Raw genomic sequence first — 63,166 nt, 5'->3', positions numbered from 1 at the left:
GTTATTATACTACCTAACAATGTATTTAATGAAATGAATGCAAAACAAACTCAACGGCTAAAAGGTTTCATTGAAAAAACTGCAAACCGACACAGATTAAACGCAACTTACAAACACAATCATAATCTGGTTAGTCTGTATCACTCAACGAGGCCGCTTACTCTGCCCACAGTATGACAGTATTGGGCAGTTCAGTAATTAGGAGCCAAAACCAGGCAGGTACGCTGGTCACACTTGACTGGTCTGACCGATGATTAGGTCGTCTGACAATTGGGAGTGAACCATAGCAAGAAGTATCTGCGAAACTATTTGCTCCTTTTATGGGACCGATTAGTTTTATGACCATTGGCCTCGGCACAAGCGTGGTGTTGGAAGAGAAGTTATACATGTACATCCGATATGGTGACTGTTTTTCGCTATTCATATTCTAAATACATTCATAATACCACAACATTTTAGTACTCCTTGAAACTTTACAATCACTTCAATATGTACAATAGATTGAACGAGAACACTTGATATATTGCAGATTATTAAATCATTGTCTCTATTATCAGCCGCTACGTTTGTATCGTTTGCTTGTACAAAGAAATATTTTATCTGTCCTTTTGCAGATTTAGCCTCAGAATGTGCTCATTCGAATTAGGAACGAAAATAATTGCTTATCATGAGTATATATGATACAGTTAAAAGTTACTTGTACACTGTAGACGTATTCACTTTAAAGTCGCGTACGACCTTCGCGAGCGAGTTGAATGATCCAGGTTAATTGGAACGAAGTCTAGAAAGGGTTATAAAGTTTTGTATTTGGTAATGTGTAGGTTTGTTAAATATAATTTTTTAAATTCCTTTTATTTCAATATGTAAAAACATAACTATGCGCTTAAAAACAGAGCTGACTTGATGGGAGATAGCCACCTCAGATTGTCTGTTGGACACGGTTTAACCTTACTGTGTCCTCACCCTGGTTGTTGTTACCGTTGTTATAAGGGATTAAGAGCTACGGCTCATTGCATTTTTGGTTACAGTCTGTATCACTAAAGTGGACATGTGCAGGTGAACTCTGTTCAATTAGTATATGAAATGCCCCAAAACTCCAGACAATAATAACCTGAGGGTAAATCCACGTGCGTTTGCCTTTCCCCTCGTTCACCTTCGAAATCCTTGATTATTATATCATGCCAGAGTTCTGAAATTCAGTGACAATGTTGCTGAACAGTAGAATCTGATGGACGTTTTGTGCAGAACCTGTTTGACACTATGGGTTCCAGGACCACTAACACTCTGAGCTGAAAAAGTTTGGTCCTAACCGCACCCAACATCTACAAGTTTGTAAGCTTGTAGACATCATTAAGAAGTAATTAACAGTCCATGCTGAGACCTTTCTCAAAATTCAGACCGGTGGCAGGCTGCCAACAAAGAGAAGAAAATATCGCAACCCCGACACGAGTGTGCTCAGTCAAACAATGAACTTACGACCGGCAGAAAACAACTCCAGTTGAGTATGCCGATGCTGTATCTCAGCCGTGTTGGCCTGAAAATTTAAACATGCTAATTAAATCCAAAATCGTATAATTATTTTTAATAGAAACCGTATCTTAATTTGTTCTTGCACTGCATCATATCGTGTATTTCATCTGTATATGTGTAATGTGTATATGTATCAATGACTACACTTATACCGCATATTCTGCAACAGACTATAATTAATCACCTTATTATTGTCTCTCCATTTACCATGGCTGACTGCACTAATACCCTTTTAACAGTGGACACCGATATCAGTATACATGTAGGCTTTTTGTTCAAAAAGGAATATGCAGGAAATTATATGTAACAATTAACTGTGTACTAATTACATGTTTGAATGTTATCAGTTTTTCGTTCTGAGATACAGTGATGTAAGCATCTTCTAAAATCTTCTAAAAATATAATAAAATACAAAACTCTCTGCCGTAATTTTTTGTGGAAATCATTCGATCAAGTAAAATTGACTGCGTGACAAGACGAATCAACTATTTATACCCGATAAAAGAAACTGCCGTATTTTAGGAACAGTGCTATAACAAGACATTTGAAATTTCTAACAAGCAGATACATTAGAGACAGTGACTAGACTACAGGTACGTAATCCGTATCAATCAAAGGTGTAAAAAAACTGAAAATCATATCTGTCGGAGACCTACCAAATTACCAAGTTTTATCATTACTATATTTATTACAATGCAAATACTTTAGTGATACATTTTTTAGAGGAGAGGGCATACACACAAGTATATTGCTTCCGTGTGTGAATGCAGGTTGTACTTGGTATCTCAGTTCTCAGTTTCATACCGGTTGTATAACTGAATTTGTATATGGAACCATGCGTACAGCATGACAATTACTTGCTATTCGTCAGTTTACAACACACATAACACGGTCAAACAATTTTAGGCACCGCTTTTGCGAGTTATTTAGTACAAAAATGTTTTATTAAAATCTATTTCAATTTGTTTTCACCATTTTCCCTATTGACAGTCGTTGTTACGTGCGTCACTAGGTAATTAGTACGGATTGACCTTGTTTATTGTTTCTATACTTTGAGGATTTATGTGGCAAGTGGCGGACGTAATTCAAACTCCTTCCGCACTGACACCGCATCAAGCATATTTGTGTACCGATTACGTAACTCTAATGGACAGGGTGGGGTGGTAGTTCACCGGACGACACTGTGTATATTGGGCGGCTCCTTTGATATCTCCTCCAAACATACGTTTATTTAATGACCCCATTAAACGATGATACACATCTCGATGAATATATCAAGGCACTAATTCATCTTTCATAAACATGTTTTTGTCTTTGTGCTTAATATATCCACATATCAACGAACATTTGTAAAACATGTATCCTAAAAAAAATTAAACATTTTCAGGCTAGGTATTTGCCCACAGCAACACCTGCATAACTGTTTATTCACGCGTGGTGTGGTAGATCGTAATTGACCGAGAGCAGGTATTGTAGAATCACCTGTAAATCAGGCCGACACTGTTATTAGATACAACGTACTAATGAGAATTATCATAAGAAGGCTGTTGTTTTTTCTGAACTATTACCATTTTCATACCAAAAGTGACAATGCAGTTAAAAGTTGCTTTAGTGTCACAATATTCACTCACGTTTTCCTCAATCGCATTGAAACATAATTCCCACTGGTCAGTTCGAAACCGCATCTAATTTAATAATTATTTCGAGATTTCGTTAGAATGTAAGATATTCAGCCAAACGTTATGCAATAAAAGACAATAGCTTTTTTCATTAAAATACGCGCACGCGTACCTGTATATTGCATACCTAGTGTCATGTAATTGCCCAGTGTGATGTATCAACGGGACATAAAATGGGAAATGAAATAGAAACTAACTTAAATTTAATGTTGTGGAAAATAACTCCAATGAATTGGAGTACACGCACATGAATTCGTATGATAAACTGTCAAAACGTTTTGAGAGGTAAGGCCGGGTTCATTAAAGATCGCTACAATATGTAAAACAGGTGAAATTTGTAGAACTAAAGGAAACATCCAACCAAATGCCCTTTTTAAATAGTAATGTAATGATATAATATAAAGTATATTTCACATGATACAATATACTTTGCAAACAGTTAGTTGATGCTTGAAAGGGACTGACGAAAACATGGGCGAAATATTTTAATAACGCCGTAAAATAGTTGAATTAAGTAAATATTAGTTAAATTTTGTGTCATGATACTTGAATAAATACATTTAGTGTATTTGCGAAACAAAAACATGAGTTTTGAGTAAAGGAACATGTTCTCGCCCATGGGCCAAACCTTTTCTCGCCCATGGGCGAAATATTTCAATATCGCTATAAAATCGTTGAATTAAGTTAAAATGAGTTTAATTTTGTGTCATGATACTTCAATGAATACATTTAATGTATTTGCGAAACAAAATCATGATTTTTAAGTAAAGGAATATATTCTCGCCCATGGGCCTGCCCATGGGCCTACCCATGGGCCAAACCTTTTTCTCGCCCATTGGCGAAATATTTCAATATCGCTATAAAATCGTTGAATTAAGTTAAAATGAGTTAAATTTTGTGTCATGATACTTCAATAAATACATTTAATGTATTTGCGAAACAAAATCATGAGTTTTAAGTAAAGGAACATATTCTCACCCATGGGCCTACCCATGGGCCAAACCTTTTTCTCGCCCATGGGCGAAATATTTCAATATTGCTATAAAATCGTTGAATTAAGTTAAAATGAGTTAAATTTTGTGTCATGGTTCTGGAATGAATACATTAAATGTATTTGCGAAACAAAAACATGAGTTTTAAGTAAAGGAACATATTCTCGCCAATGGGCCTGCCCATGGGCCTACCCATGGGCCAAACCTTTTTCTCGCCCATTGGCGAAATATTTCAATATCGCTATAAAATAGTTGAATTAAGTTAAAATGAGTTAAATTTTGTGTCATGATACTTCAATAAATACATTTATTGTATTTGCGAAACAAAATCATGAGTTTTAAGTAAAGGAACATATTCTCGCCCATGGGCCAAACCTTTTTCTCGCCCATGGGCGAAATATTTCAAAATCGCTATAAAATCGTTGAATTAAGTTAAAATGAGTTAAATTTTGTGTCATGATACTTGAATGGATACATTAAATGTATTTGCGAAACAAAAACATGAGTTTTAAGTAAAGGAACATATTCTCGCCCATGGGCCTGCCCATGGGCCTACCAATGGGCCAGACTTTGCCCATGGGCAGGCTCATGGGCGACATAGTCTAAATATTGAGTTTTTAAACAATTTTTTTTTCAATTTTTCTTCCTTGGTATGTTCCCATGAAAACGGCATCTTTAATTTTGTAAATACCTTTAACCGAGACTAGGCAAAGAGCGTAGAGTTTCTGGACTTTTGGGTTTCCAGAATTAAAATGGGACGTGTTATATGAATTATTACATAGTAAAGTGTGAGTGCTCATACTTGGACTTTAGGGACGGTAAAAAGTGGATCACCCAGTTAGTTTCCTCGCAAAGGTTGACCTCAAGGGTGGTTCAGATCAATACGACTTCACCCAAGTAACCATGATCAGAGTTGTGCTGTACTACTTATACTTGTAGCATAAAAAGCTACCTTTGGCTGCAGCAAAGAGCCCTAAGATATTTCAAACCTTCAGCTCGGCAGTGTGTTGCCTAACGAAAGTGCGGTATAACGTGAGTGTTTATAGCCCACATAGAGACTGATTGTGTACAGTTCAGTCGAAGAATGTGCAGGAACTCTGGATAAGTTGATTTCTGTGTTGCAGATGATGTCTTGCCGACTTGAGGGACACTAAAAGTTGATCACCCAAGGCAGTTTCCTCGCAAAGGTTGACCTCATGAGTGTGTACTGATCTTTATTACTTGCCAGATCACCCGTTGAAGAGATCTTCGGTTTAATAAACACACAGCTGTATCACACATTGTGTAAGACCAAAGCCCGTGGTAATGTACTGGGGAAGAAGTTTCACAAACAAATATTGAAATCTCTGAACATCCCAGGGCTTATTCAACGACAACGAACCAAGTCAGCGAGCCTGACCACCCGATCCCCTTAGTCGCCTCTTTCATACCCATTGGAATATGATAACATACCCATTGGAATATGATAACATACCCATAGTAATATGATAACATACCATAGGAAAGAAGCCCATCTATAAAAGGTACCATACACCGAATATTAACAGGAATCTAATCCTTCGGCAGAGAAGCTCCAAATGCTTCCATTGCCAATAGCTTGCGTGTGCTACACCTTTGAATATAACGACGATATACATTACTCCTCCTGAATCTAACATCTTGGATCTGCCGCCCGGTAAACCCTATTTCAAACACCCAACTAGCTCCTCCCTTTCTGAAAGTATGACCTGTCAATACGTCACTCACTCCCCTTTCCTGTAAAGTATGATTTACAACAGCAATAAAAATGTCATAAGAAAAGGCGTTATGTTGCTTATCACACACTAGTTGTATTATTAGCTGCACGTGTTCATGTTACAGTCACAAGGTCCGCAGGACATCTTATCCCAGTTGAGTAGAGAGATGTTCATGATGTCAATCACTGGACTGTCTGGTCCAGACTCGATTATTTACAAACCACCCTCATATAGCTGGAATATTCTGAGTCGGCGTTAAACAGACCAGAAAGTCCAAACACACTTTATTTGTTGGATGTTTTGTTATATCATCAAATCTTCATCCTCAGCCAAATTGTAGTTGTACAATTGATAATGCCATCAAGTCATTTTTCATATGAGCATGTCCGTGTTGTGTTTTTCCGTATTACAGCTAAAGAAAGGGCAACACCCTATTTGTGCCACAATATACCAACACCCAAGTCAGACTAAAACATTCCATGTACCCCACTTAGTCCACAGAGTGAAAATATAACTGTTATTAATTCGGACCAAGTACGATGAACGGGTATACATACGAACACAGGAGACTTTTTATGGATAACATTATTCTTTGTGACGACGTTTCAGAGTTACTTCTTGTCCCTTCATCAGGTGAATGCTGAGTAACTACATGGAGTTAATATATATACATGACGATACGTTTACACAAGGTGGGATAAATGTACACAAATAACTATATAATGACGACGCCAATGATGTTTACAGGAGTGAAGCCAATTACAGTGAAGGTCTAGTGATTGGCCTGGACGTAACAAGAAGGAGCCGACAATGGTAACACTAACACTCACTCACTAATGACTACAGTAATGTAGCCCCCCTCACTCACTCACTCACTAATGACTACAGTAATGTAGCTCCCCTCACTCACTCACTCACTCACTAAGAACTACAGTAATGTAGGCCCCCTTACTCACTCACTCACTTATGACTACAGTAATGTAGCTCCCCTCACTCACTCACTCACTAAGAACTACAGTAATGTAGGCCCCCTTACTCACTCACTCACTTATGACTACAGTAATGTAGCTCCCCTCACTCACTCACTCACTCACTCACTAATGACTACAGTAATGTAGGCCCCCTTACTCACTCACTCACTTATGACTACAGTAATGTAGCTCCCCTCACTCACTCACTCACTCACTCACTAAGAACTACAGTAATGTAGGCCCCCTTACTCACTCACTCACTTATGACTACAGTAATGTAGCTCCCCTCACTCACTCACTCACTCACTCACTCACTAATGACTACAGTAATGTAGGCCCCCTCACTCACTCACTCACTTATGACTACAGTAATGTAGCTCCCCTCACTCACTCACTCACTCACTAATGACTACAGTAATGTAGCCCCCTCACTCACTCACTCACTCACTAATGACTACAGTAATGTAGGCCCCCTTACTCACTCACTCACTAATGACTACAGTAATGTAGCGCCCCTCACTCACTCACTCCCTCACTAATGACTACAGTGATGTAGGCCCCTCACTCACTCACTCACTCACTCACTAATGACTACAGTAATGTAGCCCCCGTCACTCACTCACTCACTCACTAACATAACATTCATCCATTCGTCATCACTCGCCCCTTTCCGTAACCTGCAAGAAGACTCGTCCCTCTATCGATGAATGTTATGTGCGAAAATGCGACAAACCAATTAGAATGCGCGTATGATTTCAAGTTCTTCGTCAAAGAATCCCTCAGAAATAATTTTTGATTTTACATATGTCTTGCATCTAAAATTATACCCAAGACACAGTTAAAGGTGTTCAATCATACTGTATAACTTCGCATGTCCCAATGTGCTTTAAATTGCATTTGAAATATATATAATCTATGGAGAAATATATGTGAACCATTACACAACGAGTTGACAATTGTTTAGGTATTCCCGTTTGCGCTAAGACGGAACCCGGTCGCAAAAATGGCCATGAGGGGGACACGAGTCGCTATTCGGCTTGTCCCGGAATAACACGAGTTGGTCACGAATGAACATTCATCGAGATATGGATGAGTCTTCTTCCAGGTTTCGGAAAGGGGCGAGTGGTGACGAATGACATATTTATGCACAGAGTTGTGTCCCTTTGATCACCTGTCAAACCACACCCTGTCCCTTGTAAACCATGAATACAAATTCATCTGCATGGGTGTATAGCATTGTTTTCCTTGAACATCGCTACGGCAAAGATTTCCTTATCTCCTATGTGTCTGGGATATGACTGATAGAGAGCGTATTGTCCGAAATGAGGTGAATCGTGTTACTATAATACTCTACTCAATACTACAGATTGTTGAAATAACAGATACAAATAGTACATTTACAGAACTAAGCCAGTTCTCATAGCATCCACACATTATTATATCCGCTGTAGATCACCGAACGCTAGTGGTGTTATATAAGAGTTAAGCGCCCCTTCAAAACATCAGGAGATGGGTTGTCGAACTGATAATCTAGAGACCGATAGCATGCGCAATAATGTGAACAGGTTACTCCATGACAACACACGTCAGATATATAGTACACTACACAACACAATATTACTGTTGTATAAACAACATATACCAACAATACTGTCTAGGTCACGTGATCTCTCGTGTAGCGTTGTCCTCATTCAGTACTGTCATTGTGCGTTCCTTTCACAAATGTACTTGAGAAGTACTTCTATCAGGTCAGACTACTACTGGTGCTAGGTCTACTTGAGTAGTACTTCTATCAGGTCAGACTACTACTGGTGCTAGGTCTACTTGAGAAGTACTTCTATCAGGTCAGACTACTACTGGTGCTAGGTCTACTTGAGTAGTACTTCTATCAGGTCAGACTACTACTGGTGCTAGATCTACTTGAGAAGTACTTCTATCAGGTCAGACTACTACTGGTGCTAGATCTACTTGAGAAGTACTTCTATCAGGTCAGACTACTACTGGTGCTAGGTCTACTTGAGAAGTACTTCTTTCAGGTCAGACTACTACTGGTGCTAGATCTACTTGAGAAGTACTTCTATCAGGTAAGACTACTACTGGTGCTAGATCTACTTGAGAAGTACTTCTATCAGGTCAGACTACTACTGGTGCTAGGTCTACTTGAGAAGTACTTCTATCAGGTCAGACTACTACTGGTGCTAGATCTACTTGAGAAGTACTTCTATCAGGTCAGACTACTACTGGTGCTAGATCTACTTGAGAAGTACTTTTATCAGGTCAGACTACTACTGGTGCTAGGTCTACTTGAGAAGTACTTGTATCATGTCAGACCTCTACTGGTGCTAGGTCTACTTGAGAAGTACTTCTATCAGGTCAGACTTCTACTGGTGCTAGGTCTACTTGAGAAGTACTTCTATCATGTCAGACTTCTACTGGTGCTAGGTCTACTTGAGAAGTACTTCAATCAGGTCAGACTACTACTGGTGCTAGATCTACTTGAGAAGTACTTGTATCATGTCAGACCTCTACTGGTGCTAGGTCTACTTGAGAAGTACTTCTATCAGGTCAGACTTCTACTGGTGCTAGGTCTACTTGAGAAGTACTTCTATCAGGTCAGACTTCTACTGGTGTTAGGTCGTCCTATATTTAATCAATGACATGATGGACTACGTGTGTAAGGGAAGAACTGGATCCGATCTGGACCTAAAGCAGGAGTCAACTTTTGAAAGATTCAACTGTGTATGGAGATCAAAGTTATCTCTATTACCATATTCAGCGTCTGCAGAATTTGAACACTTCTACATATCTTCTGGAAGTAACATACAGCAGGCCGTCAGCATCAAGACAGACACCACCAGGATATTCCAGACCATCCTGTTGTGTGAGTACAACTCTGACAAACTGTCCCGACTCTGTCAGCTGAATCACCTTGTGGAAGCGTGAGTCTGCAAGCAGGATATCCCCTGTGCTGGTTGTTGTGATACCCCGAGGATTTGTCAGAGCTCTGACTCCTCGGGGCTTGTAGGTGAAAACAGCGTCTCCTTCACTGGTCACACATACAAGGGATTTTACTGCTTCTTCACTGACTATCAAGTTGTTGTTCCTGGTGACATGGATGAAGTCTGGATTCCCTATCACCCCCGTGTTGATAGACCTCAGTATCCTCCCTGTCATGTCCAGTATGTCCACAGAGTGAGACTGTCCCCATGTACCTGCCGCCAGCTGTGAAGGACTCAGAGAGGCCAGAGCGTAGTACTGCTTGCTTGTTTTGATAGTTGACAGTAATACAGGATCTGGGGTAACATTCACTATGACTATTTCCTTACTGTCTGGAACACTGACAGCTATCTGACTCTCACTTAACTTGGCTACTTGCCAAGGCTCACTAGAAAGCAGAAGCTGATTATGAAAGGATTTGAAGTTTGATGTGTAATATGTTTTGAGTCTCTTGTTTTTGTAATCTGCAACTACCATCACTTTGATGCCATCAACAGTCAACACTGTGACGTCACGCACCAAAGGATCCTTCCCGTCACCATCTTCCTTGCAGTCAATGGTGTGATGTAGAACAGGAGAAGACTTAGGGTCACTCACATCATGGACGACTTCAACCTCCCCCAGCTGTAGCTCATCAACTGCTTTACTCAGCTTGTCCAGGTCGTGTGTCAATACAACCCTTCCTGCTGCTGGCCTGTTGTCCGTGTCGCTGTTGTCTGGAGACGTCTCACCCACCGACTCATAGACGGCATACATGTCCCTCTCACAGTTGGACGTCACAGCATTGGCTGTGAACTCAAACTGCTGCTGGTACATCTGTAGCTCGATCTCCTGGGATTTTACATGTGCTTGTAACTCATATAATTGTTCATCAGTAGCTTTGTCGATGTCATGAAGGAGTTGCTTCTCTTTTCTTATAATAGCACGCATCACTGTTTCCCGTGTCTTCATGACTTGATCTTTAAGGGTTTGTGAATTACTCTTCACATCTTGAATTTTAGATTTTCTCTGGGTTATGATATTATTAGTAGCTGCAATGTTGATTCTGAGTTTCTCTATTTTGTTTGTCAGATGTTCCTTCACAAGACGGGTGGTGCTCTCTATTGTATCAACATCCTTACATGTCCTGTGTTTTATACTGCAGCATATCGTGCATATTGCCTGCTTGCAGTCTTTACAGAACAACTCTATCGGTTTGTCTCTGTGGACTTGACACATAAAGGGACGCTTGACCTTTGTCTTGGTGTGATCAGACAAGTGAGCTACTTCATGGTCACACAACCCTGGCATCACGTTGTGCAACTGGAGACATCCTTCACAGTACACAACATCGCAGACAGAGCACCAAGAAGTGGCTGGAGTTGTCTTTCCTTGTTTTGAACAAACACTGCACAAGTGTTCCTCCACAGCTAAAACAAACAAGTGCGTTTTATTTCATTTGAACGAAACATGATAAGAATCGCACATTATCTAAAGAAATAATAACATATAACACATTAGTTTTGTCACAAACGGTGAACATCATGTCAATCATGACCTACAGGTAATCATAACCACAAGATTATAATCTGCTAACTAGATATGCAATAACAGATGCATATAAGAAACTGCGGTGGTTAAAGCGTCATTAAAGCGGCTTTATAGATGGGAGCCTTAACTGACAGAAAACTTAACATACACGTTTTCATTTAACATGCTTTGTTACAATGTAGGGCCATGGCACAGCCAGTAGGATGTACCTGCAACTAAAGATCAACCCCACAGTTCTGTCAACACATCCCTGTGCTGGCTGTGGCATGTCACAGTGGAGGGCGACTACGATCAACCCAACAGTTCTGTCAACACAACCCGTCCTACCTGTGGCATGTCACAGTGAAGGGCGACTAAGATCAACCCCACACTTCTGTCAACACATCCCTGTGCTAGCTGTGGCATGTCACAGTGGAGGGCAACTAAGATCAACCCCACAGTTCTGTCAACACATCCCGTCCTAGCTGTCGAAGGTCACAGTGGAGGGAGACAAAGATCAACCCCACAGTTCTGTCAACACATCCCGTCCTAGCTGTGGCATGTCACAGTGGAGGGCAACTAAGATCAACCCCACAGTTCTGTCAACACATCCCGTCCTAGCTGTGGCATGTCACAGTGGAGGTCGACAAAGATCAACCCCACAGTTCTGTCAACACATCCCTGTGCTAGCTGTGGCATGTCACAGTGGAGGGCGACTAAGATCAACCCCACAGTTCTGTCAACACACCCCTGTCCTAGCTGTGGCATATCACAGTGGAGGGCGACTAAGATCAACCCCACAGTTCTGTCAATACACCCCTGTCCTAGCTGTGGCATATCACAGTGGAGGGCGACTAAGATCAACCCCACAGTTCTGTCAACACATCCCTGTGCTAGCTGTGGCATGTCACAGTGGAGGGCGACTAAGATCAACCCCACAGTTCTGTCAACACACCCCTGTCCTAGCTGTGGCATATCACAGTGGAGGGCGACTAAGATCAACCCCACAGTTCTGTCAATACATCCCTGTGCTAGCTGTGGCATGTCACAGTGGAGGGCGACTAAGATCAACCCCACAGTTCTGTCAACACATCCCTGTGCTAGCTGTGGCATGTCACAGTGGAGGGCGACTAAGATCAACCCCACAGTTCTGTCAACACATCCCTGTGCTAGCTGTGGCATGTCACAGTGGATGGCGACTAAGATCAACCCCACAGTTCTGTCAACACAACCCGTCCTAGCTGTGGCATGTCACAGTGGGGGGCAACTAAGATCAACCCCACAGTTCTGTCAACACAACCCGTCCTAGCTGTGGCATGTCACAGTGGAGGGCGGTTAAGATCAACCACACACTTCTGTCAACACATCCCTGTGCTAGCTGTGGCATGTCACAGTGGAGGGCGACTAAGATCAACCCCACAGTTCTGTCAACACAACCCGTCCTAGCTGTGGCATGTCACAGTGGAGGGGGACAAAGATCAACCCCACAGTTCTGTCAACACATCCCTGTCGTAGTTGTGGCATGTCACAGTGGAGGGCGACTAAGATCAACCCCACAGTTCTGTCAACTCATCCCTGTGCTAGCTGTGGCATGTATTATAGTCCGTATTCAGCATAAGCAGACACAAATTGTGACATTTATATGCTAGATTGTCATACAAATTATATTAATAACTGATAACAATATAACAAAAAGGAATGACGACATAAAATTTATGTTGATTTCATAAAATTATCGTGATAGGTATTTTGGTTCATCCAAAACTCTTTATCGCAAACGGAATGTAATTTATTTGCCTTTGCAAGAAAGAAATGTGTATCCTGCATCAAAATCTATTTACATGAAGTCAAAATAAGCAATTCTATGAGTGAATGCTCGTCTATGCACACGTGTGTGGTTGTTTACATATCTTTTAAAAGGGTATATTAGTCAGGCAGTACAATACTAAGCTGATTACCCTTTGTGCCGGGTCCAAAGTCGTCCATCAGCCCCTGCATGACGTGGCTTGGTTTCAGCTGACTGACCCACTCCTCTACTGGACTGTCAGGGTTGGTCACATTCGTCTGTTGTCTACAGGAGGGACATGGTATGGACCTGGCTTGTACTGCTTCCGGCTGTGTCTTGGTGTATTTCAGCAGACAGGACTTACAGAATGTATGATGACACTGAAGTGTGGCAGGGTCTGTGAACACCTCTGTACAGATGACACAGGTGAGGTGGTTCTCTGTCAGCTTCTTCGCGGTAGCCATCTGAAGCCAAACCGATAGTTTAGTGAAGTATATATGCAAATGTTAAAGACAGCATCATACAACATGTACATGAATGCATCATCCCCAACGTCCCAAGACGTGACATCATAAAAAGACAGTGAGACAGGAGTTTACGTGACAACACGGCGCCCCATTCCATGTATATTATATTTGTGGAACATCACGACTCTTGTTAATTATGTTTTACGTGAGTCGCCCTAAACCTCAAATACCACACAGTATCATGATACCATTTCACGTTTTCCCCTAAGTAATGAATATGTACATTCCATGAAGTGGAGAGACTGTGTGGAATGTATGCCATGTTTTTCAAACACATGACACAGAATTAATGCACATGTTTATTAAAATTAGTTCCATAAAACGATCTCAATTCAACAATCTAACAGTAGACTAATTTCAAACCGAAACAAGAACAACAGTCGTTTACGCCATGGACCCATTTCCATAAACACAGGTTGATGTTTCAGCTTCTTGTAGTGAAAGGTAAATCAGGTTTGAAACACACACCACACCTCCCCCGAGTACTGCACGTACTTCAATACTTTACTTCCTGGTTGCCTGTCACCCCACAACTTTCTCACGTGACCTTACCAGGTCTAGACGGCGAGTAGACACGTGGTTTAAACCGTCGTCAAAATTAATATTGGCGTGTTTTTGGATACGCACTCTCCACTGTGAAGTACTACGGCAACAATGCAGTTTACCGGGCGCATCCCGAGCTCTACCATCCGCTCAATTACCGCGCTATAGTGCCACCGCTGTCTCGTTATACCGTTACCGTGCCTCACGCTCTGGTGACTCGCGCTTCACGATCCAACACCCGTTTTCGGTCTCAGGGAAACTTACACAACTTTACGATCAAACACCCGTTCTAGGTCTTAGGGAAACTTACACAACTTTACGATCCAACACCCATTTTTCGGTCGTAGGGAAACTTACACGTCTTTACGATCATAAACCTCTTTTCGGTCATTAGGGTCAGCTGGCTTTGGGCAAGGGTTAGCCATAAATTCTTACCTTTTCAAGCGTTAATCTAGTTAATCCCATTGGTCGGTCATGTTGACATAAACAATTGCGGGTGTGGTTTCAAGAAAAGATGAATGGGAGAGCGGGCAGTGACGTCACCCGCATGCGCAATTCATTGTTTACTGAATTACGCATGCATGTCAATGGGGATTCTAATGACCTGTTAAACGAGCACTGATTACATGTCATAGCGTCTGTGGTCCAGTTGTAGAGCGTCGGCTAATTAACGCATTAATTAGCAGAGCCGATGATCCGGCGCAGCACGTTCGAGCCCCTACAGCGCTAATTGGATCTGAAAAAGTGCGCCCGGTAAAGTGCACTACTCCCGGATGTAACCATGGTTGACTCCTGCTGGATATGTCAATGTAAAGTCTACTCTCTGTGTTAAAGTCAAACCTCTGCCCCCTGATGGACGTTTTAGCTCTTTTCCGACTATAATCTGTCTGCACAGCTCCGTGTTCCACAGTTGAACCAATCACGCACGGTGTTAGCGTTGGGTTTCTCAACATGCGTGATTCCCGTGCTCCCTTTCGAGTTGATTGGTTCTACTGTGTCATATGGCCCTGTGACGCAGGGGTAGCATTATGCAGATGGCTGTTACAATGAATGCTCGTTCCACCCGTGACGAGCAGGTCTGGTTGTTGATGAAATATAGTGATAGCTAAACAGATTTTTTATTCATGCACCGATTGTCTTTAAATGTAATATCCAGTTATGTATGACTGTTTAATAATCTCTTACTAACTTTGACTGCAGTAGGTCCGATAGTTTTTCAGACATTTTAGTAAACGTCCGTACCTGAAATTACCTTCCAGACCATATATGGATGTAATCATGGTGGACTCCTGATGGCTATGTCAATGTCAAGTCTACTTCTGTGTTAAAGTCGAACCTCTGCCCTCAGGCAACACAGTATTGTCACATTATGTAGAATCTATACGTGTGTATGTGTAATGTCGTCTAAATATGTGACTTACCTCTATTACAACGTGGAGCTCTCTTCTCTGAAGTCGTCTCTCTTCCTGGTTCCTAGAATAACTACAACCAGCTCGTCGCCTGTCGTGTTAGGTAGATCACGTGATCTGGTTTGTGCAGGTATGTGATTGTATCACATTAGAAGCAACTTTGTACGACTCTCCTCAGATCTGTACCATCAAGCCAACACTCCAGGATGCAAGAGATTCTTTTTACAGTTTGACCATTAGGCATTTATCTGAAATAATGTGTGCAATCTCTTTTGTTATTTCAGTCAAACGTGAACTGATACAAGGTGTAGTTTTCGAGAGAATGTATTGTAACACAGGGAAGAGTTGTCCCCCTTAGACCATTATATTGCATATTGAGCTAGGTTTGACTTTTCAAAGTTCTCGCTCATGACCCGTAGGGGGTCTTTCCGTTTTAGGGCGGTGGGGTAGTCCAGTGATTCCCAACATGGGTGGGTAAAATGTGTGACGACCATTTCTGGTGTTCCCCGCCAGATATTGATGGAATATTACATTATGAGCAGCCTAAAACCATACTCACTCAATCAACATCAGTTCTTTTTTGTAGAATAGGTCTTCCACATCCCATGCCTGCCGTAAATGGCAACTATGCTTGTCGTAAGAGGCGACTCACGGGCTCACTGACTTGGTTGATGCATGTCATCGATCCCAATTGCATGGATCGATGCTCATGAGGTCAATCACTGGATTGTCTGGTCCAGACTCGATTGTTTACAGACCGCTGTCATATAGCTGGAATATTGCTGAGGGCGGCGTTAAACAACAAACAAACAAACAATATCCATTTTACAAGTAATATGGCCGCGGAATATGAAAAAGACTCTAAGATGTCAGGGGAGCTGAAACAAAATCAGAGAGAAGGCGGCAGGGACAAAGATGCCTGAAATCATGGATGCGTTGAGGAAGAGTGCGATTGCTGATGAGTTGTAGCCAGAAGGCTCCCGGGGAAAACTGCTGCCCAAATTGCCTATCAAAGAAAAGACTTGTGCTATCCAAGGTGAGGCAAACGTTAGAAAGCTGAAAATTATGAGTGGATAGAATCGTTAGCACAAGACCTGGAGGCGAAGTTTCTTGATTCCGGGGATGGTATAAACTTGACCTTGATAGTTCAAAAGGGGACGGTGATAACTTCACATTAGAGATGTGGACATACGCCAGTAAAGGCGTCTTGAAAGATGATAACTGACAGAGGAGTGGATATATCTGGAATACTGTACTCTCTGAATGACATCCTAGATGTAAGTCGCCCTGTATAGAAGAAATACGTATGGGGAAGTAAACTGGTCTATGACAGGACTACAGAGAAACTAAGAATCATAGGTCGGCATGTTTAAACCGGAAGCAAACAGAACTGCAGATAAAGGAAGAATTAATGTTAGGGAATTATGGGATTGCCACATCTAAACCTAGAGTTGCTAGTGTGTTTGGTGCTATCCCGAAGACTGACAGCAAGATAAGACTTATCCACGATGAGAGTTTCCGCGGGAAAGATATGAATTATTACATGGTAAAGTTTGAGTGCTCATACTTGGATTTAAAGGACGGTTAAAAGTGGATCTGCCAAAGTTTCCTCGCAAAGGTTGACCTCAAAGCTGGTTCAGATCAATACGACTTCACCCAAGTAACCATGATCAGTGTTGTGCTGTACTACCTATACTTGTAGCATAAAAAGCTACCTTTTGCTGCAGCAAAGAGCCATGAGATATTTCAAACCTTCAGTTCGGCATTTTGTTGCCTAACGAAAGTGCGGTATAACATGAGGCTTTATAGCACACATAGAGACTGATTGTGTACAGTTCAGTCGAAGAATGTGCAGGAACTCTGGCTAAGTTGATTTCTGTGTTGCAGATGATGTCTTGCGGACTTGAGGGACACTAAAAGTTGATCACCCCAGGCAGTTTCCTCGCAAAGGTTGACCTCATGAGTGCGTACTGATCTTTATTACTTGCCCGATCACCTGTTGAAGAGATCATCGGTTTAATAAACATACAGCTGAATCACACAGTGCCTAAGACCAAAGCGCGTGTTAATGTACTGCAAGTTTCACGAACAAATATTGAAATCTCTCAACATCCCAGGGCTTATTCAACGACAACGAACTAAGTCAGCGAGCCTGACCACCCGATCCCATAAGTCGCCTCTTTCATACCCATTGGAATAGGATAATATACCCATAGTAATATGATAACATACCATAGGAAAGAAGCCCATCTATAAAAGGTACCATACACCGAATATTAACAGGAATCTAATCCTTCGGCAGAGAAGCTCCACATGCTTCCATTGCCAATAGCTTGCGTTTGCTACACATTTGAATATAACAACGATATATTCATTACTCCTCCTGAATCTAACATCTTTGATCCCGGTAAACCCTATTTCAAACACCCAACTAGCTCCTCCCTTCCTGAAAGTATGACCTGTCAATACGTCACTCACTCCCCTTTCCTGTAAAATATGATTTACTACAGCAATAAAAATGTAATAAAACAAGGCGTTATGTTGCTTATCACACACTAGTTGTATTATTAGGTGCACGTGTTCATGTTACAGTCACAAGGTCCGCATGACGTCTTATCCCAGTTGAGTAGATAGATGTTCATGATGTCAATCACTGGACTGTCTGGTCCAGACTCGATTATTTACAAACCACCCTCATATAGCTGGAATATTCTGAGTGCGGCGTTAACAGCAAACTCAAAACCACACTTTATTTGTTGGATGTGTTGTTATATCATCAAATCTTCATCCTCAGCAAAATTGTAGTTGTACAATTGATAATGCCATCAAGTCATTTTGCATATGAGCATGTCCGTGTTGTGTTTTTCCGTATTACAGCTAAAGAAAGGGCAACACCCTATTTGTGCCACAATATACCAACACCCAAGTCAGACTAAAACATTCCATGTACCCCACTTAGTCCACAGAGTGAAAATATAACTGTTATTAATTCGGACCAAGTACGATGAACGGGTATACATTTTCTCCTGAAATGTAGCCTCTTAGTGCTGAGGTAGGTGTGTAGAGATAAAGCAGGATTCAGAAGCTGAAGATATTGCACTGCTATGTTCTTCAAACCAGCTAGGATAAGTCAGTGTTTCTGAAGCAATGTTTGACAAGTGACTTGACGAGAGTTTCCTTGGGTGTAAACAATGATGTACAGACTGTTTGTCTGTGAATGACGGATGTATGTTGCACGAGTCACTCTGTCCACACCCGGTCACATGGCACATTGAGACTTGAATAATACACTGGGGTCGTATACAGAAATATATACAAAGGGTCTTAGTTGAAACCAAAAGGAAACAGCTTTCTTGTCATTGGTTAGATATCCATATGTATTAGCCATGTGTGGCCTGGTGTTTCAATCTAACTTTGGTTAGACATTTTGCATTTCTAAACTTGGTACAGAAGATTGGTTGACCCATGATACTGCCAGTGTTAGTTGGTACAAAATCTACATACAGTAAACTACGTTTATAACGAACACGCTTATAACGAACCGGCGGATATAACGAACTGTTTTTGGGGTCCCGTACATTTGCTGTATATATGCTTATAACGAACTACGGTTATATCGAACTAAAATGTGTGGTCCCTTTGAGTTCGTTATAACCGTAGTTTACTGTACAAGAAACAGTGCAGGTATTGGCCAAAGTGGCATTACATACTTGAGGCCTCTGTACATATCCAATCTGCCATGTGGCTACTTCAATAAGTGCAGCACTAAAGGAGTGGAGGACATCGGGGAAGTTTTGAAGTTGTTTGAAGTTGAAAGAATACGAACACAGGAGACTTTTTATGGATAACATTATTCTTTGTGACGACGTTTCAGAGTTACTTCTTGTCCCTTCATCAGGTGAATGCTGAGTAACTACATGGAGTTAGTATATATACATGACGATACGTTTACACAAGGTGGAATAAATGTACACAAATAACAATATAATGACGACGCGAATGATGTTTACAGGAGTGAAGCCAATAACAGTGAAGGTCTAGTGATTGGCTTGGACGTAACAAGAAGGAGCCGACAATGGTAACACTAACACTCACTCACTAATACAGGAGAGAAGCCAATTACAGTGAAGGTCTAGTGATTGGCCTGGACGTAACAAGAAGGAGCCGACAATGGTAACACTAACACTCACTAATACAGGAGAGAAGCCATTTACAGTGAAGGTCTAGTGATTGGCCTGGACGTAACAAGACGGAGCCGACAATGGTAACACTAACACTCACTCACTAATACAGGAGAGAAGCCAATTACAGTGAAGGTCTAGTGATTGGCCTGGACGTAACAAGAAGGAGTCGACAATGGTAACACTAACACTCACTCACTAATACAGGAGAGAAGCCAATTACAGTGAAGGTCTAGTGATTGGCCTGGACGTAACAAGAAGGAGCCGACAATAGTAACACTTACACTCACTCACTAATACAGGAGAGAAGCCAATTACAGTGAAGGTCTAGTGATTGGCCTGGACGTAACAAGACATAGCCGACAATGGTAACACTAACACTCACTCACTAATACAGGAGAGAAGCCAATTACAGTGAAGGTCTAGTGATTGGCCTGGACGTAACAAGAAGGAGCCGACAATGGTAACACTAACACTCACTCACTAATACAGGAGAGAAGCCAATTACAGTGAAGGTCTAGTGATTGGCCTGGACGTAACAAGAAGGAGCCGACAATGGTAACACTAACACTCACTCGCTAATACAGGAGAGAAGCCAATTACAGTGAAGGTCTAGTGATTGGCCTGGACGTAACAAGAAGGAGTCGACAATGGTAACACTAACACTCACTCACTAATACAGGAGAGAAGCCAATTACAGTGAAGGTCTAGTTATTGGCCTGGATGTAACAAGACGGAGCCGACAATGGTAACAATAACACTCACTCACTAATACAGGAGAGAAGCCAATTACAGTGAAGGTCTAGTGATTGGCCTGGACGTAACAAGAAGGAGTCGACAATGGTAACACTAACACTCACTCACTAATACAGGAGAGAAGCCAATTACAGTGAAGGTCTAGTGATTGGCCTGGACGTAACAAGAAGGAGTCGACAATGGTAACACTAACACTCACTCACTAATACAGGAGAGAAGCCAATTACAGTGAAGGTCTAGTGATTGGCCTGGACGTAACAAGAAGGAGCCGACAATGGTAACACTAACACTCACTCACTAATACAGGAGAGAAGCCAATTACAGTGAAGGTCTAGTAATTGGCCTGGACGTAACAAGACGGAGCCGACAATGGTAACACTAACACTCACTCACTAATACAGGAGAGAAGCCAATTGCAGTGAAGGTCTAGTGATTGGCCTGGACGTAACAAGACATAGCCGACAATGGTAACACTAACACTCACTCACTAATACAGGAGAGAAGCCAATTACAGTGAAGGTCTAGTGATTGGCCTGGACGTAACAAGAAGGAGCCGACAATAGTAACACTAACACTCACTCACTAATACAGGAGAGAAGCCAATTACAGTGAAGGTCTAGTGATTGGCCTGGACGTAACAAGACGGAGCCGACAATGGTAACACTAACACTCACTCACTAATACAGGAGAGAAGCCAATTACAGTGAAGGTCTAGTGATTGGCCTGGACGTAACAAGAAGGAGCCGACACTGGTAACACTAACACTCACTCACTAATACAGGAGAGAAGCCAATTACAGTGAAGGTCTAGTGATTGGCCTGGACGTAACAAGGAGCCGACAATGGTAACACTCACTCACTAATACAGGAGAGAAGCCAATTACAGTGAAGGTCTAGTGATTGGCCTGGACGTAACAAGAAGGAGCCGACAATAGTAACACTAACACTCACTCACTAATACAGGAGAGAAGCCAATTACAGTGAAGGTCTAGTGATTGGCCTGGACGTAACAAGAAGGAGCCGACAATGGTAACACTAACACTCACTCACTAATACAGGAGAGAAGCCAATTACAGTGAAGGTCTAGTGATTTGCCTGGATGTAACAAGACGGAGCCGACAATGGTAACACTAACATTCACTCACTAATACAGGAGAGAAGCCAATTACAGTGAAGGTTTAGTGATTGGCCTGGATGTAACAAGACGGAGCCGACAATGCTAACACTATCAGTGTGGCAATCAAGATGTACATTTGTAGGTGATGATGTCACAAATGGTCTTCTTGACTCATACCTTTCACAGGTACAGTTATCAAGGACAATTTAAGTTTGTGTTTTACTGAAGAGCTGATCCATCATTTTTCTGTTTCATAGAATTGAATTCGTTATTGGACAACATCTAAATATTCATGTTGCAAATTGACATTTTCTTCTCAGTGTGGTTAAAATATCCATTTTCACGAGAGCAGGCGAATCAACTTGGAACTGCATTGAAACACGACCCACCTTGTTTCACTTTGAGTTGCCTCGTGGCGTAACACGCACGAAACGGGATAGCACAATACCTTGTGGTCAACACAAGGTCGGGAGTCTGAACCTGTTTAATAGCTACAGAAGTGTAGGCCCCTCACTCACTCACTAATGGCTACAGTAATGTAGGCCCCTCACTCACTCACTAATGGCTACAGTAGTGTAGGCCCCTCACTCACTCACTAATAGCTACAGTAGTGTAGGCCCCTCACTCACTCACTAATGGCTACAGTAGTGTAGGCCCCTCGATCACTCACTAATGGCTACAGTAATGTAGGCTACTCACTTACTCACTAATGGCTACAGTAATGTAGGCCCCTCACTCACCCACTCACTAATGGCTACAGTAATGTAGACCCCTCACTCACTCACTAATGGCTACAGTAATGTAGACCCCTCACTCACTAACTAATGGCTACAGTAATGTAGACCCCTCACTCACTCACTAATGGCTACAGTAATGTAGGCCCTCACTCACTCACTCACTCACTCACTAATGGCTACAGTCATGTAGGCCCCTCACTCACTCCCTAATGGCTACAGTAATGTACGCCCCTCACTCACTCACTCACTCACTAATGGCTTAAGTAATGTAGCGCCTCACTCACTCACTCACTAATGGCTTAAGTAATGTAGGCCCCTCACTCACTCACTCACTTACTCACTGTAGGCTACAGTAATGTAGGCCCCTCACGCACTCACTCACTCACTAATGACTACAGTAATGTAGGCAACTCACTCGCACAAACATCGACCACTCCTGAATCATGCATATCTTCTTTTCTTCGGATACATCATAGGATGGTTTTAGGATTGACAGGGTTGGCTTTGATGAAATCAAACAAGCAACTAAGTAGATGGCGACCTCTTAAAGTATACTTTGATGAAGATATAAGCAAAATGGTGGATACAGATGCTGTCACAGTGGGGTAAAGATCCATACAGTTGCTTGTCAGTATCATACAACTCATTACCCGGGAAGGACAAAGTGCCATGCATAATAAGGCAATCTTGGCGACTTCTGACTTTGTCATATCGATGCCGGTGTCGTAGACTGTCAAGAGGCATGGTATGAGGGCTATTTGTTGGTAAACTGAATGAGTAAAACATGAATAAACCTTAGAGCTTTGATAAAAGCATCTGTTTCAAACACTGAACTATTCTTGTCTCCAGAAAAGTAAAGTAAAGTAGTTTTATTAATAAAAATGACATACGGATATAGATCAAGACAAATTATCCAATCAATTAAATTAGCCACAGAAGTGATATTAATATCTCTATCAATTAACCTATCGCCACCTGTCAATCTCACAACACGATTTTCAACAAGTCAAGAACTGTGAAATGACAAATAATTTGCATCTTCCACTCTTGAAAAGGTTATCTCCCAAAACCCCTACATCTCATTTCCCCTACAACCCAGTTCCCCTACAATTAGTTAAAACAACACGTGGCATTTACCTGTCTGGCATCACCTAAAGGAGAGATTAAGGTCTGGAGTAGAGGTAGTAGAAATGAAAGGGGTAGAGCTTTAGGGGATTAGGGGACTAAAAGGAAAGTTTAAAAAAAGAAAAAAGAATTAATGTAAATGTAATGAAAGATGCCCGTATGATGAGAAGACAATTTTTAGAAATTACAAAAATAACAATAGGAAGAAACAATTATTACACTGAGAAACTTAGATGAGACGATTTACATTTGAGATGGCTAGGTTTAGTACATTGATACTTGAAACTGACTAACATGTGAATAACAAACTACCTAAATGAACACCAAATTAAAAATCTTAAACAAAACTGCAAACAATCAAATATCTTCACCCCAAAACTTAAAATACCAAAAATAGACACAACACTAGCTAGCCAAATAAATAAACAAACCGACCCAAACATAGCTAAAACCACCACACTAGCATACATACACGAAAATTGGCCAAATTGGTGTCACATTTACACGGACGGATCTTCAGATCCGACCTCCAAACACACGGGTTTCGGAGTCCATAAACTCACATAAACAAACAAACATCCACCATACCCCCAACCCCATCGGCATCTATTCCAAATCTCAAAATTCCCAAATTATATATAAGCAACCCCTAAAGCCCCCTCTTGGGTTGCACTCACCACTATCACCCCTTTCGGAAACACATTAAATGGCCTGGCCGGGCCCGTGTGCGAAATACGCATCAGTCGGAAAGCGCACGTTAAATCTCCAAAGTAAGTAAGTAATTAACATGTGCGAAATACGCTACAGTTGGAAAGTGCACGTTAAATCTTCTATATCAGTCAGACTAACATGATCCGTGTGCGAAATACGCATCAGTCGGAAAGCGCACGTTAAATCTCCAAAGTAAGTAAGTAACTAACATGACATCAACATGGCTGGTCTTCCGCTATGTTGAGTTTGTTATGTCACAGAGAGGAAAGCCCTAAGTCATATTTGATGGTTATCTTCTCACTAAGAACATCGAGAGACTGACTTGCGTACACTGGAAGTGTGTCAAGTCCACATGTAGAGGAAGACTGAAATTTATTATAATGTATAATGAACATTTTGTTATAATGTATTAAGAATTTTGAAAAATGAACATTTTATTATAATGTATTATAAATTTGGAAAAATGAACATATTATTATAATGTATAATGAATTTTAAATAATATCGTAATCGTAATTAAATATTTATCTCAATCTTTTCGTGTTTCTTGGGTTGTTCCATTGTATGACATAGGTAACAGACTAGGGATTAGCAGTGCCATGGACCGTGAACTTTGTTGTCTTAAGCTGTAGGGGAAATGGGATGTAGGGGTTTTGGGAGGTTACCCTTGAAAATGTTTGACTGTGCATTAGACTTTTATATACAGATCTCAACACGTTTAGCAATTAAAATGTATCACGAACTATTGCAATACACAATGATGGATGAAATATGTCATTCATTCATAGTGTGAAAAACATTACTATCTCCAAATTAGTACATTTACTGAACTCAACCAGTTCTCATAGCATCCACACATTATTATATCCGCTGTAGATCACCGAACGCTAGTGGTATTTTATAAGAGTTAAGCGCCCCTTTAAAACATTAGGAGAGGGTTGTCGAACTGATAATCTAAAGACCGATAGCATGCGCGATTATGTGAAAAGGTTTCTCCATGACAACACACGTCAGATATATAGTACACTACACAACACATCATTACTGTTCTATAAACAACATGAAACAACAATACTGTCCAATATCATCTGTCTAGGTCACGTGATCTCTCGTGTGGTGCTGTCCTCATTCAGTGCTGTCATTGTGCGTTCCTTTCCCAAATGTACTTGAGAAGTACTTCTATCAGGTCAGACTACTACTGGTGCTAGGTCTACTTGAGAAGTACTTCTATCAGGTCAGACAACTACTGGTGCTAGGTCTACTTGAGAAGTACTTCTATCAGGTCAGACTACTACTGGTGCTAGGTCTACTTGAGAAGTACTTCTATCATGTCAGACTACTACTGGTGTCAGGTCGCCCTATATTTAACCAATGACATGACGGCCTACGTGTGTAAGGGAAGAACTGGATCCGATCTGGACCTAAAGCAGCAGTCAACTTTTGAAAGATTCAACTGTGTAGGGAGATCAAAGTTATCTCTATTTCCGTATTCAGCGCCTGAAGAATTTGAACACTTTTACATCTACATCAAGTGCTTTTATGAATTATCATGGAACTGGGTTTAGTATTCCCCTCTGTCTAGCCATCCATTTAGCATAGGACACAACCAATCATATATCAACCAATCACATTCCTTTTTATTGTTCAATTTTTTGTTAAATACATACTGTAGCCAAGTTTAGTCAGAGAAGGGGTTTGACTCTCTTACCAAGCAGACCTCTCTCCCACAGCCCAGAGTGTGTACCGACTCTCTGTGGCACCCTCAGTTATTATCTAAGTATATTGTAAATTGTTAATTGTTCTTGTAAATAAAATTAGTCTTCTGTGATATATACACAACACCACTCTGTAGTTTCATATATACAGAAGACCACACCATAGTTTCATATGTACACAACACTACACTATAGTTTCATATTTACACAACACCACTGTAGTTTCATATATACACACCACCACACTTTAGTTTCATATATACACACCACCACTCTGTAGTTTCATATATACACAACACCACTCTGTAGTTTCATATATACACAACACCACTGTAGTTTCATATATACACAACACCACTGTGTAGTGTCCTATATACACCACACTCTGTAGTTTCACATATACACAACACCACTCTGTAGTTTCATATATACACAACACCACTCTGTAGTTTCATATATACACAAGACCACACTATAGTTTCATATGTACACAACACTACACTATAGTTTCATATCTACACAAAACCACTTTAGTTTCATATATATACACCACCACACTTTAGTTTCATATATACACAACACCACTCTTTAGTTTCATATATACATAACACCACACTATAGTTTCATATATACACAACACCACTCTGTAGTTTCATATATACACAACACCACTCTTTAGTTTCATATATACACAACACCACGCTATAGTTTCATATATACACAACACCACTCTGTAGTTTCATATATACACAACACCACTCTTTAGTTTCATATATACATAACACCACTCTGTAGTTTCATATATACACAAAACCACTCTGTAGTTTCATATATACACAACACCACTCTTTAGTTTCATATATACACAACGCCACTCTGTAGTTTCATATATACACAACACCACTATGTAGTTTCGTATGTACATAACACCACTCTGTAGTTTCCGGAATAACAAAAGGCGCCATTCCAGCAGTTGCCTCATGTACAAACAACGCTTTGTGAAAATATTGAATCGTTTATGAGTTATGTGTTAAAATTACATCTGAACGAAGTCCAATTTTTTGCCTTGGAATCGAAAATTATAAGGAATAAATAGATCATAAATAGCAAAGTTCAGAACTTGTCTTGATTTTTATGCCATGTTTTATATGTGAAACATTGTGAACAGCTGAAAAAGGAACCCTACTCTCATTTGCACATATGTCCTAAGTGCTGACGAGGAAACGATCATTTGTTTTACAAATTCCTGTAAGCGGCGCAAAATTTGAATACGTTTACATATCTTCTGGAAGTAACATACAGCAGGCCGTCAGCATCAAGACAGACACCATCAGGATATTCCAGACCATCCTGTTGTGTGAGGACATCTCTGACAAACTGCCCCGACTCTGTCAGCTGAATCACCTTGTGGGCGCTAGAGTCTACAAGCAGGATATCTCCCGTGCTGGTTGTTGTGATACCCCGAGGATATGACAGAGCTCTGTCTCCTGTGGGAGTGTAGGTGAAAACAGCGGCTCCTTCACTGGTCACACATACAAGAGATTTTACTTTCCCTTCACTGACTACCAAGTTGTTGTTCCTGGTGACGTGGATGTGGTCTGGATTCCCTGTCACCCCCGTGTTGATAGACCTCAGTATCCTCCCTGTCATGTCCAGTATGTCCACAGAGTGAGACTGTCTCCATGTACCTGCCGCCAGCTGTGAAGGACTCAGAGAGGCTAGAGCGTAGTACACCTTGCTTGTTTTGATAGTCGACAGTATAACAGGATCTGGGGTAACATTTACTGTAACTATTTCCTCACTGCCTGGAACACTGACAGCTATCTGACTTTCACTTAACTTGGCTATTTGCCAAGGATAATTAGAAAGCAGAAGCTGATTATGAAAGGATTTGAAGTTTGATGTGTAATATGTTTTGAGTCTCTTGTTATTGTAACCTGCAACTACCGTTATTTTGATGCCATCAACAGTAAACACTGTGACGTCACGCACCGAAGGATCCTCCCCGTCCCCATCTTCCTTGCAGTCAATGGTGTGATGTAGAACAGGATAAGACTCGGGGTCACTCACTCCATGGACGACTTCAACCTTCCCCAGCTGTAGCTCATTAACTGCTTCACTCAGCTTGTCCAGGTCGTGTTTGAATACAACCCTTCCTGGTGCTGGCCTGTTGTCCGTGTCTCTGTTGTCTGTAGACGTCAAACCCACCGAATCATAGATGGCATACATGTCCATCTCACAGTTGGACGTCACAGCATTGGCTGTGAACTCATACTACTGCTGGTACATCTGTAGCTCGATCTCCTGGGATTTTATATCTGCTTGTAACTCATGTAATTGTTCATCAGTAGCTTTATCGATGTCACCAAGGAGTTGTTTCTCCTTTCTTAAAATAGCACGCATCACTTTTTCCCGTGTCTTTGTGACTTGAACTTTGAGGGTTTGTGAATTACTCTTCACATCTTGAATTGTAGATTTTCTCCAGGTTATGTTATTATTCGTAGCCGCCATGTTGATTCTGAGTTTCTCTATTTTGTTTGTCAGTTGTTCCTTCACAAGAGGGGTCATACTCTCAATTGTATCAACATCCTTACATGTCCTGTGTCTTATACTGCAGCATATCGTGCATATTGCCTGCTTGCAGTCTTTACAGAACAACTTCACCTTTTCATATCTGTGGACTTGACACATGAAGCGACGCTTGACCTTTGTCTTGGTGTGATCAGACAAGTGAGCTACTTCATGGTCACACAACACTGGCATCATGTTGTGCATCTGGAGACATCCTTCACAGAACACAACATCGCAGACAGAGCACCAAGAAGTGGCGGGAGTTGTCTTTCCTTGTTTTGTACAAACACTGCACACATGTTCCTCCACAGCTAAAAAGACAAGTGTTCTTTATTTCATTTGTCATAAAACATGATAAGAATCGGACATTATCTAGGGATATAATAACATTAAAGACGTTACTTTTGTCATAAAGGTACACGCCCATTATGTAGGCGAATATATCACATAACACAGGTTGTAATTAGATACTATTTTGCTGTAGGAATCCCTGGTCAGTATCTGAGCTAGTGTTTATCATAACCAGAACGGGTGTATGGCGCCATTTAAGTTCGGAGTCCAAAATGACAGGAGAGTCAACAATAAGATGTTTATAAATGTTAACGTTACAGGTGCTTTGTCACAGTGGAGGGTCAGCTCTGCGAATTGCACCGTCTTAATGACAGGGCCAACCGTGTGTCCTCATCGATTTGAAAAGATGTCAGAGACCAGATTTATATTAAATAGAAACGCAAAGTGTTTGTTTCTTGCTGTTATAACACGTTTGGTTTATGAAATCCGACACAGACAATAACGATATATGAGCTAACTTCTGTTTTAGTTTCGAGAAACAACCCACATATACCATTGCTCCTTTGGTTTTAGAACCAATGGAGCTAACAAAAGACCACCAGAGTTTGAAAAGAAGTATAACCTTTCCGGCGCATGGGATTAATTCTATTAACACCTTTTTTACATATTTTTGATGGGGCTACGATGCGACAATCCGACATACTTTCACCTTGAAAAATGTCGTGATGTTGCATTGTCACCCTTTGGTAAAATAGTATTCAATGGGTGACGACAAATGGTCAAAATGTGGCGATGTGGCATTGTCGCGCTTTTGGTAATTTTGACACTTTTGCTTGTTTTTTTTAGGACGACAATACGACAACGTGACAATGTCCATTCTGGTTTTCAACAGAACCGATCTAATATCCATTAGACCAAGAATGTGCTCTTTTGTCTTGGTATTTGTTTTGAACACTTTGAAATAGTTATCCGCCTCAACACCTTGGATTTTATTGAAAAAAATAAATTGTCCAAGAAAATTATTGACAAAACCTTATTGTGCTTCTGATATACGCACAACTAAGATCAACTCCACAAATAAAAATCATAACAATTATTTACTAGCTTGTAAACAACATTTACAAGGAGTGACGAGTACCAAGGGGTAGGTGAAATCATTGTATGTAATTATATTTAGTTATGGCACTATATGTCTGAGTTACATTAAATTTCATCGGTGGGTCAGGCTGTAATTTGTTTGTCTTTGTGAGATACTTACCCTGCATTAAATCTATGGACCTGAAGTCATAATAAGCAATTCTATGAGCAAATTCTCGTTTATGTCCGCGCAAGAGTGTGTTTATTTATCTCAAACCAAGGTATATTAGTCAGGCAGTACAATAATAAGCTGATTACCCTTTGTGCCGGGACCAAAGTCGTCCATCAGCCCCTGCATGACGTGGCTTGGTTTCAGCTGACTGACCCACTCCTCTACTGGTCTGTCAGGGTTGGTCACATTCGTCTGTTGTCTACAGGAGGGACATGGTATGGACCTGGCTTGTACTGCTTCCGGCTGTGTGTAGGTGTATTTTAGCAGACAGGACTTGCAGAATGTATGATGACAGTGATGTGTGGCTGGGTCTGTGAACACCTCTGTACAGATGACACAGGTGAGGTGGTTGTCTGTTAGCTTCTTAGCGGTCGCCATCTGAAGCAAATCGGACAGCTAAATGAAGTATAGATGGATGTGTTGTAGACATAATCATAAAACATGTACATGATCGCATTAACCCTGACGTCCAAAGACATAACATCTTTACAAGCAGTGAGACGGGAGAGAAAAGGAGACGACCCACTGCATTGTATATCTGTGGTGCTGTCTGTGGGTAAAGGGGGGTAACTCTTGTTGTCATACTCTACCCTGAGCAATGAACATGAGGAATGAATACCATGTTTTGAAAACATGATCAACTGTCGTTTCTGTTATGGACCAATTTCCACAAACACAAAGGCATGTTTTATGTTAGTGAAATATCAATAGTGTCACACTCTTTGTCATAGTAGGGTCAGTGGAGGATAAGTTCAATATTTCTTTATAGCACAGTGACTCTTTATTTCACTATCATATTTAATAAGATACATTTTCATATGAACTTCCATAAACATTTGATAGATCTTTCATTTTGTATTCTGTCTACGGAGGTTCTACAACATATTTAACCACTATGATTCTGTGCTTGGTAAGAAGCAACTAAATCGAGGATTGGATGACGTGAACACACAAACTTTGACCTGGTCAGCTTTGTGTAACCCTTTGTGTCGGAATTATTGCTCATTCTAGGCCGAGACATGACTATTTACAGATCGCCAGGCTTGAACATTGCTAAATGTGGATTATTTATATCCTGACATTGACAAAAACATCACAGGTTAAGTGAAGGAATGAAGGTTTCCCAACAAAATGTGAGTTGCATGGATCTGAGTGAGTGAGTGAGTAAGTTGGGATTAACGCCCCTTTTAACAGTATTCCAGTTATATTGCGGCGTGTCAGTGCAATGTGAGAGGAAAGCCCGAAGTGATGCAGGTCTCAGACGTTTACCACTTCGGTGAAACCCACGAGCATGGGTATGGTGCTGACAAACCTAGAAACATAATCGGAGCGAACCGGGATTCGAACCCACAATCATAGGTTTCTGGCGTGCCCAAGGGACCACAGCGATTCGCGGCGCCTTAGACGACTGGGCCACCCGTGCCCCCGCGTGGATCTGAATATTGTAAGATATCAAGTGGCGGTTGATTCTTTGTCTTTCAAGGTCACTTGCCACTCTGGCAGTGTTTGGACTATTTTGTATGGAATGTATTTATTTGGTAAAATCCACGTGAAAACATGATCGTCAATCTGACTTCACTTAACTCCTCAACATGTGTCACAAACACTGGTCAATTCCGCACGTATGTATCGTATGTATGTTTTTTTCTACTATTTCAATTTTGTTTGTTTCCCCACTCACTCCCTCGCTTACTCACTCACACACGTACTTGCTATTGATCCACCGCACTCCTGTATACACACAGACATGAGGATATATTATACACGCGACATTGTGTGGATGTTGTGCAAGGGGACCTTGACCTCTGACCTCATTTCTACTTTCGTTTTAACGGGTCACTATGACCTCAGATAAATGTAGGCAAAACCTTGTCTCCCTAGCTGGTGTTAGTTTATGTTGATAACAGTACATTTGATAACAGTAAATCTTATCCTTAATCCGCGATGTAGATTCAGCTGCTAACTGACGTGATACAGAAATATATGGATTTAATCATTGTTGACTCCTGTCGCATAGATCTACATCGATATAAAGCTTTCTGTGTTCAACTGAAACCGAGGTGCTTGCAGGTTTACATTATAACACAGGTAACGCAGCAATGTACTGATAGCGAATTTAAAATCTGTAGTTGTGTGTGAAATGTTATGTAACTACGTGACATACCGATATTACAATGGGCGCGTCTACTCTCTGAAGGCGTCCCACTTCCTGGTTGCTGGCTCGTGTCACGTGACATAACTTAGTTTCACGTGATCCGCTGGCGGCAGGTATATAAATGTATCTAAGCAACTATTTACGACTCTATGGTTTGGTTATTAAAGCAAAACTAATAATAGTTTACACATGTGTTTGTGACCACTCAGAATAAATCGTGCTAAAATTGACATACATAGTTTCTAATATTATCTAGTGAACCAGAGTATATTTGCGACATCATATGAAAAGCACAACTGTTATATACCGTGGCCCATAAGGGACATGGAGTATGATTTCATTTGTATCACAAATTGTGTTAATTTGGAAAAGGTTGCGATAAAAGTAAGTGAAATATCAAAACATTGAAAAACAGATAAATGCTTTAGTTAAATGATAAATGGCAATATATCGTAGTTATATCATTAGGAATACAATCTGTCGTGGTACAACCCGAAACGATAGGAGAAGAGTTGCGTCTCTTAGGATAAACCGGAACAAATTATATTTGTTCTCAACCCGTGTCTGATGATTTTGCTATTGAGACTATAAGTTGTGTTAAATCCATTAAGTTATGGACTATGGGCGATGGGCGATGGGAAAAGAAAGTATACACTTGATAAATGGATTTGAAATTGTGATCCCCGTGTTCCCTGAGACGTCGTGCGCACGTCACCTGTGAGATACTCATTGATATGATGCGTGTGATATTGCCTTTGATAATCGTATCAAATACATCATCATGGAATAACCGTTCCTTGTTTGTTTTATTTGTAGCCACCCTCACATGTGTGTACTTTCTTTAGCCCGGCAGTTAACGGCGGACTTTAAATATAAATAACCCTGGTACAGATAAACTAGTGATCATTGATGTTTGAGAGTACAATACAGAGAGGAAATTATTTTTTATTAAATCAACTTTATGTTATACATATATATTCGTTTAACGATTTTATTACAAGGTACACACGGTTATTATCATTCGTGAAGACGTCCGATTTTCGATCACAAATCACTTAATTTCGTTAATCCGACATACTCGTTAATCCGACACAATCATGTGCAACCAACGATGTCGGATTAACGAGACTTGACTGTACATCAAGAAGAACACCCAGCACTATGGGGGAAAGTGTTGAAGTATGGAGAGCCCTGATCGGCACGTTTGTGACCCAAGTTCACAGGCAAGTGGAAAGATTTCACCTCCACCTCTGTGTCCGCCTTAACGGGGGACACAACAATGGCGTACAGGATTGTGTTGTGTACAACTGTTCTTATCACAACATGGACCACGGGATCGATCACTGCATCATCTATTGAACAAGAGATGTCTACACTGGATTCTGTTTCAAAGGTGAGATATGTATGAATGTACAGGACAGAGCAATCTTGTTAACATACCCCAAACAGGACCGTATCCACGAAGTTAGGAGACATCCGTTTGTTTCACTGCTATTGGTTGCCGGTGTCATAGATTCGAACCCGAGACATACTAGTGGGGACTTCGCAGGATTGGAATCAGCAATTATACATCAGATTAAGGAATCTGAAGACAGATAATCAAAAGACATACGATCTTTGAGAAAAGAACTCTATTCAATCAAAGCAGAGGTGAACTAAGAACATAAGTCAACAGAGAAGAACAGGTTATTCTCAGACTAGATGTTGACGAAGTATCCAACAAAGTAGATGAACTGTATTACTGGTCTGACAGTATTTGTGACCTGGAGTCTAGAGTAGAGCACCAGGAAAGACAGAGCTGACGAAATAATTTGATTGTATTTGGGGTTCCAGAGGGAATAGAGGAATCTTATAAAATGTGCAAGGAAAAGATACTAGACATTTTTAATAGAGCCAGACATCAGAACACTTTTCTGAGGCCGAGTTACAGGATCCAGACACCCACACACGGAGGCACACGTCCACAAGGCCAGGGCGTGTAAACATTCCTTGTAAGGTCATCTACACATTAGTAACAATGATTCCATAACAAAACACGGTTATATGATCATAGTCCTTGTTCAACAAAGCAATCTTAGCGGTTGGCAGGAACAGACACGCACACACAGACACACACACAGAGACACACACACACACACACACACACACGCACACACACACACACACACACACACACACACACACACACACACACACACACACACCTACGCGCGCACACAGACACGCACAGACACACACACACACCCCTACGCGCGCACACAGACACACACACACACACACACACACACGCGTACACATATATATGCCTACCACTAAGATCACGGAGTCGCTCTGGGCAGCACGACAAAGTTATATCTTGTACCCACGTATGAAGTAATGGATTGGACCCCTACTTTTGAGAACACTTTTCTGAGGCCGAGTTGCGGATCCAGACACCCACACACGGAAGGCACATGTCCACAAGGTCAGGGCGTGTAAACATTCCTTGTAAGGTCATCTACACATTAGTAACAATGATTCCATAAAAAAACACGGTTATATGATCATAGTCCTTGTTCAACAAAGCAATCTTAGCGGTAGGCAGGCACACACACACACACACACACACACACACACACACACACACACACACACACACACACACACACACACACACACACACACACACACACACACACACACACACACACACACACACACACACACACACACACACACACACACACACACACACACACACACGTACACATATATATGCCTACCACTAAGATCACGGATTCGCTCTGGGCCCTGTCCGACAAAGCGATCTTAGTGCTATGACTGTCGTAAGCCTTTGTTAAAGTATGGGAGCTACGATCATCTTAGCACTAAGATCACGGAGTCGCTCAGGACCTTAAGACTATCCAATAATACCTCCTGAGCATCTCCATACAGGTTACGACTACTGTACCAGTTAAAACCACCAATAACATAAAATGAGAAGCAAACGAAACTGTTTCCCAGTTTTTTTCCATATGTTTGCTTTTCAGTTGAAAATATACTAAGTTAGCGATATTATATCCAAAACTTTCTACCGGCGCTTTGTCAGCACACAATGAATACCGCTACATGATTTTATTTTTAAAAATATAATTTGATTTAAAACATTTACAAATGTACAAATGAAATCTTATCTTTGAAAATCAATATATTTGCTTTTTCGGCTCAAATATACAACATTTCAAACATGGTGGGGGTCATGTGGTTGCAAATGTATTTGTTATCCCAGTCTTCATTGAACAAATTTATTTTTACATAAAACTAGACAGCCGCTGATTACTTTTTATAAACTGTTGCAGGAATGAGTGATGGTTGACAGGCATAATTAAATTTAACAGTTCTTTCAATTTTCAAATGCATGAAACACAAACTCGGTCTGCTTTCGCTTCCCCCTCAGATCATATTGTAGTCACCATTTTGGGTCTGACAAACAAAGAATAATGTATGACAATTTTATACCTAGCTGGAGGAGAGAAGTGTTACAGACAGTAAACGAGGGAATGGACGAAATATACTTAGGCATTACGGTACCTTTAAATAACAATACGGGGCTGAACATAATGTTAGAACTATTCTCCCAAGAATTTAAAGAAGCGCTCTTGCAACATTCCGATGTGGAGTTACTGTGCCTTTAAATAACAATACTGGGCTGAACATAATGTTAGAACTATTCTCCCAAGAAGTTAAAGAAGCGCTCTTGCAACATTCCGATGTGGAGTTACTGTGCCTTTAAATAACAATACTGGGCTGAACATAATGTTAGAACTATTCTCCCAAGAAGTTAAAGAAGCGCTCTTGCAAAATTCCGATGTGGAGTTTCTCCATTGTGTTTCTATGGAGTTGAGGATGAAAAACAAATCAATTCTCATCATGGACGTTTACTCCGTTGAAAACATTCTGATACAAATGGTAAGCTGTCACTCCAGTGAGTGAGTATTGTTTTACGCTGCTTTTAACAATATTCCAGGAATATCACGGCGGGGGACACCTGGGCCCGCTTGCACAAAGCTGTCTTAGCGCTGTGACTATCTTAAGTCTATGGAAGAGTACGGAAAATCGAACCCGGGTCTTCGACGTGACGAGCGAACACTTTAACCACTAGTCTACCCCACCGCCCAACTCAAATTCGAAATGATACACGAATTATACACAGTATACATGCTCTTAAACATTGGGGATCATGAAACATAAATGTTAATACCAAGTATTTGAACAAAGATTAGTGCTGACGACAAGACCAGAAACAAGGCTCAACGAAATAGAGGTCAAATGGGACAGACGATTAGAAATCAACCTGAGACCTCATGATAGATTTGGTGATGGATCGGTTCATTGTGGCTTGGCATCAGTATGACTGAGCGAACACCACTCCATTTTGTGCAAAGAATGGCACTGGAAAGTACTATCGGGACAACATTCTGAATTACTGAGCAACCCCCGCGCTCCTCGTGCACGAATCGTCCATGCTCATCTCCAGCAACATCTATTGAATGCCATGGCCAGCATAGAGTCCAGATCTTTCCTTCATTGAACGCGACTGGGACATGACAGGGAGACGTGTGTGTCAACGTCATAGGCCGCCGACCACGTTGGCTGAACTTGGCAAGGCGCTGCAAGAGGAGTGGAACAGACGCCCTCAAATCGCTATTGGGAGACTCATACACAGTATGCCTCGTCGAGTGAATAAATGTTTGACAAATCGAGGTGGCATTACGCACTACTAAGAAAAAAACGTCCAGTTTGAAATATCCCATCTTGCCCCTATCACCCTTCTTATGCTCTAAGGATATAAGGAAAATTTTTATATCAATGACCACTCAGAATAGGTCGTGCTAAAATGTACATACATAATTTTTCATATGATCTAGTGATTTTTAAAAACCTTTTCAGGAAAACAATAGTCTCTCATTTCTAAACAAATGAACCAGAACATATTTGAGTGAGTGAGTATGGTTTTACGCCGCTTTTAGCAATATTCCAGCAATATTACGGCGGCGGACACCAGAAATGGGCTTCACACATTGTACCCATGTCAGGAATCGAGCCTGGGGTCCTCGGCGTGACGAGCTACCGCTAGGCTACCCGACCGCCCCCCAACATCATATGAAAAGCACAACTGTTACACATGTCAATATATCATATTTGTATCACATCGAATACAATCTATTGTGGTACAATCCGTATCGACAGGAGCAGAGTTGCGTCCCTTAGGCGTAACAGGAAATGATCGAGGTTTCGAATCCCGGTTCGCCCTGATTATGTTCCTTGTTTTGTCAGCGCAGTACCCGTTTTCGAAGAGCCGCTAAATCAAATTCACTCTCATTTAACACATGTACTATGGTTTTTATCAGTTTATAAAGAGATAAATGCATTTTAAATTTGACTGGAATGAACAAATCTCCATCTAATCGTACCAAAATATTAACTGTAATGTTTGAGATTAAGTTACGTAAGGGAGGTCGGGGCAGATTTCTGAAGTTCATTTCCTTCTGCCCGTTAGAAGAATTTGACAGTTATAGAACTGACGGAGGATCGACGGCGGGCAGCACGCTTACTACAAGTTCATTTAGACATTACCCGAGAAGATCCGGCGTAGAATAGGTCTTCACTAACTCATGCTTGTGACTATGCTTGTCGTAAGAGGCGACTAGCTGCATCGGGTGGTCAGGCTCGCTGACAATGTAGATGCATGTCATCGTATCCCAATTATCGAAAATTGCGTGGATCGATGCTAATGATTGTCTGGTCCAGACTCGATTATTTCGGGCCGCCGTCATATGGCTGGAACACAAACTCACCCGACTTAATGCAATCAAATATTACATCTCCTCACCAAAGACACAAATTACAATGGGCTGCACACAAAACTATTAATTTAATGTTCCCCGTGCACATCGTTGCCCAAGGAGAAGAGGGAGATGGGACATTTATGTTTGTAAAGTTTTTATTATTGAAAACAAAAGAGATGCGGAGTTACAAACGGATATTTTACGGAAATTGGCCATTGTTTTGAATGTGACGTGTCTTTTCGCCATAACCTCTAAGGAGGTTGTACTTTTGTTTAGTAAGACCTCATCTTATGAGGTTTTACTTTTTCCGGGTACGATCTGATAAGTAGAGAAGTTTGTAGTTTGGACTTAGTGTTTCAAACTTTCAATGTCCTAAAACCAAAGACAAGAAATGAAACGTGTTCATTATGGATGACGGGAATCAGGCCAACAACCTCTTGATCAGTTGTCAGACACTCTAGCCATTAGACCACATAACTGGCTGAAGGTAGGTGGTTCGTTTGAAGGTTGTTCATTTTCTTCTCCAGTTTGCTAATAATCGTTTTATATTTTCTAGTCTCTTACGGGTATTAATTACCCAAATGTCATTTAATTCAATATTTAGGGTCATATCTAGTACATCAAAATTACCATTGTGCCAATCTAACTTTTTGTGTGGACAATATTTAATACTACTGCCTGACATAGAACCTTACCATAGGACCTTCGTTTTGTTAATATTGATCTTTGGACCAGAAATTTTATAATGTATCAAGTATATTAAGCGCAATACATAAACTTTGTTCAGATCCATCTAAAAATAAGTCTGTATCATCAGCATATTGATTAATTTTGTATTCATTATCATTTAGTCTGATAGGAGCCTAATATTTTCGCTTATACATCGCCCTGATATAAAAGCTGTTTGATTTTCATGTATTAGTGTTGGCAATGATCTTCAAATACAATTTGCTATGCAGCAACTTAGGATTTTGTACAAAGTATTTAATAGAGTAATGGGTCTCTTTTTTATAGTATTCTTCTGTCTTTATTGGGGTTAGGTATGGTAGTTATAACACCCCTTTTCATAGTTAGTGTCAGTCGATTATTCTCAAAGGTATCCTTTATAAATCTATAAACTCAAACAGATATCTGTCGAGAAAAAAATTCAAAATTCAACTGAGAACCCCTTGTGGATTTATTTCTTTTCATTTTATGGACTACTTCTTCTATTTCTTTTTTGTGTAAGGGTTCATCAAGAGACAGAGATAGATTTTCCTCTAATTTTCATAAACAATGTTTCTTGGAAGAGAGAATCGTTTATTGATAATTTCAAATCTTCGTCATCAACAATGTTATCATTAATAGAAGATTTTTCTTTGTATTCATTTTTAGTCTCTGCAATTGTATTTTTGACAATATCAATATAATGTTTTTGATATAAAAGAGAGGTATTAAATTTCCAATATCCTTTACCCTATCTTTATTTCCAGCATTTGTTAGAGTAAGGGAAATAACGGAGTGATCCGATTTGTATTCTGGCAAAATTGATGAATCTATTGTCATATCTAATAAATCTTGTGAGGTTATGAAGAAGTCTAACCTTGCTTGTTGGCGGGGATTTTTTTCCACCACGTACATTTTTCGCATCTTTATTTAGTTGTCTCCAAACATCCAGAAGATCTAGTTCTTAAATTTTATCCATTAATACTTTTCTTGCTTTTGGATTATTTACATGTTTGTAGTTTTCAAGATCTCTATTTGGGTTGAACACTTTATTCCAAATTACCGTTGAACTATTGACAAATTCGGCCATTTTTAAAAAAAAAAGCTTATAAAATTCAGGTTTATCGTCATTTGCATCGTCATTGTATTGTGCCCTCTTCTATATGTGAAAGCTTTAAAAACTTAAAGCCCGAAAGTGATGCAGGTCTAAGACGTTTACCACTTCGGTGAAACCCACGAGCACGGGTATGGTGCTGACAAACCTAGAAACATAATCGGGTCGAACCGGGATTCAAACCCCAAATTATATGGTTCTGGCGTGCCCAAGGGACGTAACTCTGCACAGCGAATCGCGGCGCCTCAGTCGACTGGGCCACCCGTGCACCCTTACCACACTTAGAAGAACATGGGTTATAGTGAAATATTTTGTTGTGGATATAACATGATGTCAGAGGGGTATATCTGCAAAACTTTTAGTCATTTGAGCAGATTGTTTTGCTGGGAAATATATAGGGCTTTGTGACCTTTGAGACAATGGCCAAACCTGTTGTGATAAAGTATTTGCAGAAAAAAACAACGCTTAAATCTTGGTCTCAAACACGTGTTCTCAGTTTCATCGATAAAAACAACAACATGGAATTAAACTTTAATAAGCTATTTATTCTTCACAACTGACACCAGGCAGTAGCAGAAGGCGTGGCATGTCCCGTGTGTCAGAGACAGAGATAGTTCAGGTATGTGTAGGTTTTGAAGTTTGTTATATGAGTAATATATGTAAAAAACATCTCCATTTTAATTTTTCACTAATCATAGACAAAATATTGGAATATATTAATTAAATAAATATAAAAAACCCAAGAAAGCAGTGAAGCTGATCATCCAAATCCAGCCGCACCCTGGTATCAGTGTAATTATGATGATGATAAATGATTGGAACGCAGTGACAAACCGAATCAGTGCCTTCATTTTGGACTAAGCTGTAATAAGGGACCGTTTAAGTCAGTGGGAAGTAAAGGTGAAGTGAATGAGTAAAATTTCACTCCCTAAAGGACACTATGGCTTCGTGTATAGATAAAAGGCATATGTAGCTTCAGGTATACACAAAGGCCATATGTAGTTTCACGTATATACAAAATGTCACTATATAGTTTCACGTATATACAAAATGTCACTATATAGTTTCACGTATATACAAAATGTCACTATATAGTTTCACGTATATACAAAATGTCACAATATCGTTTCACGCATATACAAAATGTCATTAATAATTTTATGTGTGCACAACACCACTCTGTAGTTTCCTATATACACAACACCACTCTGTAGTTTCCTATATACACAACACCACTCTGTAGTTTCCTGAATAACAAAAGGCGCCATTCCAGCAGTTGCCTCATGTACAAGCAACGCTTCATGAAAATATTGAATCGTTTTTGAGTTATGCGTTAAAACTACATCTGAACGGAGTCAAATTTTTTGCCTTGGAATCGAAAATTATAAGAAATAAAAATATCATAAATAAGCAAGGTTCAGAACTTGTCTTGATTTTTTTGCCATGTTTCAGATGTGAACCATTGTGAACAGCTGAAAAAATAACCCTACTCTCATATGTACATATGTTCATATAACTTGTTTACCAATTCCTGTAAAGCAAACACCACCTGTTCCACCCTTGTCTGACGTGTATACAAAGTTTAAATTGGATATTGAAAAGGTTATGAATGATGCTCCAGAAATTACACACAGTGATAACGCATAGAGGTTTTTAAAGGACATGTAACATATACGAGGGCTGGCTGAAAAGTTCTAAGCCTAACTGTGAAAGACCCGTACCAAGTCGATGGTTTTCATTTATTTCTCCACATAGTCCCCTTCAAGGTTTACACACTTATGCCAGCGATGCTGCAAGGCCTGGATGCCGGTCAAGAAGAAATTTTCTTCAGCCACCCTGAACAAGTCATTCTCAGCAGAAATGACGTCATCATTACTGGGGAAATGGCGACCGGCTAGTTCCTTTTTCATCTTGGGAAACAGGTGGAAGTCCGACGGGGCCAAATCGGGTGAATAAGGTGGATGGTCAATGGGTTGGAAACCACAATCATGAATCGCTGATATACCGATTTGTGAACAGGAGCATTGTCTTGGTGGAACAGGACTCCTTTAGTGAGCATTTCCCGTCGCTTGGCTTTGATAGCTTCACGCAACTGTCTCCATAGAACAGCATAACACTTCCATTGATAGTCTGGCCTTTTTCAAGAAGAATCAGCAGAATACCCCTCGAATCCCAAAGAGACTGAAGCCAGCGGAAGGAACCGACTTGGCTTTTTGGGGGGCTGGTGATTCCGGATGCTTCCATTGTTTAGACTGAATTTTGGTTTCTGGTTGAAAATGATGAATCCAGGTCTCATCCATGGTTACAAATCGGACCAAAAACTCATCGGATTCTGCTTCAAAACGGCATAAATTGTCACGGGACGTCAGCAATCTGACACGCTTATATACCGATTTGTGAACAGGAGCATTGTCTTGGTGGAACAGGACTCCTTTAGTGAGCATTTCCCGTCGCTTGGCTTTGATAGCTTCACGCAACTGTCTCCATAGAACAGCATAACACTTCCATTGATAGGCTGGCCTTTTTCAAGAAGAATCAGCAGAATACTCCTGGAATCCCAAAGAGACTGAAGCCAACGGAAGGAACAGACTTGGCTTTTTTGGGGGGCTGGTGATTCCGGATGCTTCCATTATTTAGACTGAATTTTGGTTTCTGGTTGAAAATGATGAATCCAGGTCTCATCCATGGTTACAAATCGGACCAAAAAATCATCGGGATCTGCTTCAAAACGGCATAAATTGTCACGGGACGTCAGCAATCTGACACGTGTCTGATCCGCTGTCAAGAGGTTTGGCACCCATCTTGCAGAAACTTTTGTCATTCCCAACTCGTTGGTGATAATGTGCTCAACCCTCTCATGAGAGATGCCCACAACACTGGCAATATGTCGAGTGGTCAATCGTCGATCAGCCATCACAATGTGATGTACCTGGGTAATGTTTTCTGGAATGGTTGCTGTTGAAGGCCTTCCTGGACGCGGGTCATCGTCAAGGTTCTCTCTGCCACGTTTGAATTCTGCAGCCCACTTCTTTACAGTGGAAAAAGGAGGGGCATCATCCCCTAAAGTGGAGACCATGTCAGCATGTATCTGTGTTGGATTTAGCCCTTTCAGTTGCAGGTACTCGATGACTGCCATATAGCCAGTTTTGTCCATTGCTGGTGATTTCAATGTGTAGGTTCACAAGATGGTCTGGTACAAAGACAATAATAACACTACAGTTGCAGATCTTACGTCTATGATTCATTACATGATTGTACTTGTTGGTGGCAAAAGTTTGTTTCAATCCGATTGAGATATCCCACTTAGGCTTTGAACTTTACAGTCAGCCCTCGTATTAATGAACTAGTGAAAGTTTGAAATGCAACACAAGGACGTGTGTTAGACTTGTTGTCAGAGTTCAAATCTCCGTCTGGTGTTTCTGGAAGCGGACAAGATCACAAAAAGACATCTTCCTCATTTAAACTATTCAAACGTCAAAACATTTATTATATCCTTTTTTGTATCCAGATAGAGTTGTTTAATGTTATAGGGATATTTACTGTTACTTCAATCAATCAGAAATACTATACATCAGTACAAATAACTGATACCAATGAGGACACAAGTTAACCAATTCTCAAAGCATCCATTCACTGTTATAGCCTCCACAAATAGCTGAACGCTCGTTGTGTTATATATTTGTTCAGCACACGTAGAAGCCTTGACGAGCTCGGTTGTTTAACTGATAATCTAAAGGCTTGCACCATACCTAACTACGTGAGCAGATTTCTCATTTAGTTCTGTCACTGTGAGTGAGTGAGTTGGGTTTTACGCTGCTTTGAACAGTATTCCAGTTATATCACGGCGTGTCAGCTTAATGTGGAAGGAAAGCCGAAGTGATGCAGGTCTCAGACGGTATCCCCTTATTGATGAAGCCAAGGAGCAAGGGTATGGTGCTGACAAACCTAGAAACATAATCGGAACGAACCCTGTCACTATGCGTTCCTTTAACAAATGTCCTTTACAAATCAGGTCAGATTTCTACACGTGAAAGATCGTCCTCTGTTTAATCACTGCCATGGTGAAATACGTTTACAAGAGCCGATCTGGACATTGTCGGTTGTCAATTTTGTATATCTTCAACTGTGCATGGAGATAAAAATTATCTCTATTTTAAAATTCAGCGGCGCAGAATTTAAATACATTTACATATCTTGCAGACGTAACACACAGCAGACCGTCACCATCAAGACAGACACCAACAGGATGTTCCAGACCATCCTGGCGTGTGAGGACATCTTTGACAAACTGCCCCGATTGTGTCAGCTGAATCACCTTGTGGGAGTCATAGTCTACAAGCAGGATATCTCCTGTGCTGGTTGTTGTGATACCCCAAGGATATGTCAGAGCTCTGTCTCCTGTGGGAGTGTAGGTGAAAACAGCGGCTCCTTCACTGGTCACAGATACAAGGGATTTTACTCCTCTTTCACTGACTATCAAGTTGTTGTTCCTGGTGACGTGGATGTGGTCTGGATTCCCTATCACCCCCGTGTTGATAGACCTCAGTATCCTCCCTGCCATGTCCAGTATGTCCACACAGTGAGACTGTTCATATCCACCTGCCGCCAGCTGTGAAGGACTCAGAGCAGCGAGAGCGTAGTACTGCTTGCTGGTTTTGATAGTTGACAGTAATACAGGATCTGGGGTAACATTCACTGTAACTATTTCCATTCTGCTTGGAACACTGACAGCTATCTGAATCTCACATAACTTGGCTATTTGCCAAGGATAATTAGAAAGCAAGAGCTCATTATGAAAGGATTTGAAGTTTGATTTGTAATATGTTTTTAGTCTCTTGTTATTATAATCTGCAACTACCACCACTTTGATGTCATCAACAGTCAACACTGTGACGTCCCACAACCAAGGATCCTTCCCGTCCCCATCTTCCTCGCAGTCAATGGTGTGATGTAGAACAGGGGAAGACCTTGGGTCACTCACATCATGGACGACTTGAACCTCCCCCAGCTGTAGCTCAACAACTGCTTTACTCAGCTTGTCCAGGTCGTGTGTGAATACAACCAATCCTGCTGCTGGCCTGTTGTTCGTGTCTCTGTTGTCGGTAGACGTCTCACCCATCGACTCATAGACGGCATACATGTCCATCTCACAGTTGGACGTCACAGCATTGGCTGTGAACTTATACTGCTGCTGGTACATCTGTAGCTCGATCTCCTGGGATTTTATATCTGCTTGTAACTCATGTAATTGTTCATCAGTAGATTTGTCGATGTCACCAAGGAGTTGCTTCTCTTTTCTTAAAATAGCACACATCACTGTTTCCCGTGTCTTCATGACTTGATCTTTAAGGGTTTGTGAATTACTCTTCACATCTTGAATTTTAGATTTTCTCCGGGTTAGGATATTATTCGCAGCTGCAATGTTGATTCCGAGTTGCTCTATTTTGTTTGTCAGTTGTTCCTTCACAAGAGGGGTCATACTCTCAATTGTATCAACATCCTTACATGTCCTGTGTCTTATACTGCAGCATTTCGTGCATATTGCCCGCTTGCAATCTTTACAGAACAACTCTATCCGTTTGTCTCTGTGGACTTGACACGTGAAGCGACGCTTGACCTTTGTCTTGGTGTGATCAGACAAGTGAGCGACTTCATGGTCACACAACCCTGGCATCATGTTGTGCAACTGGAGACATCCTTCACAGTACACAACATCGCAGACAGAGCACCAAGAAGTGGCGGGAGTTGTCTTTCCTTGTTTTGTACAAACACCGCACAAGTTTTCCTCCACAGCTAAAACAAACAAGTGTGTTTTATTTCATTTGTCAGAAACAAGAAATAATAACAGGTAACACATTAATTTTGTAACAAACGGCCACGCCCTTTCTGAAGATAAACATATCATATGGCACGGGTTGTAATGAAACAATGATGCTGTGTCACAATGTAGCACTCCCCTGTCAATCATGACCTACAGGTAATCATAATCACAAGATTATATTTGCTGGCTAGATATACAATAACAGATGCATAACGGAAACTGCGGCGTTGTAGCGGCTTTATATATGGGAGCCTTAACTGACAGAGAACATAACATGCACGTTTTCCATTAGCATGCTTCATTACAATGTAGGGCCATGACACAGCCAGTCAGATGTACCTGCAACTAAAGATCAACCCCACAGTTCTGTCAGCACATCCCTGTGCTAGCTATGGGATGTCACAGTGGAGGGCGACTAAGATCAACCCCACAGTTCTGTCAACACGTCCCTGTGCTAGCTGTGGCATGTCACAGTGGAGGGCGACTAAGATCAACCCCACAATTCTGTCAACACAACCCGTCCTAGCTGTGGCCTGTCACAGTGGAGGGCGACTAAGATCAACCCCACAGTTCTGTCAACACATCCCGTCCTAGCTGTGACATATATTGCAGCCCTCAATCAGGATAAGCAGACACAAATTAACATGAAGTAAAAATAAGCACTTCTGTGAGTGAATGCTCGTCAATGCACAGATGTGTTGTCGTTTAAAAACCTTTGAAAAAGGTATATTAGTCAGGCAGTAGTATTATAAGCTGATTACCCTTTGTGCTGGGTCCAAAGTCGTCCATCAGCCCCTGTATGACGTGGCTTGGTTTCAGCTGACTGACCCACTCCTCCACTGGACTGTCAGGGTTGGTCACATTCGTCTGTTGTCTACAGGAGGGACATGGGATGGACCTGGCTTGTACTGCTTCCGGCTGTGTCTTGGTGTATTTCAGCAGACAGGACTTGCAGAATGTATGATGACACTGAAGTGTGGCAGGGTTTGTGAACACCTCTGTACAGATGACGCAGGTGAGGTGGTACTCTGTGAGCTTCTTAGCGGTCGCCATCTGAAGCCAAACTGATAGTTTAGTGAAGTATATATGCACATGTTATAGACAGAATCATACAACATGTACATGAATGCATCATCCCCAACGTCCCAAGACGTGACATCATTACAAGACAGTGAGACAGGAGTTTACATGACAATACGGCGCCCATTGCATGTATATCTGTGGAACATCACGACTCTTGTTAATTATGTTTTACGTAAGTCGCACTAAACCTCAAATACCACACAGTATCATGATACCATTTCACGTTCTCCCCTAAGTAATGAATATGTACATTCCATGAAGTGGAGAGACTGTGTGGAATGTATGCCATGTTTTTCAAACACATACCTGTCAACTCTCAAGCATCTCGCGTGAGTCTCACTCATTTATCACCTGTGTCACGCGTAGACGCAATGTTGAGGGAATTCTCACGCATTCATATAAAATGAAGATAAAAATATTTTGAAACGCTTTTCTCTTTTGATAATCGCGATTGCAACAAACAGTTTGAGAAAAATCATTCAAAACCAGTTTTCGCCATCGTCAAATATTGGCTTGTTTGGGGATACCCACTCTCCTCTGTGAACTACTACGTTAAGATTTAATAAAAATCGACAACGCCAAAGAATAACCAGTATCTGCCGAAACGCATTCCATTGGGCGTCATCTAAGGCAAAACAATGGTGAAAATTATGTGAATAGATATTTTGAAATCAGTGTCGACACCAGGTGTTCGCTTCTGCTGTGCATCGTCAGGCAACAAACATTTACTTCATGGATGAGTAAAACCTTCAAGTCTTCATTACCGGATACGGATTGTCCACTCACACGCACATGCACGCCCGCAGACTCAAATACACACACATCACACACACACAACAGACAAAATCATACAGGCATATACTGTCATATGACTGATATTAAACATACATGCAAGCCGATGATGCTTAAAGGGACATAACTCTGATCCAATCTTGTTATCGCCACAACACCTCCCCCGACCCGAAGAACTTACCTATCGTTCATGTGGTGTTTCCAGCACGCTTGTTAATGTACATAAAACGCAATCTTCACTTAGTCAGCAAATCAAATGACCCGAGTATGCTAATGTGCGGGGTAGATGGGTGGACACCAGCAGACGTTTCGGCTAATTTCTACTTTTGTTATAACCGGTAACTACTTTTATCATATAATGGGTAGGTTTCTCGGCATGATAAAGCCAAAGGATAAAAACGATATCCGTTGGGGTCATATGCGGATAGATATGCAAATATCAAAGGTCAAGTAGGACTACTTTCGCTGTTTATAAACAAACATGGCGTCGCCCTCGTCATTCTTCGATCGAGTCAGAATTAACCAATGGGAATCTGGATAAACTACAGGGATAATTGCTATCATTATAAAAAAACCAGTTTAATATACAGAAAATATTCGAATTAATTTTACGAGGGCACGAGGCCTAGCCAAGCGGGATCAGTAGCCATATCTGTGCTTGTAGACCTCTGCGGCTTGAAACCTTCTCCACAAATTAAAGTAGTTGGATTTTGCCGAAATATGTTTGAATTGTTACCTTGTTTCGTTTTGTCGCTGTGTGTACATCTGACTACACTTCTTAACGTTATAACAGGACAGACCGACTGTCAACAACGTCTGAACGTGGACGTGACGTCTCATAGGCTAGGGTTAGAGTAGCTTCCCTTTGACAAAGGGCAGTTACTCTAGCGGACAGACCGATGGATTGCCGCGAAAGGCATTAAAAAACAACTGTTGTTTTGCGTATATGTTGCTTCGCCACTGTATAAGAAACAGATTTCAGTTGGAACTATATTGGCTACTGTCACTGTCCGACTGACACATCACTTACCCTGTGACGTAATAAATATTAATGCGTGCATTCCAGGAATACTCGTAATGTTTCGGGAATGTTTGTGAGAGAGGGAAAGCGATTTTAAAGCACAGAATTAAAGAATGACATTATATGATAAAGAGGTTATCACGCTTCTGTGCTTGGGGATGGTAAATATCCTGTATTAGGAATAAACACTAAGCATTTAGCTCGCCAAGGCTAGCTAAATACAATGTTTATTTCCTAATGCATTATATTTACCATCCACAAACACACTCGTGTGATAGCCTCTATGTACTATGACCTCAGATAAGTGCAGTTCAAAATCTGTCTGCCCAGCTCTGTGTTAATTGATTTTGATAACAGTATTCTTGAGTGTGTAGCCTGTCACCAGCGATGACGATGCAGCTGCTGACTGACATCCTACAGAACTAAATGGATTGACGTTTAAGCTCATTTCCACTTTCGTTATAACTTGTAACTGCTTGTGTTTAAAGGCAGACGATAATCTGTCTGCCTAGCTCCATGTTAATTGATTTTTATAATTGTAATACTCTTGACTGTCTTTCACCAGCGATGACGATTCAGCTGCTGACTGACATCCTACAAAACTATATGGATGTAATCATGGTTGCCTCCTGCTGGATATGTCAATGTCAAGTCTACTTTCTGTGTTAAAGTCTAACCTCTGCCCTGACGTGTACAGATTAAAACATAGGTAACACAACGTACTGTCACATAATGTAAAATTTATATGTGTATGTGCAATGGCGTCTAAACATGTGACATACCGCTGTTACAACGTGGAGCTCTCTTCCCTGAAGTCGCCTCTCTTTCTGGTTCCTGAAATAACTGCAACCGCCCACCTCTTGTCATGTGAGGTAGATCACGTGAGGTAGATCACGTGATCTGGTATGTGCAGGTATGTACTTGTATCTCATTAGAAGCAGCTTTGTACGACTCTCTTCAGATCTGTACAATCAAGCCACCACTCCAGTATGCAAGAGTTTGACAGTTTGACCATTAGGCATTTATTTAAAATAATCTGTGCAATTTCTTTTGTTATTTCAATCAAACGTGAACTGATACAAGGTGTATTTTTCGAGAGAATGTATTGTAACACAGGGAGGAGTTGTCCCCCTTAGACCATAATATTGCATATTGAGCTTGGTTGCTGCTCATGACCCTTAGGTTTTTTTCTGTTTAAGGGCGGTGGGGTAGTCTAGTGGTAAAAGCGTTCGCTCGTCACGTGTGACGCTTATTTACAGACAGCCGTCGTATAGCTGGAATATTGCTGAGTGCGGCGTTAAACAACAAATGAACAAAAATCATTTCTGGTGTCCCCCGCCGTGATATTGATGGAATATTACAAAAAGCAGTGCAAAACCATACTCACTCACTCAATATCCGTTTTTTTTGGAATAGGTCTTCAGGAACCCATGCTTGCCGTCAAAGACAACTATGCTAGTCGTAAGAGGCGACTAACGGGATCGGGTGGTCAGGCTCGGTGACTTGGTTGATGCATGTCATCGTATCTCAATTGGATCGATGCTCATGATGTCAATCACTGGATTGTCTGATCCAGACTCGATTATTTCTAGACCGCCGTCAAATAGCTGGAATAATGCTGAGTTCGGTGTTAAACAACAAACAAACAATGTGGCCGCGAAATATGAAAAGGACTCTAAGATGTCATGGATGCGTTGAGGAAGACTGCGATTGATGATGATTAGTAGCCAGTAGCCTCCCGGGAAAATCGCTGTCCAAATTGCCTTACCAAGAAAAGATTTGTGCTATCCAAGGTAAGGCAAACGTTAGAAAGCTGAAAATTATGAGTGGATAGAATCGTTAGCACAAGACCTGGAGGCGAAGTTTCTCGATTCCGGGGATGGTATAAACTTGACCTTTGTAGTTCAAAAGGGGGCGGTGATAACTTCACGTCAGAGATGTGGACCTACGCCAGTGTAGGCGTCTTGAAAGATGATTACTGACAAAGGAGGGGATATATCTGGGATACTTGACTGTCTGAAATACATGCTAGATGTCAGTCACCTTGCATAGAAATACGTATGGGGAGATATGGGAAAAGATATGAATCATTACATGATAAAGAGTCAGTGCTCATACTTGGACTTAAAGGACGGTAAAAAGTGGATCACCCAGGTAGTTTCCTCGCAAAGGTTGATTTCTAGGGTGGTTCAGATCAATACGACTGCACCCAAGTAACCATGATCAGTGTTGTGCTGTACTACCTATACTTGTAGCATAAAAAGCTACCTTTTGCTGCAGCAAAGAGCCCTGAGATATTTCAAACCTTCAGTTCGGCAGCGTGTTGCCTAACGAAAGTGCGGTATAAAGTGAGGGTTTATAGCCCACATAGAGACTGATTGTGTACAGTTCAGTGGAAGAATGTGCAGGAGCTCTGGCTAAGTTGATTTCTGTGTTGCAGATGATGTCTTGCCGACTTGAGGGACACTAAAAGTTGATCACCCCAGGCAGTTTCCTCGCAAAGGTTGACCTCATGAGTGCGTACTGATCTTTATTACTTGCCAGATCACCCGTTGAAGAGATCATCGGTTTAATAAACATACAGCTGTATCACACATTGTGTAAGACCAAAGCCCGTGTTAATGTACTGCAGGAACAAGATTCGCGAACAAATATTGAAATCTCTGAACATCCCAGGGCTTATTCAACGACAACGAACCAAGTCAGCGAGCCTGACCACCCGATCCCATTAGTCGCCTCTTTCATACCCATTTGAATATGATTACACACCCATAGTAATATGATAACATACCATAGGAAAGAAGCCCATCTATAAAAGGTACCATACACCGAATATTAACAGGAATCTAATCCTTCGGTAGAGAAGCTCCAATTGCTTCCATTGCCAATAGCTTGCGTTTGCTACCCATTTGAATATAACGACGATATACATTACTCCTCCTGAATCTAACATCTTGGATCTGCCGCCCGGTAAACCCTATTTCAAACACCCAACTAGCTCCCCCCTTTCTGAAAGTATGGCCTGTCAATACGTCACTCACGCCCCTTTCCTGTAAAATATGATTTATAACTCCAATAAAAATGTCATAAGACAAGGCATTATGTTGCTTATCACACACTAGTTGTATTATTAGGTGCACGTGTTTATGTCACAGTAACAAGGTCCGCATGACACATTATCTCAGTTGAGTAGACAGTTGTTCATGCTGTCAGTCACTGGACTGTCTGGTCCAGATTCGATTATTTACAACCACCCTCATATAGCTGGAATATTCTAGGTCAGCGTTAAACAGAAAACTCAAAACACACTTTATTTGTTGGATGTTTTATCATCAAATCTTCATCCTCGGCAAAATTGTAACATCCAGGCCCCTACCCATTAGAATAAAAGAACACAAGACATCTCAGCCATCTCCGACCACACCCAAACCCACCCCGATCACAACATCCAGTGGAACAACATCAAGATCCTGGCCAACAACCAATCAGACTACAAAATCAGGAAATTCCTAGAAGCCATCTACATCAAAAGGATCCAACCAGCAATGCACAGAGACCAAGGCTATTACATCCCGCCTGCTTACCATCACCTAATTGCTAAATCCCTTTGTCCATCCAATTAATCCAGTGGCTTCCATCATCTCCATCAGTCTGCTTGTTTACTCTGCTTGTTTACTCTGTGTTCATTGGGTCATCCACTGGCTTATAATTATCTTAATCACCTCTCTGTGTCCATCAACTAGTCACTGTATAAACTTAGATGTCAATAAGTGTATATATACCTATGTTGTTCAGCCCTATCTATCGGCCTTAGGCGTATTCTTAATCAAAACGGAACTAATAAAACGCATCTAAAAACATAATAACCTACCAAATCAAAATCACATAAACAAACAAACATCCACCATACCCAGCTCCCTTAGTTCTCCTCCCCAACCCCATTGGCATCTATTTCAAATCTCAAAATTCCCAAATTATATTTAAGCAACCCCTAAAGCCCCCTCTTAGGGTTGCACAGACCACCTTCGCACCTTTTGGAAACACATAAAATGGCCTGGCCGGGCCCGTGTGCGAAATACGCATCAGTCGGAAAGCGCACGTTAAATCTCCAAAGTAAGTAAGTAAGTAAGCCCTATCTATCACTTGCTTGATAAAGGTGTTAGGATCTACACCGAAACGTCGCACTAATTGTAATAAAGAAGTTGTTCATCCATAGAACTTGTCTTTCTTCATCACACTAACTTCTAAATGGCACTCAAAGAAATTTGTAGTTGTACAATTGATAATGCCATCAAGTCATTTTGCATATGAGCAAGTCCGTGTTGTGTTTTCCGTATTACAGCTAAAGAAAGGGCAACACCCTATTTGTGTCACAATATACCAACACCCAAGTCAGACTAAAACATTCCATGTACCCCACTTAGTTCACAGAGTGAAACTATAACTGTTAATAATTCGGACCAAGTACGATACACGGGTATACATTTTCTCCTGAAATGTTTTTACATGTCTGTGATGTCACGTGTACGTAGCCTCTTAGTGCTGAGGTAGGTGTGTAGAGACAATGCAGGATTCAGGAACTGAAGATATTACACTGCTATGTTCTTCAAACCAGCTAGGATAATTCAGTGTTTCTGAAGCAATGTTTTACAAGTGACTTGACGAGAGTTTCCTTGGGTGTAAACAATGATGTACAGAATGTTTGTCTGTGAATGACAGATGTATGTTGCACGAGTCACTCTGTCCACACCCGGTCACATGGTACATTGAGACTTGAATAATACACTGGGGGTCGTATACAGAAATATATACATAGGGAATTAGTTGAAACCAAAGGGAAACAGCTTTCTGGTCATTGGTTAGATATTCACATGTATTAGCCATGTGTGGGCTGGTGTTTAAATCTAACTTTGGTTAGACATTTTGCATTTCTTAACTTGGTACAGACGATCAGTTGAACCATGATACTGTCAGTCTAAGTTGGTACAAAATCTACATACAGTAAAGTAAGTTTGTAACGAACCAGCGGATATAACGAACTGTTTTTTAGGTCCCGTACAGTTGCTGTATATATGCTGTATATATGCTAATAATGAACTACGGTTATATCGAACTAAAATTTGTGGTCCCCTTGAGTCCGTTATAACCGTAGTTTACTGTACAAGAAACAGTGCAGGCGTTGGTCAAAGTGGCATTACATACTTGAGGCCTATGTACATATCCAATCTGCCATGTGGCTACTTCAATAAGTGCAGCACTAAAGGAGTGGAGGACATCGGGGAAGTTTTGAAGTTGTTTGAAGTTGAAAGAATACGAACACAGGGGACTTTTTATGGATAAAATTATTCTTTGTGACGACGTTTCAGAGCTACTTCTTGTCCCTTCATCAGGTGAATGCTGAGTAACTACATGGAGTTAATATACATATGTATGACAATACTTTTACACAAGGTGGAATAAATGTACAAAAATAACAATATAATGACGACGCCAATGATGTTTACAGGAGAGAAGCCAATTACAGTGAAGGTCTAGTGATTGACCTGGACGTAACAAGAAGGAGCCGACAATGGTAACACTAACACTCACTCACTAATACAGGAGAGAAGCCAATTACAGTGAAGGTCTAGTGATTGGCCTGGACGTAACAAGAAGGAGCCCACAATGGTAACACTAACACTCACTCACTAATACAGGAGAGAAGCCAATTACAGTGAAGGTCTAGTGATTGGCCTGGACGTAACAAGAAGGAGCCGACAATGGTAACACTAACACTCACTAATACAGGAGAGAAGCCAATTACAGTGAAGGTCTAGTGATTGGCCTGGACGTAACAAGAAGGAGCCCACAATGGTAACACTAACACTCACTCACTAATACAGGAGAGAAGCCAATTACAGTGAAGGTCTAGTGATTGGCCTGGACGTAACAAGAAGGAGCCCACAATGGTAACACTAACACTCACTCACTAATACAGGAGAGAAGCCAATTACAGTGAAGGTCTAGTGATTGGCCTGGACGTAACAAGAAGGAGCCGACAATGGTAACACTAACACTCACTAATACAGGAGAGAAGCCAATTACAGTGAAGGTCTAGTGATTGGCCTGGACGTAACAGGAAGGAGTCGACAATGGTAACACTAACACTCACTAATACAGGAGAGAAGCCAATTACAGTGAAGGTCTAGTGATTGGCCTGGACGTAACAAGACGGAGCCGACAATGGTAACACTAACACTCACTCACTAATACAGGAGAAAAGCTAATTACAGTGAAGGTCTAGTGATTGGCCTGGACGTAACAAGAAGGAGCCGACTATGGTAACACTAACACTCACTCACTAATACAGGAGAGAAGCCAATTACAGTGAAGGTCTAGTGATTGGCCTGGACGTAACAAGAAGGAGCCGACAATGGTAACACTAACACTCACTCACTAATACAGGAGAGAAGCCAATAACAGTGAAGGTCTAGTGATTGGCCTGGACGTAACAAGAAGGAGCCGACAATGGTAACACTAACACTCACTCACTAATACAGGAGAGAAGCCAATTACAGTGAAGGTTTAGTGATTGGCCTGGACGTAACAAGAAGGAGCCGACAATGGTAACACTAACACTCTCTCACTAGTACAGGAGAGAAGCCAATTACAGTGAAGGTCTAGTGATTGGCCTGGACGTAACAAGACGGAGCCGACAATGGTAACACTAACACTCACTCACTAATACAGGAGAGAAGCCAATTACAGTGAAGGTCTAGTGATTGGCCTGGACGTAACAAGACGGAGCCGACAATGGTAACACTAACACTCACTCACTAATACAGGAGAGAAGCCAATTACAGTGAAGGTCTAGTGATTGGCCTGGACGTAACAAGAAGGAGTCGACAATGGTAACACTAACACTCACTCGCTAATACAGGAGAGAAGCCAATTACAGTGAAGGTCTAGTGATTGGCCTGGACGTAACAAGACGGAGTCGACAATGGTAACACTAACACTCGCTAATACAGGAGAGAAGCCAATTACAGTGAAGGTCTAGTGATTGGCCTGGACGTAACAAGAAGGAGCCTACAATGGTAACACTAACAGTGTGGCAATCAAGATGTACATTTGTAGTTGATGATGTCACAAATGGACTTTTTGACTCATACCTTTCACAGGTACCATTATCAAGGAACATTTAAGTTTGTGTTTTACTGAAGAGCTGATTCATCATTTGTCTGTTTCATAGAATTGTATTCGTTTTATGACAACATCTAAATATTCATGTTGCAAGTTGGCATTTTCTTCTCAGTGTGGTTAAAATATCCAATTTCACAAGAGCAGGCGAATTAACTTGGAACTGCATGGAACAAGACCCACCTTGTTCCACTTTGAGTTGCCCCGTGGCGTAGTACGTACGAAACGGGATAGCACAATACCTCCGGTGGTCCACACAAGGTCGGGAGTCTGAACCTGTTTAATGGCTACAGTAATGTAGGTGCCTCACTCACTCACTCACTATTGGCTACAGTAATATAGGCCCCTCACTGACTAACTCACTCACTAAGGGCTACAGTAATGTAGCCCCCCTCACTCACTCACTAATGTCTTCAGTAATATAGGCCACTCACTCACTCACTCAGTAAGGGCTTCAGTAATGTAGCCCCCCTCACTCACTCACTAAAGGCTCACTCACTCACCAACTCACTCACTCACTCACTCACTCACTAATGACTACAGTAATGTAGACAACTCACTCACACAAACAACGACCACTCCTGAATCATGCATATCTACTTTTCTTCGGACACATCATAGGATGGTTTTTGGATGGACAGGGTTGACTATTGATGAAATCAAACAAGCAACTAAATAGATGGCGACCTCTTAAAGTATACTTTGATGAAGATATAAGCAAAATGGTGGATACAGAAGCTGTCACAGTGGGGTAAAGATCAATACAGTTGCTTGTTAATATCATACAACTCATTACCCGGGAAGGACAACGTGCCATACAAAATAAGGCAATCTTGGCGACCTCTGACTTTGTCATATCGATGCCGGTGTCGTAGACTGGCAAGTGGCATGGTATGAGGGCTATTTGTTGGTACACTGAATGAGTGAAACATGAATAAACCTTAGAGCTTTGATAAAAGCATCTGTGTTTTTATTGATACATTCTGTTTCAAACACTGAACTATTCTTGTCTCCAGAAAAGTAAAGTAGAGTAGTTTTATTAATAAAAATGACATACGGAAATAGATCAAGGCAAATTATCCAATCAATTAAATTAGCCACAGAAGTGATATTAGTATTTATATCAATTAACCTATCACCACCTGTCAATATAACAACATGATTGACAACAAGTCAAAAAGTGTGAAATGACAAATCATTTGCAAAATGTTTTACTGTGCATTTGACTATTATATACAGATCTCAACACGTTTAGCAATTACAAATGTATCACTAACTTTTGGCATACACAATGATGGATGAAATATGTCACTCATTCACAGTGTGAAAAACATTACTATCTCCATACCTGTAACATGGCATGTTATTAGAAATATAAAGATTAAATGACAAAATATAAGTTGATGACATTCTCTTGCTTGCATTTTGGTGTGTGTGCTGTTAACTCCGCTCTTGTGACAGGTTCAATACTACTTGCTCACACTTGTTTCTGATAAAATGCAACATCGTCAGCTGATATCATGACGTCTTTGAGAGGCATTTAGAAGTTGGAGTACGAAGTAATATAGAAGTTGTCCATCCATCCTTAGGTAAGGCGGTTGAAGGCGTATATTTCCGCCTTGTGGACAACAGCCGCAACTTCAAAGGAAAGATGTATCACATTTGGCAGCCTGACCACACTATTGGGTCATTTCAAGCTCAATTTCTTCGTCATTTGGTTGTGCGGCATAGGCATAAAAAGACCGTGAGATGTAACTTACAAATGATACAATTCTTCGCTCATATACAGCTATTTATATATAAATGTTGACTATGGGAAACTGGGATTTCCCTCGTCCTTGAAATTAAATCACGAAATATCGCGATTATTATCTGCATGTGTGTTAATACTTATAAAGAGAAAACAAGCCAATCCCCCGTAAAAAATATTACTTACAGTGATGTAAAAAAAATCAAAAGGCGCTTTTCAAGAAACAGCCATTTTGCTGGCGACAAACATTTGATCACGTGATTACTATCTGGGTAAGCCTCGGCAGTCATGTGACTATATTGAGGCTATATTTAGCAACGCATCCGGCTGACATTCATTACCAGTCCGTGTCATGTGGATATAGTATTTGCAAAGCGCTGTAAGTGAATGAGTGAGTATGGTTTTATGCCGCTTTTAGCAACATTCCAGCAATATCACGGCGGGGGACATCAGAAATGGGCTTGACACATTGAACCATTGTGGGGAATCGAACTCGGATCTTCGGCGTGACGAGCGAACGCTTTAACCACTAAGCTACCCCACCGCTCATAAGCGCTATGAGCATTCGTCGTCACTCGCCCCTTTCCGTAACCTGCAAGAAGACTCGTCCCCTTATCGATGAATGTTATGTGCGAAAATACGACAAACCAATCAGAATGCGTGTATGACTTAAAGTACTTCGGTCAAAGAATCCCTTTAGAACAATATTTGATTTTACATATGTCTTGCATTTAAAAATATATCCATGATACATTTAAAGGTGTTCAACAATACTGTATAATAATGTAAGTCCCGATGTGTTTTACTCCGAATAGCATCAGGAATATATATGATATATGGAGGAAATATACGTGAATTCTTTTAGCTATGCCCGTTTGCGCTTAGACGGAACCCAGTCGCAAAGATGCCCACGAGAGGGGCACGAGTCGCTATTCTGCTTGTCCCGGAATAACACGAGTTGGTCACGAATGCGCTATAAGTTCACTGCTAAATATAACCACTCGCAGCCCCTGACTGCTGATTCTTTGAGGATTGTGTGTCAGGGTAGGTACCCAATACCTGATACTTGTCGAAATAACGGCTACAACGGTCATCGAGTGTCTTTCTCGGTCATGATTGCATGTTGTTTTGTGCACCGATGACGTTGATAGCAGCTTCTATATTCAGTGTTGGTTTGTCAGGTCCAGAATCAATGTAAACGTTTGTGTCATGACACGTGGTACAGCTTGGGTATTGCCGGCGATTTCGCCATACACTCACTCACTCACTCACCCACTGTAGCGGGATAGCGACTTTAATATTACTGTTCCATGACCTTCACGGCATGTGAGTGAGTGTGGTTCAACGCCGCTTTGAACACCTCTCCAGGTATATTTCGGAGAAGTAACGTGATGTGGGGCAAGCCGGAAGTGCTGCAGGTCTTACACGTTTACCCCTTTGGTGAAATCCACGAACACTGGCATAGTGGTAACAAACCTAGAAACATAATATTGGCGAACCACCCACTATCACAGGCACGCAATTTCGCACAAGTATAGGCAACAGGGTTCGTACTCACTCACTCACTCACTCACCCAACCACCCACCCTACCACCCATCCACTCACTCGCTCACTCACTCACTCAGATCTTTGTTTAGCGGTAGCAAGAACTAAGATCTGATTTTAATAATATTGATGAAGATTCGGGCTAGCATTAGTCTTCAGCATCCATATTTGTGAGATCACTGATAGTATTGGGTGGTCAGGCTCGCTGACTTGGTTGATGCATGTCATCGTGTCCCAATTACGTAGATCGATGTTCATGATGTCAGTCACTAGATTGTCTGGTCCAGACTCAATTATTTACCGCCGTCATATAGCTGGAATATTGCTGAGAGCAGCATTAAACAACAAACAAACAAACAAGCATATTTTCACAACAATGTACCACGAACATGCACTGTGCAGTATTTTTTTGTTGTGATTAAATTTAAATTTAACACGTATAAATTTAAAGTCACATCACGACCTACTTTAGAATTCAGCACCAGAAATTTCACAAACATGCCACATCCTATCACGTAATTTGCAAAATTTTGTTGCAAGTCTATATAGCTGAAATATCGCTGAATGCGGCGTTAAACAACAAACAAAACTCTCCTGCACACTATTTAACTCATTATTGTTCGCTCTTTCACAAAAACATTTTGTTTTGTTTACCTACATTGTGTGCCACAGCATCAACGCAAAATACTTTGTACGAACATTAAATATTCTACTTGGCACAATGAACATCGCCATGTCGGCCCGCCCTATTTATTTCAGTAGATAACTCGATAAGATTGTGTCTCCCGGCATGTATGTAATTCTATACTTATCACCGTCGTGGGTATTGTTGCATAACTACGTGGCTTGGCGTTAAGCTTGAATGACTCATACAGAAAACCGAGTTTCACATGTTATCATTAACTATGACAATAGCACAATGACATTTCAAACGCTGAAACCACGACATGGATCAGATGTTTCCACCCGGCACATCAACCGCCTAGCCCACGAAACACTTCTCTGTCATGGCGGACCCTGTACTCACCACATGAACACACACAACGTCATCTGTCAACACCCAGAAGCCATGACTGTCCTCGAGGTAGGAACACGCTAATATGCGAGTTAAATTTTTGAAATATTTCAATAACGCTGAATTCCGATGTCTAATACTCGTTATCCGGTATCCCAGCTTAAAATATTACGGGCGTGTCACTGCAATGTATTCTCGCAGGACAAAAATATACTACTCAATAGAAGTTAATTCTTTCATAGTCTTTCATCTGTCATGCTCTCAAATAATCGAGCGGTCCTTATCTTCGTTTGAGTAGTATACATGTAATAATCGCCTGCATACGTGTTAAGTTGCAATATGTTTGCTTAACAAGATCATACCGATTGATAACTTTACCATTTGAATTCAGACTTCATTGTCTTCGGGATCTGGAAATACTTTTTAGGACAATGGCACTTTATGGCCACGGTTAATTCCTTACCGACTCTATGACCTTAAAATACATCTCTTATCTAGAAGTGTGGATAGCTCGACGTAATTTAGATAGTTATCCTCTCTGAGATTGTATTGTATGTAAGGTTTATTCCAAACGCTTTAGTTTCGGTTTAGTTAGTCGTATGATGGGTACCGGGAAGTATGACCTATAGTGTTACAGTTGCATGACTGTGTCAAAGAGTAATAAATATATTCCTGTAGTGTTTATATGGAATCATTTGCAATGCGTCAACATGTTTTTCTTTCATTTTCCTCAAGGGAATTCGTACATATTCACAATCATTGGTGTGTTACGATGCAGTTTCGTGTTCCTTATTGATATGACCTTGAGGGTACAGACCATTTGTGATGTCGTAAAAAAAACCTCACGATCAGGGTTGTAGGAAGTCTAGTGGTTGTTGCGAAGACTTTGGTTCGATTCTGGAATGTGATAGTTGGAATGTGTGAATGGATGCCTGGTTAGAAACAGGCCTAGAATTGCTCTCTTGTTACTCCCATAAGGTCCAGCAAGCCTTGAAACTCCCCATCCCGAAACGTCTCGAACGATCGAGCCTCTCATGTTTGTAAACTACCAGGGGAGGTAACTCTAAATTCCAATACCTGCCACCGAAGCTGTTCAAATCTGATCACGACAGCAATTGATATTTTTTTACAATCAGTTCAATCATTGGCTGCCACTGATAATTACTACAAATATTTTACATTTTATTGTTAATAGTGATACTAAAACTACATACATACAACAATGTATGTAGGTGGAATGTAGATATAAAGCAAAACAAATTCCTGATGAGGCAACCGTCCCGGGATGTTCAGAGGCTGTCTCCCCCCGATTTTATTTCTATTTGAAGCCGAATCGAAATTACATTCATTGCTCCGTTCGGTCAGAATAGACCGGAAATCAATTGCATAAATGTTCGAATCGAATTTACCAAGAATTATGCGAGTCTCCTTCACATAAAAACTGCCAAACTGAATAGAAGTGTGGTTAGAAGATTATGCCCTTAGTGCCAACCCCGTCTTGCAATGGTGCGTCACGCTGTCTCGAGTAATGATGTAATTAATGTCCCGGAAAGAGTGCAGATCGGGTTTGGGGGCGTACACTGCCGTAGGAGGAACTATTGTCTGACAAAATGCAAAATCGTCAGCTGATATCATGACTTCTTTGAGAAGTTGAAGTACGAAGTAATATAGAAGTTGTCCAACCATCCTTATTCAGCTGATACCCTAGTTTCCTGCATATGCAATAAAGGCAAATTGATTATATACTAGTATATGTAAAGACTATTTAAACATATATGTATAATCATTTAGTAGTTTGATGCCACGTATTAACGTGATTAATTTGGGTGAGCGATCAAGCAGTAACTGTTCGCCAGAATAAACAACGTTTACACTTTACACATGGGATTTCTGTTCCAGACAGGATATGTTTTCAGTCATTGCTGTAGAACACCAAACTTGTTTGTATGAAAGTAGCAGCCGAACAATAAATTTTATGACGCATTTCGTTCAGAAGATCAAACATGTCCAGTGAGCAATAAATTGCTTTTGTAAAACCTCAGGACAAATTGTAGATTTATGAATATTCCCAGGCTCCGGAAGAGCATATTAAGAGCATAAAGAGATACATATTTCTGCACAGAGTTGTGTCCCTTTGATCACCTGTCAAACCACACCCTGTCCCTTGTAAACTATGAATACAATTTCACCTGCATGGGTGTACAGCATTGTTTTCCTTGAACATCGCTACGGCAAAGATTTCCTTATCTCCTATGTGTCTGGGATATGACTGATAGAGAGTGTATTGTGAGAATTGAGTTGAATCTTGTTACTATCATACTCAACTCAATACCACAGATTGTGGAAATAACAGATACAAATTAGTACATTTACTGAACTCAACCAGTTCTCACAGAATCCACACATTATTATATCCACTGTAGATCACCGAACGCTGGTGGTATTTTATAAGAGTTAAACGCCCCTTTAAAACATTAGGAGATTGGTTGTCGAACTGATAATCTGAAGACCGATAGCATGCACAATTATCTGAACAGGTTTCTCCATGACAACACACGTCAGATATATAGTACACTACACAACACAACATTACTGTTCTATGAACAACATAAAACAACAATACTGTCCAATATCATCTGTCTAGGTCACGTGATCTCTCGTGTAGTGTTGTCCTCATTCAGTGCTGTCATTGTGCGTTCCTTTCACAAATGTACTTGAGAAGTACTTCTATCAGGTCAGACTACTACTGGTGCTAGGTCTACTTGAGAAGTACTTCTATCAGGTCAGACTTCTACTGATGCTAGGTCTACTTGAGAAGTACTTCTATCAGGTCAGACTACTACTGGTGCTAGGTCTACTTGAGAAGTACTTCTATCATGTCAGACTACTACTGGTGCTAGGTCTACTTGAGAAGTACTTCTATCAGGTCAGACTACTACTGGTGCTAGGTCTACTTGAGAAGTACT

The 63,166-nt window shown here is 41.0% G+C and overlaps 4 protein-coding genes across 4 annotated transcripts; all 4 read right to left on the bottom strand.

The window, feature by feature from the left end:
- Positions 1-9,675: 9,675 nt before the first annotated feature.
- Positions 9,676-16,153, bottom strand: LOC124111527 (tripartite motif-containing protein 2-like). The gene is made up of 3 exons (XM_046471263.2): positions 15,692-16,153; positions 13,373-13,664; positions 9,676-11,314 (listed from the first exon to the last, which is right to left on the bottom strand). Exons 2-3 carry the CDS (start codon positions 13,662-13,664, stop codon positions 9,681-9,683), a joined length of 1,926 nt encoding a protein of 641 aa, XP_046327219.2. The 5' UTR covers positions 15,692-16,153; the 3' UTR covers positions 9,676-9,680.
- An 8,695-nt stretch (positions 16,154-24,848) lies between these two features.
- LOC124136090 lies at positions 24,849-28,288 on the bottom strand. Its single transcript, XM_048383108.1, has 2 exons — positions 27,301-28,288; positions 24,849-25,827 (listed from the first exon to the last, which is right to left on the bottom strand). Exons 1-2 carry the CDS (start codon positions 28,253-28,255, stop codon positions 25,796-25,798), a joined length of 987 nt encoding a protein of 328 aa, XP_048239065.1. The 5' UTR covers positions 28,256-28,288; the 3' UTR covers positions 24,849-25,795.
- On the bottom strand, positions 27,133-32,397 carry LOC125372638 (E3 ubiquitin-protein ligase TRIM56-like). The gene is made up of 3 exons (XM_048383109.1): positions 32,356-32,397; positions 30,278-30,569; positions 27,133-28,902 (listed from the first exon to the last, which is right to left on the bottom strand). Exons 2-3 carry the CDS (start codon positions 30,567-30,569, stop codon positions 28,295-28,297), a joined length of 900 nt encoding a protein of 299 aa, XP_048239066.1. The 5' UTR covers positions 32,356-32,397; the 3' UTR covers positions 27,133-28,294.
- Positions 32,398-42,303: 9,906 nt separating this feature from the next.
- On the bottom strand, positions 42,304-49,599 carry LOC124111528 (tripartite motif-containing protein 2-like). Its single transcript, XM_048383096.1, has 3 exons — positions 49,493-49,599; positions 46,576-46,867; positions 42,304-45,786 (listed from the first exon to the last, which is right to left on the bottom strand). Exons 2-3 carry the CDS (start codon positions 46,865-46,867, stop codon positions 44,147-44,149), a joined length of 1,932 nt encoding a protein of 643 aa, XP_048239053.1. The 5' UTR covers positions 49,493-49,599; the 3' UTR covers positions 42,304-44,146.
- Positions 49,600-63,166: the final 13,567 nt, after the last annotated feature.

The sequence above is a fragment of the Haliotis rufescens genome, unplaced genomic scaffold (genome assembly GCF_023055435.1).
Source record: "Haliotis rufescens isolate VD_foot unplaced genomic scaffold, xgHalRufe1.0.p SCAF_44, whole genome shotgun sequence".
Classification (NCBI taxonomy): domain Eukaryota; kingdom Metazoa; phylum Mollusca; class Gastropoda; order Lepetellida; family Haliotidae; genus Haliotis; species Haliotis rufescens.
Note: the sequence above shows the minus strand (reverse complement) of the source record. Positions and strands in the feature narration are given on the sequence as shown.

Excerpts from the sequence above, each read along its gene's own strand:
- LOC124111527 (XM_046471263.2), bottom strand. The coding sequence starts at position 13,664 with ATGGCTACCGCGAAGAAGCTGACAGAGAACCACCTCACCTGTGTCATC. Across the intron at positions 11,315-13,372 it reads CTTTGGACCCGGCACAAAGG|CTGTGGAGGAACACTTGTGC; the intron begins GTAATCAGCTTA and ends TGTTTGTTTTAG.
- LOC124136090 (XM_048383108.1), bottom strand. The coding sequence starts at position 28,255 with ATGGACATGTATGCCATCTATGATTCGGTGGGTTTGACGTCTACAGAC. Across the intron at positions 25,828-27,300 it reads GTATGTTACTTCCAGAAGAT|ATGTAAAAGTGTTCAAATTC; the intron begins ATGTAAACGTAT and ends CACTTGATGTAG.
- LOC125372638 (XM_048383109.1), bottom strand. The coding sequence starts at position 30,569 with ATGGCGACCGCTAAGAAGCTAACAGACAACCACCTCACCTGTGTCATC. Across the intron at positions 28,903-30,277 it reads CTTTGGTCCCGGCACAAAGG|CTGTGGAGGAACATGTGTGC; the intron begins GTAATCAGCTTA and ends TTGTCTTTTTAG.
- LOC124111528 (XM_048383096.1), bottom strand. The coding sequence starts at position 46,867 with ATGGCGACCGCTAAGAAGCTCACAGAGTACCACCTCACCTGCGTCATC. Across the intron at positions 45,787-46,575 it reads CTTTGGACCCAGCACAAAGG|CTGTGGAGGAAAACTTGTGC; the intron begins GTAATCAGCTTA and ends TGTTTGTTTTAG.